The sequence below is a fragment of the Saccoglossus kowalevskii genome, chromosome 11, assembly GCF_978046115.1.
Source record: "Saccoglossus kowalevskii chromosome 11, keSacKowa6.1, whole genome shotgun sequence".
In the NCBI taxonomy this organism is placed as follows: Eukaryota; Metazoa; Hemichordata; class Enteropneusta; family Harrimaniidae; genus Saccoglossus; species Saccoglossus kowalevskii.
Window position 1 is genome coordinate 23,678,969 of NC_140651.1, and position 60,948 is coordinate 23,739,916.

Below are 60,948 nucleotides of genomic sequence, written 5' to 3' on the forward strand. Positions count from 1 at the left end.
ACTGTTTATTGACAAATTTACAAGATTGATTAGAATATTCAAATTTATTCCACTTTCTAATGAGTAATTTACATGATTCCTGTAATATTCTAATTAACCCTACTACTTTTAAGTAAAAAAAAGGCTCACTAGATTATCCTAATTCTGTTTTTGCCAAACTACTGGGAATTAATGCGTCAATGCGAGTAATGACAATAGTATCCAAAGTGTGCAATTCATTATACAGAAGCGCCCTCTGCCAGCAGATAATAAAAAGAATATTAGTATTTCTATTGCAAGCTAAATCTTTGACAGCAAATTTACATTTTATTGAGTGAAGGCAAGCGTACTCTTAGCTTGACATTATTGCTAAGTAACTATATATATTGATGTAAAACGTGTATGAAAAACCATCACAGTTCAAGATTGTGATACAAGGTTCAAATTTAAGCTACGAATGAATAAGTACAGACGTACACCATTTTCTCATGTAAGTTTAATGTATCTTTAATGGATTCTAATACATTATACTTGACATATATGTATATTACTATCCATTGAAGATACATTGAATTTCAACCCGATTAATTGTGGCTTGAACGTGATTTTTCACGCAGTATTTATTTTAGTTATTAAGTATATGCTTTTCTATTAGACATAAAAAATCCACAACGCCTGATTAGTTCCAATTTAAAAAAAGATGCAGGTTCGTGGGTACTCGGGAGTGATTTGTTTTTTTTGTTTTTTTTGCTTTTTATTATCCAAACAGTCTTGGCTATAGACTGTTAAAATTTTGTAGAATAGTGAATAGTGGAACATACTCAAAAAACGATTTTAAAATATAGACAACAGGTGCAATCATTCTCCCTTTTGAATGCTTAGCAAGATTTAGCAAGACTGTACATAAATGGTGAAAAAAGTAATGACGGGATCTCCATATTATGCACTATATTTAACTTTTTACAAAAAGATAATAGGTTTAAATTTGGAACTGTTGCAGCCATTTTAATTATGAGCATTAGCGAACTTCTTACTGAGTGAATTCTTATGCAAATTGACAATTATCTCAGCTTCTTTTTAGTGCACATCCTAGAACTTAATAATAGCTCCAAGACGCTTTGACCTTTTGTTTTGAAATTTTCACAAATGATTGACAATGTGCTTATCTTCAAAACGCCGTCGGGGCAATGTTTTTGGTTGAACAGTGTTACAAAAGTCGTATAGACAACTAGCCTGGGTGTTAATTTATGCATAAACTTGAAGTAGTGAAATTTGAGCTGCTGCCCTGCAAAATTGACAACTGGTAGACAGTTTTAAAGACGGCACTTTCTTCATAGTAAACAGATGTACCCATAAACCAATTTTGACAGGAAACAGAAGCATGGTTTAGAAGCTAATTTTTTTTTAATCACTTTTGACCAATAAAGCACATTTTTGTGCATATTCCAAACTACAGTGTCCATAAGAAAAAATACTAAAAAAATTTTAAAATTCATACAATAAGCTTTCCGAAAATATATAGTTTTGTGGACAAGGGATGTCATCTTGGTTTCCTAATTAACGAATTAAAATACCCGTCAGGTAAACTGCATCTCTACCTTAACGTCAAAATAGTATTAACGTAATACTAAATGCAATGATGTAGTGGAATGTCTAAACGTTGACAATAATATGATACGATAACATATTGAACATTATGTGCATACGAAGCCACAAGGGACATGTTTGTGTTTACTCAAAGTGGAATATGCGGTCAGTGGAATATGTAGTAATCTCACATTTCCTCGAACATCTAGGCCACTCCTCGAATTTTAAATAAGTAAAACATTTAGTTATGTTTACTTATGAATACAATGATGTAAAAAATATAAGACTCTGTGCGACTGCTATTCCTACTTGACACTTTAGCGTAATATACCGCATGTATTAAACTAACGAAATGATGATGAGATGTATATTACAATGGATATCCCACCACGATCATTTTGAAGACTATCACGGAATTATAAGTATTAGTGGCTGGGAAATATGGAATAAAAAAATACTCTAATCATCAGGCTTGTAGTCAATGTAGTGGAGAATTAACAATAAAACAATACGATTTCAGCTACATCAACAGTTGCCATCTATGAAAAGGAAATAGATAAGTACGCGGAAACGCAAATAAGGAAATGGTAAATGCTAAAGCTATGATCAGTGAAACCCTGACCTAATTAAAATTCTTTTAATCACCCGCTGTGAATTGCCAGACAACATTGAAATGCATCTGCAGATAGGATCAATAAATTGATATAGCTTACGAACAATTGGTCATTAGCTTTCATACATTTGCTAAAAACATAAAATCTGTCTATCATATGACCATAGTAGTCTTAGTCTGTGGGAATTGTCATTTTAGTTCACGTATTTTTCATTCGACAGCGTTTTTCCTTATACATGTTATTTGTAAAATATGTGATAGTTTGAACACGAGAATACTGTTGTTAGCAGCAACTTCCGTCTAGCTGAGTTCACTAAAATAGACGCATGCGCTGTGCACTATGACTACTGCTTTGATACATCATTCGTCATTTAGCGGGCATCGATTAAACAGGTGAGTACCACCGCGGTTAGTAAACAAACGGTTAGGCAACGACTGCTGTACTTTGTAAGTTCGATATTTCGAACGTCGTTACCGCCCCGCTGGATATCTGTGCCCTCATCAAAATATGTGTATGACGTGTAGAGCATCACACAGTGACGCGCGGTAACGTCGCGCGAAAGGGCTACTTTGTTGTAACTGTTCCAGTGTTACGCCTTTCCGAAATGATGCCACAGTAACCCAGAAAATGCCTCGAGTCTCGTCTCACATTCATGCGAGTTCTGACTTTTTCCGTCATTGCAGTTTGGATTACGTTGATACAGTGTAACAATGTCGGCGCCAATGATCTCTTACTAGTGTGCAACGTAGCCAAAATAAACAGCTCATTTGAACACTGCTATTACAAAACTGGTAGGAGGTGATACATTTCGGGCGAAAGTATTCAAAAATCAGTTGTTAGATGTTGCAATGGCAGTGGTTGGCCAGGATATTTTCCAATTAGTTACGGTACGACCTACCTTTCAAGTGTGAACAAAATCAGCCAAGCCAAACAAATCCCAGCGGAGTTAAAAGCCGTTGCTGGTGAACGGTTACCCCAACTTTGAGGTCAATTTTCTCGTTAATGAAAATATACATAAAAAAACAGTCCATTTTTGGCCACACTAAAGTTGACTTGAATTGGCTACTAGTATGTCCGTGTTTTTTAATCCTATAATGTTAGGGTGAGATACATTTGGCGCGAAGGTATTTAAAAAATCAGTTTTTTGGCTGTTGCCATGGAAACGATGGGCCAAAATTAGTTTTCAGATTTTTCAACCTAACTAGAGTGAAGGTGTGACTTTTCTGCCAGATGTGAACCAAATCGGCCCAGCTAAAAAAATCACAGAAGAGTTAAAATGCCATTCCTGGTGAACAGTTTTCTCGGTAATGAAAAAAGATATCAATAATGCAAATAGTAACTTTGTGTTCACACTCGAGCTAAGTAGAATGAGCTATGTCTGAGGTGTTTAATCCTAACGGAGCGGATCGCCACAAATATTAACCGGGCTCGCTGCGCTCCCGTGGACCTGCCAACGTGTATGTTTGTGTCTCGCAGTGACATCAGATTATCAACCCTGTGTTTTTGGAATTTCAATTATTTATGTCGTGGAAAAAATAGATCCGTGACACATCGTGGCCATTCCAGGATGTAAATTCATTCTTACAATTAAATAAATACAACATTAGTATATTAGGCCCATTTTATATGATATTTCAATCGTGTGCATGCGACGCAAAACCTAATGTATTGTCAAATATTTTGATTTCAATTTTTCCATGGGATAGCAAACTTAGTATTTTTTGGCAAATTGTTAATTCATTGTCAGTATCAGTGTGCTTAAATTTCCGCGAATTAACATTATGGCATTTCACATCAGTCAAATAACGGCAAATAAATACGTGGAATCATTAATTACTAAGAACCTGGCGTAGAATTGGAAATTACTTCAAATGAACAAATGTCCAATTCGAGAACAGGAGAATAGTAGATTTGGTTGTCAATGAAATAGTAGGGCGCCACCAGACGGTCTGGCTTAGCAAGTGTGTCTTGTTTCTCTCACGCTGATTGTGTATGTGGTGTTTACAAAGGACGTGCAGATGATCCGTGGTTCATCGTGACCAATAATAAAATGACTGGCTGTCCAACTGTGGGCGTGTCTTTTATTTCTGTGCTAAATGTGAAACACCAAAGTCCCGCCATTTATTTCTCATGGTTGTTCGACCATAGTCGTCTGCACCAGTATCGCGGGTTTTAAGTTTGGTTTACTATCTTGGTAAAACCGCGCAAATTCATTTTACCGCCACTTTACAGCGGTTTTCATACAAACACCAGTTAATTATGTTACCCAATGGCTGAAACAATTTCACATCAACCAGACACGCCCCAGAACAGATGACGAAATTTGACAGGATCGGCCAATGCGCATGCGTATAAAACAGCTGGTAATAATATCCTAATTTCGTAATAACTTATTTGCACTTGTACAATGCAAAATACATATTGGATTAGGTTGGTTGGCCATCAAGTACCATCCTATGGCACCCAATTCATATATCACTAATACCATAGTACATAGTTATGTTAACAACGAGTCAAAAAGAAGACTAATATACTAAATTTGTATTTAATTAATTTTAAGGATGAGATTACATTGTGAAATGGCCACGATGTACCACGGATCGAAATATATTTTAAAAATTCGCAAAACGCAAAAAAATCGTAGTACAATTGAACGTTTGTTACTGCTTCGGTTTTCATCATAACACAAATATGGTGCTATTTCTATACAAGGTATCATGTCAAAAATAAATTATTATATGCTTACAACTGTGAAGCGAAATGTAAGCACAATGTAAAAAAAACTTAAACTGTTGTCTATAATATTATCCATCTTTATTGAAATATGTACTTGTCTAAATTATTAATGTTTTATGACGTAATAAGTTGCTTCGAACCAAGTTTTGCCATTATCAAATATTATTTTAACTTAATTGATTAATATATGCATGTGACTGCACACGTTAGTTGTGAGTATTCTGCAATTGATTACACCATACACGTCGAAAATATAAAACCATTTAAATAAATGTAGTTGATGTAAGATACTGGTTATTAGAGAGCAATTGGATAATATTAAATATCGATTTGTGATATGGAATTTTTATCAAAATTTGATCTTTGTATCAGACACAATGAATTGTACTAGGATATAGGTTGCATACGGGAAACATTGCATCCGTGATATGATGTATGTATTTATTAAATTTGCACATTTCGTGTTTTTAGGAAAGGAACATGACTAGAATTTTATTTTTAGGACTCTCAACACAAGGTGAATCAAGTCTTCTTACCCATAAAGTCGTCGGTAGAGTTTGATTTCGACTCCAATAAGTTTACTGTAATATATCCAAATATCAGGTTTATCAATAAAACACTTTTTTGATATTTTCATTTATCTCGCACATAATAAAATCAGCTGAATGAACTTTCTGGTATTTCAAATTGTAATACGTCAGGCTTTCAGTTGTGAAATATTATAGTTTTACTTCTGATCACAGAATTAGTATAAAACAAATGAAGGTAGGAGAGCAAATATGTTGCGATATTATGTGCATTATATCGATATTGTCTTGAAGAAAAGATCTATTTAATAAATTTGTACTATTTTCATTTCGATACTATAACTATAACTTGGGTTTGATTAATTGTAGTTTGTATATTCATAACCAATATATTTTATTTCCAACTAAGTCATTCTACATTGTATGGTGATGCGCCGAGGGGTATTAAATTAATAACGTATTTAGTGGTATATAGAAGTCCCAAGCTCCCATCAAGTTGATTTCTCAATAAAAGCTTGACAATTATTGAACGGATATTCATGATTCGGTAACCTTCTAATTTTGTTGAATGCGTGTGCCTAGGTGTGCCAGTGTTAACATAAAACCAACACCACGAGTAAACTAAATGTGATTCTACAGTGTATGGTGATGCGCCGAGGGGTATTAAACGTATTATAACGTATTTAGTGGTATATAGAATTCCCAAGCTCCCATCAAGTTGATTTCTGAATAAAAGCTTGACAATTATTGAATGGATATTCATGATTCAGTAACCTTCTAATGTTATTTGATGTGGTTTTCTATAGTACATTGATTTATTTTTTAGTTGATCGATATTTCTACTGGCCAGGAAACTGCTCCTAAAATGGTCCTTACAGAACGCGGATTACGTACGTTGACATGAAACCCCTTTAGTGTTCCATTGAATTAAAGAAGGCAATGTTCGAATGCGAAATGAACACTGTGGCAAAATAGAACAGACTGTTGCATAATCGTTTGCTGAGTGACCGTTGACAACTAAAGTGTAGTCAGCTTTTGATTATCTCTAAATAATTCCGGACGATCAATGAGATGTGTTGTGTGACAGATGGTGTATTTTACAGTACAAACTATTGATGCCTTAACAACATTTTATCTATACAGGTTAATATAAAACACTACTGAAACAACGCAGAACAGAATGTTCATGAGAATCCGACTTTATGACGTTATTCGCGTATGCCTGTTAGTCTGGGCGATACACTTAATGCTCTATATATCCGTTGAATCTAGAGGTATGAAACTAAGTCATTGTATGCGTTATGTGTTTGACTTTAAAACTTCACAAGTTATGAAATTGGAGACAATGTAAGGCAATAGAAGGCACAACCCAAAGATGAAATAATTTAGATTTTCATGTAATGGGGTTTTTGGGCACTTTAGCATTTAAGGCTTTAACTGGTGTTTTTTAACCTTTACATTGTAAAAAACCATATACATTATAACGTTAGGCATTCTTTTTACTGACTCCGAATCGCAATGAACGAAATTTTAAATACATTAACAATAATTAAGCTAATATGCGGGTTAGCTGTATTGGTAGCCATTCCTTAAATTGTTCATAGTCTTTATATTCATCCTATCAAATAAGCATTACAGAATATGTACCATTATAAAGTCTATATTTCTTCCTGCATGCTAGAACTGGTAGTAAAATGAAACATCAATTATTCTGAACCTTTTTTTTTACCGTAAAAATGATTTGTGAACTCCATGACTCATTTAATCTGAATGGTAAAATCCCCTCTTTTAGGATTTAAAGGAAATAATATTTGTTTTTAATTCAAAATTGTGCTAATGTTAAAAATCACAGTTATTGTACGAATTGTATGATTGTACAAATCTGAAAGGTAAATCTCCACTTTACCCGAATATCACATTTGAAGGCTGTTTAATTTCAAGTAAATTTAAATCTACAACAACAAAAATCTACTACAACAACGTGCATCGCATGAAAAGTATATCGTGAATTTAAAAATCACACTTACACCTTTTGATTGTGCTCATAGCAATGTTGAAACATATTGGTATATATTGTATATTGGCAGAAATTAACATTCTCAACGAAAATGAATGTGTATTTTGTTTACTGTTATGGGTTATTAATGATACTTCAACTACAAAAACATAATTACATGAATATCAAATTCTGCAACAAGTATAATTTATATCGATATTTACATGTATTCACAGTGTGTCAATCAGGATGGGATGATTATGATGATCATTGCTATTATTTCAGTGGAAATGAAAAGGAATGGGTAGATGCCAGAGATTGGTGTCGTGATGAGTATGGTGACCTTGCAAGTATACACAGTAGTGACGAAAATGTAAGAAACAAAAATAACTATTGTTGATGTAGAAAACGGAAGGACCGTATGAGATATGACCAACGATAGTATCTGTATTATGAAGGAATGTACTGCGTTAACATATTGCTGCAGAGGAACGCATACTTACGTCGATAGAACGAGGAATGTCAATTTAAACACGTAATCAAATGTTTTGGGTGGTGAGATCACTTTCGCGATTTTTTGAATATAAAACAAAATAGTTACAATGGCTAATTGCGGCCGGGTTCGATAAACTTATTTAATTCACCGTCCAGACAATTCCTGGCATATGGAATAATTAAAGAAATAACAGTTGTATTTCATGTTATCTGTCTCATTGATGTGGGCGCTACCGATTATTATGAAATTATTGTAATTGAATTTACCAGATGTGTTGTTAGGCATATACAATCAAAATTCCATATTAATTTGGAAAATTCACACTTCGGACAAGACAATTGGTAATTTTGAAAATTCGCATTTGTCTATCCCTAAACCATCAGCACGTTAGTCCAGCGTTTAGATGGGTTGATTATCGGTAAACGGCAGAGGAATATATTCTACCTGTAGTTTAAAGTGCTTGATATGACTCGAAGCCCTCGTTAGCCTTTGCCGTTCGTGCCGATAATTGTCCCAATAAGTAATAATGAGTGACATTTGCGTGCTGTGGTTTGTGTAGATACAATGGGAGAACGGGCCATCTTACAATAATCGCCAGGACACTGGGTGGTTAAAGAATCAAATATATATATTAGGTGTAATGATTTCTTCCTTTGATGTCAGTTTAATCCTTTAATGTATATACAGAACTGGATATCGGATCATTTTGACGGTTGGATAGGACTGAATGATAGAGATACAAGTTCCTATGTTTGGAGTGATGGAACAGATGTTGGTTACACGTAAGTGTATATTTCATTTGTATATATTATGGTGTTTTATTCACAAGATGTGTTGTTTTTCTTGTATGGGTACACTATAAATGATTGTTGTATATGGTTATTTTATATTTATGCTGCATTCGCAATTTAGCATCATTACTGCACTGTATTTACTTGACATACGTTAAATATCATATAATTTGTTTTCTATTTATTCAAATGGAATAGCTGGATTAGTTATAGAATATAATTAGACAATGATATTTACTATTAGTACATCCCAACCAAATCGTTAATGGGATTTGATGGAGCATTTTTTCTTTAACATGTTGCCAATATTGATCACGTCAGCGACTATTGATCAGCAAACTTTTCCCAATGCACAAGTAAGTATACTTACATGTTGCTGTTCTTCTTTCTACGTAAATATTTTATCTCCAAGAAATTGGGAACCATGGCAACCAAATAATGGGGCAGAATTATTTAGAGATACCCAAGACGCTGTTGTAATGGAGAGCAATGGTGAATGGAATGACCTTGATGAAAAATTGACAAAACAATACGTCTGTAAAAGAAGTGATGGTAATACTTGCATCGTTGTCAAACTCTGTCAAATCATCGAATTATTGTGAAGATATTTCTTTGGCAGGCGTACTCTACATTTTCTACTCTCATTCTAGTTACTTTTATTGTAAAATGTCGCACGTGCATGTTTTCGTATATGCAAAGAGTTGCGCATAATCTTACATGCTTATTTTAAACAAGCCTAAAGGATGGTATGAATTGACCAAAAAATACGTCTGTAAACGAAGTGATGGTAATAATAATTGTCAGGCATTCTACTCTACATGTTCTACTCTCATTCTAGTTACTTTTATTGAAAAGGTCGCACATGCATGTTTTCGTATATGCATGGTACAAGTATATTTAACTTGACTTATGTGTATATCCTGCAACATACTAATGATTTAAAATTAGAATAATTAATTCAGTATGAAACAGTTTAACTGAGGAGTACATCGCATTCCGGGTGTTTGAGACTACAATTAATGTTGCAAACAAGATTGTTAATTTTAAAAAAAAATTGACAAATGATTTGATATTTGTTTCCAGAGATGTGGTGTTCGTCTGACCCATGTGAGAATGGCGGAACTTGTATAGATTGCAGCCAAGATGGAAGTTGTGACTCTTATCTTTGTGACTGTACGTGCATAGGATATCATGGTGGGAACTGTGAAACCAGTAAGTATGAACCTGGATACATAATTAGCCAATCTATCGCCCTTATTAATTAGTTGCAATAATTTCTAAATTTACGTGTGAAATGTTCTTGTTCATATTCATATCTTAGAATGCACTGACATTGAACATTGTGATCAAGTATGTTGTACTACCAGTTCGGATCATTACTGTGGGGGTGAATGCGATTATGACTATGGGTGCCCTAACACAAGTGATTGGACAACATGTGAACGAGCATATGACCTTGTTAGTCAGGATGGATATGAGAGGCGATACTGTCAAGGTAAATATAAACAAATGGCTATAAAGATACTGTGATTTGTGTGTAAAATTGTCCTTTATTAATTTTGGTTGTAACGGATACATCATTCGTTTCTATTTACAGCAAGATGTTCTTGGAGAGATGACAGTACTTTGTGTTACCCAGGCAGATGTCGTGATTCCCGGGAGTCATGTCAGTGCGCGGAGGGATATGCAAGTGAAAAAACTCACTGTCATAATAGTATGTGTAGAAACTTGTTTAACACATCTTGAGCAAGTAGCCTAAAATGAGCCAAAATTCAGCATGAAAAATACTGCTTTTAATAGGGTTTATTGTATTTTAAACCTCAAATGTACTAAAATGGCCCCAATAATCAATTATATTATATATTTTTAAACGACGGAAGCTACTGTCAGTCAGACGTTTACCTAAATACTTTGCAATGTATATGTAATTGCTAATAAAGGAATTGGCATAAATATCTCACTTTAAATATAATTATTTCAGCAATTTTACCTATAACATTTGTCGTGGCTAAATGTACACTGTTGTTTTGTTTTGCTTTTCCAACAGTAATTGACGAACCAAGCTGGGACTGGTGTCTTACAAAACTAATAGAATCATCAGGGGGTCTTGAAACCACCTTGATAAAATCAACATGTTTAATTGACTCGCAAACATTTATTGGTGCTCACCACGCTTCTAGCTTTAACATCATTGAAGTTGACTGGGATTCTCATTTCTACGGACCAAACCCAGATGAATATCCACCAGCTCACTATGTTGACGATGTTAGCATTGGTATTGTGGAAGCATCGTTTTCATGGGAAGTGACAAACAAAGGTGATTTAATGACTTGGCACCTCTCTTAAATAAAAAGTTAATAAATTTACACATGAGAACCAATATATTAGATTTGATTTCTAATACTAGTATGTGCTTGTATTTATTTACCATAACACGTCGGAAATAGAAATAAACACTATGTCAGCAGAAGGAACTAATCGTCGGCTTTAGAGGTAAATTCCGATTTACGGGTGAACAAGATTGTCTGCGTTTGGTAATGGGGAGGAGTGTGAAAATTTACTGAATGGGTTGATTACATATCGAATCACTTTCGACTAATGTTAATGAAACATTGGTCAACTCAGCCTACAAATCACACATAATAGAAGTAGGAATAATCATATTATGATTTGTTTCAGATGAGTTAGTACTGGATTCCGGTTACGTAGAATGTTCTAGTAATTTTAACCAGGATCATCCAAACAAGGGTATGCATGATTGCACTGAACGAGATTATACAAACGTTACACTGCAACACGAAGACAGGTAAACAATTTAACACATTACAAATCGTATTTCTATTTTCGATATTGTGAAATTCGTTTTTTCCGGAAAAAAATAAAGATACTTTATTAAGACAAAAAATCATAAATATATTAAGAGTACTTCATAACAAAATGTATTCCATGAACAAATTAATAATAACAAGTTAAAAATATGTAGTGTGTTTTTGCACGAACAACAACTTAGATATATATATAATTTTACTTTTATAGAAAAATTGTATTTTCCGCCATAAAACCAGAGAATTTCCAAAATTTGAAAACGGAAAGTTTTTATTATAGTGTTCAACTGACAACCAAGCATTATCACGTAATCAAATAAATTAGCAATTGCTATAGTAACAAAGTGAGAGTTCTCTTTTTTCGTTTTCCAATAAGAATTCTGGTCACTGCTAGAAGTATTAATGGTGGTAACATCGATATTAGTAATAAAGATGATATTGACAATGTAGTAGTTGAAAGGTATTATTATAAAGGTAATGACGTGAACGGAACTGTCGTGTTTGTCGTTGACTTAGAGCAGCCGTATCATTGCTCAGAAAATTCAGATTGTGACGATAACATGCTGGATGTGGGTGATCCTTATACAACAAATGTGAGTATAAGTTCAATTATTCTGTATTTTTTTTTGTTTTTTTTGTTTGTTGAAAAGCTAAATCTGGGCTAATCTGCACTGGCTCGGAAGGTTGTAAATGATTAGCTAGTTTTAATTTGCATAACAATACTGACAATGAACGTGCATTCAACGCCACAAGTTTTTTTGTTTTTTTAGCCAATCAGAATTCATCTTCCGAGCCAGTGCAGATCAGCCGCTAAATCTTACTGAGGTACAGTCTACATAGGTATGAGTTGTAGTGTATAAATATCGTCAGGAAGTAATTACTGTGTAACAAAGTGACGTCATATGGCATACGTCAAAGCAATAACGTTTTGTTTAACACCATGAAAATATTGACTTGTATGGTATGGTATTAACACACACTAAACATACTACCGAGTTTATTTCAGCAGTATGTATGTAATTTTAATAGATCCTTTAATCTTTCCGATTTGATGTTACGTATATTACTGTGATCCCCATCCTCACACATTTTGATGAAACATAACAACTCTTATATTTGCAACTACTATTCATTTGACCATGGTTTATTTGCATAGGGCAACCTTAGTGTAACATGGTCGGGGTGGATGGACGATTTGTCAAGCGTAGATGTCTTTCACTGGCAGATATATCTCCTTGTTGCAGTGAAATCTACTGAGCTCGATTATCAGTATCCTGCAGTGGATGAAGGGTATGATGATGCACACTCGACCGGATGTGACGTATTGCTTACTAGTGTCGGTGGGTAGACAATCAGATGCAATTTAATATGCGTTGATCATATGAATACAATATTTATATGTCGTATTAGTTTGTTACCACGACTGAAATATATAGAGAGCTCTAGCAACGGTTTTGGATTTTGTTTGTGTTTACGCAGAAAAGGGAATATTTCTGATTTACCGTTCTTTACTTATTTGATTTCTTTCATAATTTACTTCTTAATGTGCGTGATTATCAATCATTTCTATTAACAATCACATACTGATATTTACAATTATACTGTCTTAGTCTAATACATTTATAACTATTTCTTGGTAACAGGTTGCTATAATAATGGAAATATTGGTTATAACCTCTTTTCTTTTAGGTGTATACTGTGTACTTCTTACAGTTGATGACGTAGCAGGAAATCATTGGTTGGCGCGGCGATTTGTAACATATGATAATGAGAATGTCGTTACCATCCACAAAGAATCACCTATCAAGGTTGACACCGCCACGACAAATCCAAGTAGCGATGATATATGGCTACGTAATCTTCAAAATGAAGATCACAATGGCAAAAAGGTAGGCCGAAACAAGTTGGATGCACGAGCTTGCGTTTCCCGAAATATCGTGCACTAGTTCAACAGAAACTGGTTATCATTTGCATCTTTTTAGCAGTTTTTTCAAATTCGTAGATTTTTTGTGCGGTTTATTGTAGCATTGCAGACCACAGCATCCAAGTTAAACAAATTGTTACATAGAACTTTTATCAATGTGAATGTGGGAACTGTTATATTTTGAACAATGAATATACTACGAGCAAATTTTGCTAAATGTGCTTCATATTCGGATTATATTTATCATACTCCGTTAATTTCATCATTGCCAGGTACATGTTTTATGGAATGACCACTTCCGCAATACACATCACGATGTAAACAGTTTTTTGGGTTCCATAGCAGCACACGTTCCTGACATTCCCGAACCCTACGAAGAAAAGACTGGACAACCGCCGACAATCAGATCCCGTGAAGCTATACCTGGGGTGAATGGCATTGCTAAAACAGAAACAGTTTATGCAGTTGATCATCAAGGAGGGGATAGTATTATTGAACCACCAGACCTATGGATGGATGTCCCTGGATTTCCAGTACGTGTACATATATCACATAATCAGAATGCAGTCACATATGGCTTAACAATACAATTTATGTTTACATGTTTTTTTCATAATTTTAACAGATTGAAGAACAGTATTTCGATATTACGAGGGTGGATGGAGATTCAATCCGTGTGTGGATAAGATCGTATGACGTCATTGGTAACACTGCTGTCGATGATGTATTAATTCATGTGGACTCCTCCCCTCCTATCTTTGTTCATACAACAAATTTGTACTATAGCGCGTAAGCATTTGATTAGAAATCAATTAAATAAAGTTATCTACGTAACCATTTTTGTAGGTTTTAATATAATTTAACCTTTGTTTTTTTTATTTTATTTTTAAGCAGTGTGACGTTTCGCACATATGACCGACATAGTGGAGTGTTTGATATTCGATGGGAATTGAGGAATATGGCAGAAATAACAAATATAATTGCTCATGGCACAGTGGATGTCCGGAGAGAGGTACAAACACGACTGCTTGTTTGCGACAAATATGTCGACAGTGTAATTTTTCATACCCGGTACCATCGCTTTGTGTTCGATGCTCGATTGAAAATAAATGTACTACATCAAACAAGAAATAATACATGACACAATTGTTTTCAGAATGATACATGTGAGGCTCCTTCCTGTGTGTGTATTCCAAAAGGAGAGTGTTATGCTACAGAATATGCCATACAACTGGACCAAAATGATTTCAATAATACATCCATTGATCATGGTTATGATTACATAATCAGTATTTCTGTCAGGAATAATGCATTGCTGGTGTCAACGAATCATGTTCAGGTATATCTCAATCAGTAACCGTAATGCAATGAATATTTCCATATAGAATAACACAAGAATGAAATAACATTTATTTGTACATGTAGATGTATGTCCATTCATGTAAACTAAGTGCGAATATCGCTGTATGTTTCATATATATTTTCAGATAACAGTCGATACAAGACCACAGACAACAGGTACCATTCACATGACCTTTATAATATTATACATTTGGTGATATTGACACTCATTTTGAAGCAGTTTGAATTGGAGCTGAACACTGTACCGAAGTATTACAAAATACATGACAAATTCGATCCACATATGCCATACTACAATTAACCTTGCAATAAATGACAGAGACACTTGGGAAACATGGCTATTTTGCACATACATACAACTAATCAAGTATCACCATTTCAAAGATTATTTTTGCATAATTGATATAATCAAGTAGAAATTGGCAGATGTTGAGAATCACAACATTAGGGTAGATTTAACCGCACTATTATTTGAAATATCATAAAAGCTTTAAGAAAGTTGTATTTTGCAAAAAAACAACGATGATTTTCAAGCAAAAATCTTTTCCTAATAAAGCAGATCACATTACAATTTATAAACTTGTAATGATCCGCAAAGTATCTCGAAATACAAATAGGCATCTTCGGGTTCAGATCAAACACACTGTCACAATTTGGTCGACTATGAGTACAAAATTATGGTCCAATTACATTCATAAAAGACTTGTGTTGCACTGTATAAATGTATTTTTTTAGATATTGCGTGGGGAAAGGTATGAACATTCTACATAACATTGTGGCCTTGTTTTTCAATCGTGCAATACACCACACTTAACCGGCAGATACAGGCCAATATAGACATTGAAAGACGGTATTCAAAAAGTGAAATATTCACAAACTCATATTTAGTCGTTAATTGTTGAGTCAATTCTAACTTCAGATAGATGTAAAAATGTAATTACATTGGCCACTATTGCTTTTTAAAATTATTGCTGAATTAAAAATTCATTGTTCTGTGTCGAGTTTTCTTAATTCTCTTTTTTGCATTACCTACTTACCACTTACATGTTTTCTGTCATAGGGCAGTCTTCATCTGCTATCATTGGAATTCTGGTGTTAGTTGTTTTGATGCTTCTTGTTGTTGTTTTAACATTGTTACTTTACATATGGAAAAGGCGTACAATCCCTAAGCCGGCAAATGGTAAGATTTGTATGGAAAAAAATGTTAATGTTTTTAAATATTTGTATTTTTTTTTGTTTAAAAGAAATATAATACTATATCACAAATTGTGCTATTGCAGGTGATGGTCAGACAGGAAGCAGGCAAGTAGTACTGAATTTTATGTAGCTATATGTCGAGTTAGCTAGGTTCGTCAGCATTTAAATCTCGAAGTAATTATTGCTATTTAGTGTATTTAATGCCAATTCTATTAATGTTAATACGTGTATTTTTATGCAGAGGTCAAGGGATTACAATTGATGAAATAAACTCGAATATGTACATGGAATTGGCATTCAACTCCGCAAGTAACCAAGGTGTTATTGTCATTTTATAAATCATGATTTTCTTTTCAGAACAAACCGGATGCATTTGAAGTTCGCCAATAAATTACGTTCAGAAGAATGTACCAATTAAATAATTGTGCGATTAAATGCGATATCTTACTGAATTAGGATGAATAATAAAAGAATGTGGGGAAAAATAGTGATTATCAATTAATTTGCAAATCGATTTAAATAGGTTATGATCATACCAGATACGATACTGCAGTTGACGTGACGCAATTCAAAGTGAAATCACTTTCGAAATTTATGTTAATTAAAAAATGTATTACATGAATTTATTTCACTGAATAATGTTTATTTCAGATATTGCAGCAACTGAACCTGTATCAAATGTAAAAGAGGTAAGCGATGCTGTCCTTTTGAATTTTATTTCATTTCATGTTAACAAATTTAATTTTACTTCACCCGTCAATTTGTTTGGTATCTTTTATACAAATGACTTTAAAGACATTCCTATTCGTAACTCCGTAGTGGTGTTCAAATTGGGGCATTTGTTTCTCATGAATATGCTTTGATATTTGACTTGATATTTAGAAAATTGCATGTGTGACCAAAGCTCCTTTTAAGAAAAATTGAATACGTTGAACCAGTCACTGATTTAAAAGCTTGGATATCCATAAAAATGTTCAGAATATTATCAATATTTTGTCTAAGAACTCAAAGTGATCAACTTATTATGTTGCATATTCCTATATTAGAAAATGCTCACATAGTGAGATTACAATAAATAGCAGGAAAAAAACAAAATGTACAAAAATCTATTCCTCACAAACTGCTCAACCAGTATATAGTGGGATATATTAACACAAATCACGTTAATATTGTCTTGTGTTGCTGTTTTCATTCTGAATTGAAAACACATTGAAATGAAATCGAATGCTCTAACCTCCGACTTTACAGACCTACACTATCATGCTCACCTAAGCTAATTAAACTGTATTTGCATTTTGCAATAAGGCTCCCTATACTTGAACCCCTTAGACCCAAAAAGGAGTTTTAAACTATGAATGTGTTATCATATTCTTTCCTAATTATTCTGAACTCCTTTTTTCAGGGAGAAAATAGCTACGAACATATTTACACCAACATGGATATGACGCAGGGCGCATTTTCTTCTCCTAGTTATCTAGTTACATAGTTACCGATTTTTACTCATAATTCTCATTTATACGATAGTGATAATGGTTGATAAAATGGGTTAGAAAATTTATAATGAGCTTCAAGTGTGTGCTTTTTTTGCAATCATTTGAATTTAGATTTAGTGTAAAGTAATATATAATACAATATGTACATTTTTTGGTGGTGGGGGCATACCTGCAAAAGAAACTGTGCTGCTAATTTTAACTGTGTATTTACCGATTTTGACTTTTCATTGGTAATATATTCGTTGATCGAAAAATGCATAATATAATTACTTCATATACATTTCATGTAAACGACGTATACATGTTCATATATGTATATAAGATTGACAAGTGATCAAGTATATTTAATAATGATATTATAAATGCTTGATGTGTATTTGTATAATGGCATAGCATTTCAAGTCTTAGGTTTTGTAAACCTATACGCATGAATCCTTGTATAATATTTAACAAATATATATTCAATTCAATTTGTATCTATATATCGATATAATAGATTACTTGAAAATTAAGGCTGTGTCTGGTGCGGCATCTTGTGAAAAGAATATTTAAGCGCTGCGAAAATTGCATTTAGGACGAAATAAAGTGTAAGCATTGGATTTGCTACCATGATGACAGCTTTTGTATAGTGTTTTTCTTTTAGATTACTCCAATTTGTCATGAAATGTTTTGTATTTTGACAAGTAAAATCAACTAATGTGAGGAAGTTGTTGACTCATTTGACTCACAAAGATTCAGATAATTAAATTAGTTACCCTCTCTAATGTTACATTGCACAGCAACTGAGATGCGTTTTACATAATATATATGATTTGTATTCGTCCATACAGAGTTCATAATAAGCATACATACGGTTACTATTTTACAAGGAAATCTATGTAGTTTAGCTTCCCTTGCCTCTCATTTGAATGCACCCTCTCACTGATAAATAGCAAATTACTTTTTATTTATTCCTGCATTTTAGATATTGAATTAACATAAAGGAACTGTCTGTATATAACGCAGTAGACAGAAAAACGTGTATGTTTAGGACCCGAATAAATATAGTTTCGCGTCAGATGTAACTAAAAATTTTATTTCAACAATCTATACACAGTTTCAGGGTAACTGTTTTAATTTAAGGGAGTAGATTGCTTTATTTCCGTGTAGATCGCTTAGTATTGTGATGTGTAATGCTATAGCACAGTCAGAGTCAACAATATTTCTGTAAATCGTACATGATCTAACACGTCAAGTAGTTACATTGTCGCGAATAATTTGTGCTGGGTTAAAGTGTAAAGTTTCTTCATAAAGACAATTCAAATTCATGGTAAATATAGTACAGTGACACAACGCAAGTTTAAGTTATATTTGCGTGTATGAAACGTGGTGGTGATGCCACTCCAGTCGTCCCTTTCTGTTCAAATTAACTCACTGGTCTAAAATCAGCCGTTTAATTGTTATTTCCATTAAGAATTGCTAATCGTGACAGTAATAAGGTATCTGTCTTGCACATGTCGAGACTTCACAATCAAATTTGAGAATCAATCCCGGAGCATTACTTCCACAACCTAAACCAACTCGCAATTTCGATTCTATTTTGGATGAAAGTAGAACTCTGCCGACTTGCATCGGTCTTCCTATCACAATCGCTTGCCGAAATACACTCGCTGCAAGCAAACTTAATTCGAAATCTTTAAAACACTCATATAAAACATATGAGATAAAAATACTATTTACAAAAATGCAAAACTCCATGTCGAACGATTTAAATTGGAGGGCACTGAAATAATTTCTCAGCATCTAAACACCATTCAGCTTTTCAAAATACTACATTCAAATGAATATTTTTGGACAGAAAGAAGTAACAGCACATCTTGTTATCTTATATTACTATTTGATAACGCCACGTAGTGTACAGTTTATTCTGTTTATTTTACAGTCCATTAACCCATGACTACACAAGTCACATATCAACATTAAAATGCATGTGCAGATAAAGAAATAAATGAGTCATGTTTATACTGAGCTTAATTGTACGTATAACAGTCCAAATGTCCGCGGAAGCGCGCCCTCACCAGATGACACCGATAAGACCATGTGTAACAGACAAGTTAATGTCAGCTCACGCAGTAGGGAAGGGTAATGTCTGCGATAACTCACAGTACCCACTGATCAAAACTTATACATCAAGATTAGTACTTAAGAGAGTAATGTATGGGAACTGTTTAGTATAGAAAACCATATGCGTTTGAGTTATTGGGTATTTATCATTGAAAATATAGCCTCAGTTATGGTCCGGATCTTGCAAACTCACGAGCCCATTAAACACAGGAAGAATAGTATATGGGTTTATGTAGGCCCCATGTGCAATGCTTGTTAAAAGTTTGCAACATTAATGTTATTGTTGTTATTAAAGATAGAGTACAACAACGTTGCCCCTTTTCTCTGACTTCTTATATCATGCGATCCGAGATGGCGTACAGGATCGCTGTACCTTGTAAATATCCACAGATCTGCCTAGGCAGCCTAAATAGGCTATTCTGAAAAAAATATTCTTCACCTCGATATGCTTTAGATCAATTTCAATTACAAACTCGCTCTTGAAAACTTTTCAATTCGCTTACAGCAAGTTCCACTCAACCGAAAATAAAACACTATTTAAAATTTATGATATTTATACCTCAACAACTATCGACTTTAAGCATACAATATTGTTCTTTGCAAAATCAGACTTTATATGTAACATACATACATCAATCCCTTACTGGTATTAGTCCAATTTTATCAGAAACTCACCTTCAATGCGGCGTAAGATCTTACTGTCCATTCAGTCTGCTGGATTAATGTAATAAGCAGTTACATTTAGCATTTGCGAGAACCAAACATCGAATGGATGACAGACAATAAGCTGCAACTCAATGATAAAAGAAATGGCGTTTTGCTCATCTGACCAAAACTGAGCCTCATTTGTCCGCACCTCGTAGTTACATTTGACAATATACACATAAACGTGATCCCCAATAGAAGGTAAACTACAAACATGTTTAAATTTCATATTGTTAATGATACGTTGATATTAGGGTCAAGAGTTTGAGTTTGATTCAGTTTGAATTTCATCAATAATTTATTGGAATTCATGCGCAAAAGTCGAAAGACAGAAACCTCTTAATTATATGGTCACAAAGAAATTGTTAGATTCAATAATTATGGTATTCGATAATGACCGACAAAGCGCTGCCTAACTGAGACAACATTGTGGGAGTGAACACAGTGACTACAAAGATGTGCTGAAAAGTGAAGTTTACTCTACCAGTAGTAATTCAGTGTAACATCATACTAGAACCAGATCGCCATCAGGTCTGAGTTTACAAAGTTTACCTGTACAATGGAAGGAGTTTCACCATCTGCGCTATTCATACATTGTCAATCATATATCATAACATTAAATGTGTTTATTATGCCTGATTTAGCTAGCATTCCATTCAATTTGTTACTTTCTTAGGGTAGTTTGTATAGACAATAGTATAACTCAAATCTTTTATTTAATTACATAATTTCGGCATAAACTGAAAACAAGCCTCAAAACGGTAGTATACTAACAACAATTTTTTTTTAAATCGGTGGAGTCTAGAATTGAAATGGTCATAGAATATCATGTCTTCAACTCACAGATGCATGCTGGTTGTTTTGCTGGCGAGGATGACATAATATTATGACATGGCATACTCAACAGAAACTTGCAACTCATACCCCAGCGAGTCTGTGAACTTAACCACTGACACCATTTATAAGGATGGTCTATATGTCACTTGTTTGAAAAGCAGAAAGTTTCAATTTCCTCAACTCACCGAAGCAAATTGACCAATCACACAATGTATCCGACCTGTGGAGATTGTGTGGTAAAGACAGATTGATTGTAAAAAAATAAATAACATGCATTTTTTGTGTTTTTGGCAAGGATGCTTGAGTTTTGAGTGAGTCTCTCCAGCGGATTACGCCATCTTATTAAACGTGTAATACCAAAAGAACTTAGTGAAACTGTTTGAATACTATATAATACGAGGGGCGTTCAATAAGTAATGCCCCTCACCCATTTCCCATAGCAGGAGATTAATGAAACTCAGCATAGTTATTAGTCTTTCTCTACATAGGAACCACCCAGAGTTATGCTTTTCTGCAATCATTTGATGCAGCTCTAGACACCGTTTTTGTAGAACACCTGGGGTTGGTCCTCCCACCACGTCGTAACTTCAGAAATCAAGGCTGCATCATCTGGTAAACGCTTTCCTTTCAAAAACAACTTCATGGCTGGAAGGGGGTGGGGGAGGAATTCATAGCCACACGCCTGTGCTTCTGATCTGGCGACATGCGAGTTGTGGACAGGAGCGTTGTCCTGCAAGAGGAGGATACCTTTGCTGAACTTGCCCCGCTTTTTGATTTTGATAGCTTCTCTTAATTTCATCAAAAGTGAAGCGTAATAGGCTCCTGTAATTGTGGTACCCTTTGCCATGACATCTGTCATCACTACTCCATCGTAGTCCCATGAGCATGACCTTGCCAGCAGAGGGCTGCATCCTTGCCTTCTTTAGAAGTGCTTCCACCGAATGGACTGAGCTTTGGTCTCTGGATCATACTGATTGACCCAAGTTTCATCCTGTGAAATCAGTCTTTTGAAAAACTTTGACTCATCTTCTTGGCACATCTTCAAATTCATCCCTGAGCACTCGCCGTGTTCTTGCTTCAGGAAAGGTGTGAGCAACCTGGGAATCTATCTGGCAAACACATTATGCATATGCAAATTGTCATAAATGATAGTCTCCACAGACCCTGTACTAATCTTGACCTATTGGGCTATTTGGCAAACAGTTATGCGTCGATTTTCCAAAATAGCTGTCTGGCAGAAGTGGGACGACCAGGTCTGGGAGCGGTTTCCACAGAGTTCCGGCCATGTTTGAATTCATGATGCCAGCGTTTTGCCAGGTCATATGATGCGGCATCATCACCATAAGTTTCTTTCATTTACAAAAACAATGAAAAACAAATACAAAAACCGGATTACTGCGCGACACGCAACTGGCTCTATTTCACACCTGACTCAGTTCAAACACCATCAGAAACCACAAATAGTTCAGAGCTGTTTTTTACAACATAATCCATAGAGATGTAAATCATTACACATGCAAAATTTCATCTAGATCAGACAACTGGAAGTGGGTCAGCGGCATTAATTTCCTTTAATTTTTAAAATCGGCAGAAGATTTGTTTCATTTGCATATGCTTCGTTCGTTCGTTTGTTTCATTTCCCTCACTGTGCATAGTTATTGTAGTCCATTCGCTTCATAGGTTTACATCGCACGCTGACTGTTCCTAGTCATTTCGGTTAAGCTTATTTTCATTTCTTAATGTGTCAACGGTCAACCAATGTGGTGCATTACATCCTACGCAACTAGGGGCATGAAGTGATAGATTACATTGATGATTTCGATGGAGCCGCCTCACCATTCAACACTACCCACTGTTTACGTCTCAGAAATCTGTTAAAGGAGCTTTGCCTTTAAGAATCTGTGGCTACCCGTATGACTTTTCTTGGTTCTGTTTTTGACACAGTCTACATGACCATTTCTGTATCTGCTACAGAACTCAACCAAATTTATCAAGAGCTATAGGACAATCGGTCTTCTTGTTCTCCCACATCGTTCTGTTGTCCTACATCTCGAATTGTGTTCAACCGGCTCACTTGTTTATTTCTCGCATGCTGTCCATGCTTTGCACATTAACCGCTGAACATTCTCGCTATTGTAATAATGGCATTTCTATCATACACGCATACGTGAGAAATGTTTGTCGGAAAGACAGTTGCCTTTTTACTGTGACTACTGAGCTTATGAAATACAAGATGGCGTTCATAATAACAGAGAAAAGTAGATGTATTATGGATCAAAAATATCATGTGATATGTCGAATAAAAATGTAATCTAGATTCCAATACTGATATTAATAGTAGCAACGTCTTACATATCCAAATAATATCGTTTTCTAAAAATTGTAGAAATTGATTGGTTTTCATTAAATATTGAGATTATTATTAGAACATTAAATTACACTAGAATGAAGAAAACTGTGTTCAGTATTTGTTACAAGTTGGAACCTTGTATGGTATTGTGTTTTAGTAAGAGCAGAATAGAAAAAAACCATTCCTATATTTTGTGACAAAGGGAAACATGAAAATCGGAGTGTTGTGGAGGATATGCAATGACTACCTATATATTTCCCAATATTTAGCTATAATATAGAGTACCGTGTTACCATATTTATTGTTATTCAGATTTACATTATAGTTATTACAAATGCAAAATATAAGCTTGTTAAAATAACAAAACATATGTACATCTGAACGTGTGCTAAAGAAAATTACCACACAACCATCTTCCCTGCATCAAAGCAACATTGGTATTGTATGTGCAAAAACATCCTTTTATCTTAAATTATAAAGTTAAATTTATATTCACTATATTCACCGTTGATTTCAATTTACAAAGAAAAAAGCTTTGGATCTAAAATGCTTATGGATTCAACATAACACATAATGTGCAAATGTTGCAAATACGTAAATGACCGTGAACTGAAATTTTAACTACAAATAAAGTAAGCAAAATGAAAAAAAAATCCTATCTTAATCTATATTGCGCATTTTTTAACTTACTAGGTTGACGACCTTTTGTCCTTCTTTGGCACATCGCAGTATGTGTGTGTTTTGATTATGTTATAATGACGTCGTTCTAGTTTTGTATATACATTTAAAGACTGGTGTCACTATTCGCCCCACAACAGACAAAAAGGTGAAGAACGTAAGTGATATAGCCATCGCTAATCACCGAGAAGCACTTCGCCAAATAAGTCCTGATGGATTCCTATAGTAGCATGAAACAATTGATGTTTATTCTTGAAATTTTTTTTACATCTGTATCCACGATATAGGGATTTCTATACATTCAGACCTATTTCCGTGTGCACATTGCTGCATAAGTGTGCTATGTAACTTATTTTGTGTAGACGAACAATGGAGTGATGAGCAATAAAAAAACACCTGATGAATTCACATGTAATCAATGGTCACTTCCAACTTTCTCACTCACTCGGTAGAATGCTTGCCCAATGGCTTGAGAGATCGAAATAAAAAAACATAGTGTAACAATTGATAACTTGTCCGTTTTGATAGATAGAAAGAAATGAATTCGAAGGCATTTAAGGTAGCGAGACTATTATTTGTGTTGAAAATTACGATTTTCACATTTATTTATTAATTGATGAAATGCACTATACACTTTCATATAATAAATTCAACATACCATAGAATGTCATGTAAGTTGGTTAAAATGTAGATTTCCTGAAGGTAAGCAAGGCAGCCTCCGTAGTGTTTTGCAAAATCAACAACACAGGTTTAATCTGTGTGCCTATAAGTTTCAAAGATAGACTCAAGACAAAGCAATGTTAGGATATGTTATCAGTAGCTATCTGACACACAATGAGTGTTTCCAAACATTTGAGTGGTTTGTCCCCACCCCTGTTTGTTTCACGGATTAGTCATTTGCATATGAATGTGTCAGACACAAGGTCACACAGCCACTGAAAAAAATCTCTGATTTTGGTGTTTTCATCTGCCGATTTTATCGAATTATAGCTATCCTATTCCTTTATTATGTTAGTTTCCAATAGCCTTACACATTTGGATGCCCCTACACATGTTAAAACAGACCTTGATGGGAAAACAAATTGCTTGTGCAGATAAACAAGCTTGAAAATCATTGCTGTGACTTCATGGACATTTTCTAGGATTTTATGTTTTTCAAAATACAAGGTCTTTAACAAAAAATAATGTATACTTATTGTCGTCAGATTAACACCAAATTTTCACAGCTTTAAGGTGACAATGAGAGAAACTTGAATGTGTCCAGACAAACTATTTCATGGATTATTTACCCTCGTGTTGTGGTTTGAGTTTGGGGCAATGCGACTAAAACAGAAATTAAAATTCAGCACACCACTTTTTAAAAAGCGTTGCTTAAATAAAATTGACCAGACACATTCAGTTTACCAGACTATTGAACAACTAGGAAAAGTGAGAAAAAAAACTTCTTATCACCAGCATAACTGCGTAATTATTTTTTTCACAAAAAAAGTATTTTTTTCACCTTTGATTGAGTAACGCGTCGTAGAATGCAGATACTGGCATGTAAAACACATTTTTGAAAAGCTTGATGTCTGGCGATTCCAAAAATATATACTTTCCTGGGCCTATTTGTAGTCATGTGGTCACAATTAGAAGATGAAAACAAGTATGCAAGTATGCTACCTTAAAGAGTGTTCGTGTATTATCTAGATTATGTGAATAAACAACGTGTAATCCAATTGTGCCTTTTATTACATCAAACAAATCAGTTTCGACTTTCTCTACTGTAACAAAATTCAGAGAACAATTGTAATATGCGGCAGATATTTCCCTTTCATTTGCTAACTTTCCAAGCATGTACACTATCTCGCGTGTAGTAGGTTTACAAATACTACTATGTATTACACGATATTGATTAGGGAAGGGACAAAATAGTTTATTTGATTTCAGTCCAGAGTCAGTTATGCTTTTTTGTGGTTAACTTGTGACTGGCATTTTTTCTGCATAAATCTACAATTTTTCATTTCATTGCGCTTTCTTTTATGTCGTAGTGTTCTGCTTAAATTGAATCATAAAATGAAAGTTCATTCTCATGAAATAACGTTACACCGGTATATTATTTGTTGTACAAAGAGGAACTGCGTGAAACTGAGCTGTCATTTGTTGTACGAAGACCAACCCAGAGCATTGTTACAATATAGCTTCTTAGCTATGTAAATATAAAATGGCTCGTAAAGTGAGCAAATGCAATACTGTTTAAGGAATACTCACGAACTATACTGCTCCACTGACAGCCCCAAACTGTTCATGCGGGAGAGTAAGGCTGTAGACACTTTTACATCTAATTACAATATAAATACCACATGCAAATATGTTAAAGAGATCAAATGTGAACAAACTCGGCTGTTGAGGAATCACTGAACTTTGTAGATAATAAAAAACACAGGTCATTGCAAGATATATCCGAGTAAACAAATATAACAAACATTTTCATATGGGACGTGCCTCTTAACTTTGTATACTATTTTCAAGCTGCATTTTATATAGAATATATTGCCATGTTGGGTAAATCAGAATGAATAAAAAGCATTGCAGAACATTAAATACATTCCTATTTCTTAACTATATTTACACCAATGCTGTCTGTACAAAAGCTAATATTGATATATATACATTGTACTTTCAATCATGCTGTATCCCCATATACAGATAGGTCAATTATGTACCTTCCAATCCAGCGGTTAATAGAACGTGTTAAAAGACAACGAAAATGACGACGACGACGGGACGGACATTTTCCTCTTATATAACTTGTCCTTCAATAGTGTTTGACAAGACTTCCAAATTTGAGCTATTCTAACCACAAAACGTAGACAATTTTAGATTGTAACCACAAGAAACGGCCTTAATGACGGGGACGTCGACAACAACAACAACAACGATGATGATGAGACAGATATTTTTTCCTCATAACTTTCCTTCATTAATATTACGAGCAAGCTACAAAATACTCTTTTAACATTAAAATCTTCTTGCACATTACATATTTATAAAAAAATAAAACATTTGGAAACACGAGTATAATTTAAAGCATGTGCAATTAAGAATATTGGGAATTTCACAGAGCTATAGAAAAAGCATGTGTTCAGTGTGGTGGTGATCGTAATGTTGCAGTTAGTACCGTTGGAAAACATCGTATTGGTGTATTAGCAGCTGCAAGATTCAAGCATATAGATGATGACTTTGTGGTAAAAGGTGTGAGAGGAAAGGTCGACCATTCTATTTTATCTACAACTTCTCCCAAATCTATCGATATTGTGCCTTATAAAAATATAGCATTCGGTAATTTAGTTCGTTATGATAGTTTAGTGTCACCATTTCCAAGAATAGATTATTTAAAAGTTTGGTGCAGTAAGTCGGGCATGGCGTTGTTCATACACTAGTGTCTAATGAATTCGTAATTATGCCATTATATGCAAATAATGACATCATAGCAAATAAACTGTTTTGTGAGTTAGTTATTTCTTTATCGAATGATTCAAATATTCACATTCCAGTCAACAGTAAAACAGGTGTAAAGTAAAACAGAAATAGCAAATAGGTATAAGCACATTGTTTTGTTAACTCAGTCAACAAGTTACACCTTTACCAATTAATAATGTTATTTTTACTATTTCTCCCAATATGGCACTTGTCTAATTTGTCTTTACACGACTATGTGTTTGTTTTGACATGATTATGCATATATCATATTGTATTGTACATATGTAAACATGTAATTCAATTGGCACTGTTAGATAATGTTAGATCTACGGAATATCCTACAATGTAATTAGTCATTAGATAATGTCATGCACGTTGTAAAATAACTACTAATTTTATATGCAATAATTGTATGGATAATTGTAGCATAATACATTCACATTCATCTTCAATAACAAAAATTCCTCACTTATACGTGTTACTTGGCAAGGCTAAATAGATTTATTTTGGACAACAATTTGCATCCAAGAAGGCGCTACGTACGAGATTCTGTATCTGAAACATTCTACGATATTTAATAATTCAAACAGTATAGTTCCCAGTATTCACAAGGCACTGATTATGAGTGCCATAACGGACGGTGTACATCACAAATGCATAGAAAATACCCAGTTGTCACTTTATACATTAGTGCAGTAACTTTATCTACTAAGTTATGCCAAGAAATATTTGTTTTTGCTTCATGTACATAATATATTCTTCCAAATAAAGAAAACATCCATAAGTAAAATTCATAATTCATATTTATTTTGTTTTTGTTTTATTATGATACATTAGATTTCTTTGAAAATTCCCTAATTAATATTGTAACAATTAGGAGGGATATAACAACTTACTGAAGCAATTTGGGAGAAATTGTCCATTATACAAGTCATGATATGAACGTGAGCGACACTTTCCGCTGATATAAATAATAACGAGAAGTGTATGATTCTTCAAATGAAAGAAAAATGTTTTTCAATGTAATCTTTTTGTTCACTGGCAACCACCTATGTTATACCTGAGAGATACACATGAGGTGCCAGTGGAGGAAGTGTTTGTTTAGAGGAACACAGCACTGTGTCAAGAGAGTTTTAAACTTGTCTCAGCTAGTTTCTTTGGCACTAATTCAATTCAATTTGGAAATTGTTCAAGGCAGAGGAGTATCATAAACATGGTCAAGCGCTGGAAATATCCATTAATGCAATGTGTTGAATTATTGTGAATTACATCGTGAATGATCGTGAAGGTATGTATTTTGTGCAGTTTAAAAGATTTCGAGTATGTATTTTTTGCAGTTTAAAAGATTTCGAGTGTTTGTAATTTTTTTAAATAATATGGTAATAAAATGATGCAAATTGGTCTAAACGGGTAGAAAATACCGTGGTATGCACAATCATTTTTCAGTGTAATGATTGGATTAGGGAATTGTTTAGAATAAATTAAATATATTGTAGCATAAAATTAAACGAAAATGCTTATCAAAACAGGATTTGTTATTCAAAGTGTACACATGTTTAATTGTGGTCAATACAATGACACAAGTCTCGCCGCTGTAGTGTGTCAGCATAATTTGATAGCTATACATCCAGTCTCCCTGTGACATAATAGTATGTCCCAAACCACTTACATGGTGATAATACTTTACTATGCACTGATCAGCGCTTTTTATTCATATAGCAATGACCCAGTTACAATATGTAGTAATTATAGTATTAAAAATCCTCAGTCAGGAACTCAACGATACTCGAAACTGTAATAACCTGAATGCTGATTCCAAACTCAAGTTATGCACACATACAGTTAAGATAATTCTTGCTGGTCACTGTTAAAAATACTCCTGTTAGACTGGCATCTCATTTAGTAAGTGTACATGAGCATGAGTTTAAACTATAGCGCCACTGTTTCGTCAGTGTGTCAGAATGGTGCCGATCTACGTAGCTGTTTGCCGGAGAGTAGAGATCTCTATTCCGCATCGATGGATTACTTTTATTGCATTTATTGTATAAACCTTATTCCTAACCAGTATAACTGACTAGCGCCCTCTAGTGTTCAATTATTAAATAAGGAAAACATTATATATTGTGTTGTTGTGAATTATTGCATTTATAACTAGGTACATTTCCCTCCCCGCTCCCTGATAACTGTGGCGATATACTCTGGCTATACGATGACCACCCTATGACAATAGCAATGCTGAAGAGAGCTGAAAATTATAAGATAAGCACGTAATGAGAGAAGTAGCTTATTATAGCTTTAAGGAACATGAACTCACAGATTCCAGTAGTAAATATCCAGACTGGATCAGAGGCAGAAGCCAGAGGGGGTCCTTCAAAAAGCAGATGATTTACTGTCACAAAAAACACCAACATCCAACGGCGATACAGGCTGTCTTTAAAACAGAGTTCAATGTTATATCTGAAAATGGAAACTGGTTGAGTGGTAACAGAAATTCAATTCAGTGGGGCAGTTGAGGCAGCAGGATCCAGCGGATGGACTGGAATGGAAGAGTTAAGAATATGGCAAGGGAAGACAACAACTCCCATTGTTTCTACATGTAAGCAGCCAGTCAGTGGGGAACTGGATCATAGAAGACAATAAAATTGGTAGGCTAAAATAGAATAGAGCATTTTAATTGTGGGGTGGGCTCGTGAGTAGTAACTGCCTTACTCCAGCAGATAGGTATATGGTAAACGGACCAAGCTCAGGAGCCAAGGCTGTTTTGTTAGGTGTCCGATTTTTCTTGAATATGCTCCAATTATACATTGCTGTATATTATGATTTATTTAAATCGGCTCTCTATCATAGGGTCATCTAGAATTCTGGTTCTGTGTGTTACGATTCGTCTTGGTATTATTGTAGTTATGGAATTTCCATAGGTTGAAAATTAGTAAATATGTTTAACTGTAGGTATGATAAGACTTATTTTACGAATAAATTGTGAATAAACGGGTATCATGTAGCTATTGTGTAATTCTATATATTCATCACTCACCAGGGTTCGCATCAACATTGCAATCGAAATCATCGTAAATACTTCTCAGTTTTCATATCACAGATGGTTTTTTGTTAATCTCAAATGGGGTCGACTATACCGACTAAATGTGGATATGCATATGTAACACATAATTATGTCAACATTACGAAATCGCGCGGAGTTTAGCTACCAAATAAATTCTGGAATTTTACCAAAACAGTTTTGGAATTCAGAACCATTGATGCAACCCATATTTATGAGGGGCTCGGCTGATGGCCTGAAAGTAATGACAATCATGAAAGTAAATGAAATCGATATTTAATAAAAAAATAATAATAATATTTAAATAAAGTATCTCTGACTATCGATCAATCGATTAACTATAAATTCAATACAACACCGACAACATGAGCATAACGGTATTTAAAAATGCCTATTACATCGCATCAATTACGTGATCGCACGTGAGAATGTCAATGCTACATAAAAGTACTTATCAAGAAATCAGAATTCACACTGATATTATCGTCTTCTACAAACAACCAGTAGTCCGTTAAACGTATTCGCTGCTCTCAGTAGATCGCTGTGAAGTAGGCCACCAAAAGTCAGCTCACTGCTTAGATTTCACGATAGACGATGCGCTCGATCGCTATTAACCATATGCGTTGTGTAGGTTGAGTTCGACGGAATAGCGTCCGAATCTGCACAAATTTAGGAAGGTAATCAATATTCACACCCCGTCAGGTCGCTAAAAATTTCACGTCAGCAATCGTAGATCGGCGAACTTCTAAACTCAGTCGTAACACGATAAAGTACCAGTAAGAATAGCACAGGAATAAAACAAAACTCCGCAGTTTCATACTCACTGCACGAGTTCGTGATGATTTCACGTCTTGAACCAGCCAAGTAATCAGTGTTCACGGACGTGGACCAACGTCACGTTGACTACAGGTTCAGGGCAGCTCAATCTCTGGCACGTCGGAAAACAGTGGCTACGAGTCCGACATCTCGAAGAAGGCGCCTAAAAACCTCATGGTCCCATCTCGCAATTGCACTAATGTGAAATCTTCTAGAACTATCAAAACACATACCCACATTTCGATCGATAAACTAAAATAATAATACAAAGAAATAGTAAAATTGAACACTGTTTTACATACCTCGTATAATTTTCGTTATGATAATCACACGTGACTTGGTAATAAATAAAATATATGAGGTTATTACGATACCTCAAAGTATGCACGAAGACAGTACAGCTGGAGTATCGACCGACGCGACATTTTTTCCTTCCAAGAATACATCATGGGAATGCCGAAATCCAAATAGTTTAGAGCAAAATCAACGATATTCTTTGTGTGGAGTCCGGGCAAACCCTGGGGCAGCCATGTTTGTTTTTATTATTAGAGGACGCTTATGCGCGTGATCATTCTAAATTTGAAATTCGCATTGTTATTTTGGTTATTTTGCCAGAATATTCAAGTGTTTTATGAGGTGATATATAGGCAAACATTTCAAACCAATGGAAAAAAAATCCACACTATAAAACTGTATGGACATACATCGACTAAGTGGGATCGTCCTGCCTACATGTGAACGAGCGCTGTAGGCACTAATTAGGTGCACACCTGCTACCGAGAGAGAGACAAAATTTGAAGGGTAAAATTAAAGATCATACCTCTTGACCTTTTTGGGCATTCGCAAGCATAACAAACATGGTTGGTGTATTAAATCCAAAGGTTTCCATTACAGTACATCACAGGCGAGTCGTGTGTCGTGGCCAGTAACAGAACGTGTTCGTGTGACTGTCTCGAGGAAAGTCCGTTGTGCAGTTCACAGCGCGCTATCTCGAGCACAGGCTGTGAAATGCACTAGTTTGTCTAAAATATTCCTACGCCGCCGTTTTACGATGATGTTTATACAAGGCGCTTGAAGGGGCGTAAAATGTCTATCCAATTTTATTTTTACATTTACATCAGCTTTACAGCACTTGTACGTTCAAACATTTCAGTGTATGAGAAATCTCTGATAACCACGGGATCCGACTGGATCAGTGCGTACAGTGCTGTGTGTACGGGGCGCGTTCGGTTGATAGATTTCCCCCACCACAGCCCTGCGTACCTCCACAGACAAAGTCTTTGAAAAATATAACTTTTTTTAATGAAATAGCATGCCCAAGTATCAAAAACGATGATCGATTAACACATAATTCCATCACTCCCAGTTCGGAGTCCAATTGTGGATGAAATCGGCTACTACTCCCGCGTGAATTAAATTAAAAATGACGGCGTTTGGTGGATTATTCCTCGGTACCTACGCATTTACAATTACTAGTCATTTTTTTTAAAGACTTTTCAGTTTCAGATAATTAATGGTTGTTACGGATAACTATATCGTCATTTCAACCGATTTCGGCTGGGAAACTACTTATTTTCAACTTGCGCACTAACTCTGGTGCGCTCCCGGACTTTGTCTATGGAGGTACGCAGGTCAATGGTGGGGGACATCTATCAACCGAAAGCGTCCCCATACACACAGCACTGTACGCAGGGCTAAACTCAAATATGTTACGTGAAGAAAGTACGAGCAGTGATTGATAAGATGGGTACGCTTATTTCATAAATCAGTTAACAGACTGTTTGTTGTGCCAAACAATTTATTTAGTCTTCAATACATTCTCAGATAAAACAACTGGTATACAAAATGATAGTTGGTAGTGAGGCAATCTGATTAAAATCCGATGTAGGTATGAGGCTCCAATTTTTTTTATATATATATATAACCCTTTATATTATATTTATTTGTATTTTAGTTTGAATTTGTCGATTTTTTTGTTTTTTCTTGCCGTTAATCAGTTCTTAGAAAATTGTGTCTCGGTGGCCTCTTACTACATCCAACTCAATGCCTATACAAATCTCGTACAACGAGATCAGTTTTCGACGAGTTTTGTCGACCAATCATAGTGCGGCTTACAAAAATAGCTGTCTGACTTTGCACATGCGCCAGACTCGTTGTTCCAGGCTATTTCAAGATGGCTGCAAGTAATGTTAGAACCGATGTGAAATAAATTGAGGATTCCGAATTTGAGGTGAGTTTTAGTCACTTTTACAAAAACTTAATTATTATTTGTGAGCAATCACGATTAATGTATGTAATTCATTTGAGATAATTTGGATTTCAATTTTGATGACCTTGTATTACCGCAGGTGAGGCGGCAGTCACCGATCATGTTAACGAGTCGCATTCGACGCAATATAAACCATCAGTTACGTGCATGTTGTTTCGACTTTATACTGATACAGTCAGAACGATCTAACTATTGCATTATGAGTTAATATATTACGGCCAGGCAATGTTTTTGCGAGTCTCTGATAAACCTTTGGCTTTCATGTCAGTAATTTTCGTATTTGTATTTATCCTTTCAACGACATCCCCTACTCTCGTCTTACCCGTTAAACGGTCCGAGCGCCTGTGAGTAACAGTAATAGTTTTGTCTTCACGTGACGCCGTGACTGTGACCTATATGCATGAACCAGTAACGTGAATAATGTATTTGCCGAGTCAATTTCGTTATTGCGATATATTAAATGTGCACATTTCCCCTTTCTTTAAGGCGTGCAAGAAGGAGGCATTAACACATCTGTTATCAAAAAACAATGTCCAAGCTATCCTGCCAACTGGATTTGGTTAATTCACTAATCTACCCATGTATAATTGAGGAACCTGGTTCTGTTATCATAGTTTCTCTGTGGTTTCATTAATGAAAGTTCAGGTAAGATTTCCACTCAACATTCAAATCATAGTTTGCATTATGTGTGTTATAAATTGTAGAAGTTCATGTTGAATGGTCGATGGAATGCGGTTTAAAAGTGGCTTAGCCACTTATCATTTCATATTTTCTGATAAAATACGAATATATTTAATGTAGGATATATGTGAACATATTCCTCCACTACTGCATATGTACAGAGCTGTGTTGGTTCATCAAGTTAATTGGGCAATTCATTATAAAAGTGCTCATTCGACCAAAATTTCAGTGTACATGTTTTACTAGAGAATTTTTTTCTTAAAAATCAGGAAATGATTAGATTTGGAGTTCTAACTTGTACATGTTTACCTTCAAATGATAATTTGTGTGTTGTTTTTTTTTTTTGTAGAGGTGAAAAACCAGATGACAGCCAAAAAAGCATGCGCAAGACACAACAAAGTGCATTCAAGGAATTTTTCTAGCATGTTGCGGAACTACGCTGTTTTGCCTAATGTTACAGTCCTTGCACTGACCACAACTGCCTCAAAATTGAAAGACAGCCTATTATTCCAGACTCCTAGGGACAGTGTATCCATATTTTATTGGATGGTTGACAAACTAAGAGAAGAAAAAGATACTTTCCCACAGACAATTATTTATTTTTCATTAGCTCTAAAATATCGTTATTTCAAAGAGGAGTATTCCCAGTCATTTTTTTATATGCGAATGTACCATTACTATAGGGAAACTGACAGTATTGTACAAGAATTGCATCCAAAAGAAATAGCTGAAGTGTCCAACTAAAGTTTGAGATTAATATTCTGCCACACAGCCTTTGGTATGGGCAATTTCATCAAAAATGTACTCCATTTAGATCCCTCTTTCGATATTGAAAGTTATAATACAGGGGTCAGATTGAGTTGGTAGAGATGATGAACCATCTCAGCAGTCTTATTTTATCATGTAAATTATATAATAAATGTAACAGTATATAGGAGGGTTAACTTATTTGAAGATTTTGCATCAAATGGAAGACATCAGTGACATTAAGAACAATAAACCACATCACCTAAATAAGTGACATCTTGGTTTATTTCATTGAAAATAGCATATATTTACATCCTTAAGGCATTAATTTATTTTCCAGCTGTTTTTTAAGCATAACATGTTCATCTGCTTAAAAAAACAATTGGCAGAACAAGGTTTATTTAAGTATCAATAAATATTTATCTCAAAGAAAATATGATTGTCAATCACTAATTTACTGAAAATACTCTTATAAAAATAACAAAAGTATTTGGCAGCTATTCATCACAGTTTTAGAATTCAACAGGGATGTGTAGCTACCTACTATTAGTTAATTGTGATGGTACTGTATATCAAAATAGCACAACTATTCCGAAATGCCTGTTGAGAATCTTAGTTAAATAACAAATTGATGGATACTAAAGATACCTGGTGGATCTTTTCTTTGTGTGACCAAAGATATAAACTAAGACATTTTGCATCAAAACCACTGACTACATAATAGATGGAATCAATTCTGATCAGACATAGACAATAATTACAAAAAAAAACAAAAAAAACTGGTATGGAAAAAAAATTATAGTACAGCATCATGTCTAAGAAAATACTAATTAACATGTTAAATTAATCCATGTGCTGCATTAATCTCATAACGTAAGTTGTATGAAATTTGCATTACAACAGTGAGCGAAAAAAGTACACTGAGCTTGCAGCCTCTCAGCTGAGATAGCTGGGCTGTTAGCATTGCACATCAATAAATACAATATAGGTGATTAACATAAATATTAGGTAAATTATATAAATATATACTATCGACACGCGAATACTAGTAGTTGGTTTCTAAAACTGAATCCACAAACAACACATTCATCTGCCTTGGGGGATAATTGTTTCTGGGGTGTCACGTTCTTCCTGAAAAAAAAACATGGAACACGGTGAATTGATAGAGAGCGTCCCCCCCCCCCCGATCGTAAACATGCGTGTTGACGGTGACCAATCTGTCAACCGGGAGCAGTAGAAAAAAAACATCCATTTTTCGTGAATTGTTAGTTTAGAAACGATCGACTAAAATGAATTTTCAAGTAAAGATCGTGATTGGGATAAAACGACTTGTAGTTGATACCGGATCACCGACGCCTATCCAGAAGCAAAAAACAACATTACTGGCACATGTAATTCATCTGCCACCAAACAGAAATAAAATACAATCAAAGCCAAAAGAGTTAATGAATGCTACTTACTTGTTATTTTAGACAACGATCCATCATCGAAAAAACTGCGTTGTTAATAAGTTGTATGAGGTCCAGCTCACGCAAAAGTAGCTGTGGGTCCATAGCTCTGCTTGTGTCGATCTGATGTTATAATAAACGTACTTGAAATTTGTATGGTATTGTCGACACAGTAGAGCTATGGTGACAGCCATAGAGTACCGTCCATGTTGTGCCGCAGTAAAACCATTGCGCAAATAAACGATTCAAAATCATGCAATGTCTTGTGAAAAACGACTCCAAACTAAGGTCGATAGATTGTACATTTATTAAATACTCACCACAGCAAGGATTGAAACTTAATAATTTCAAATAAAGCCCATTCACCCGAGTATTCTTGGACGGTCACGCTAAAACACAGCTTGTCGCCATCTTACACACACTGGACGAGGTCGGTATCACATGATCAATATGACGTCACGTTGTTGTCATTACGTAATGCGGTTAGGGATTCCCCAAGAATACTTGCGTAAGAAAGTAGCCCTTTCATGTTAGACTTGTCGGTACACCCGATAAACTATACGTAATGGCAACATTAAATGATATAGTTTGTTCTTGGGAGAACACGTTCAATCGCATAAAACGTTCTTACAATCTGCATTATCATCTGAAACCCGAGCAAATTGATGTCATTACTCATATTTTGCGAAATGAAAATTGCTTTGCTGTGCTACCAACTGGATTTGGGAAAAGTATCTGTTACATGCTCCCACCAGTTTTGTTAAATGAAACAATCAGTGATAAACGGCATTACGGTTTGATTATATCGCCACTACGAAGCCTAATGTACGACCAGGTGCGTAGTTGCAATGCTATGGGCATTAAGTCATGCTGCATCACAAGGAAGAAAGATATGGATACAGAAACTATTGAAGGTACGTGAAATTTGTAATTGTCTCAAATTAATATTTTCTCAATGTTTTATCGAGATAGTAAAATTATTGAAACGTTAATAACTAGATTGGCCTCCTAGTTACTGAGACTGTATTCTGTATCATAGGTATAAAGAAAGGACTGTTTACACTTTTATTTATGTCGCCCGAAGCATTGTTATTTATTGACTCGTGGAGGCCAATTTTGCTTCAATCCAAAATCTACGGAGATGGAGTTTGTCTCATAGCCATAGATGAATGTCATGTCCTAGAATTATGGTAAGTATTTCCGAAGTTAAGTCTCCACAACTATATATTTAATTAATATATAATTATTTTTGTCGTTGTATTATTATAATTGTAAACCAGCATTGTATTATTCTGATTTATTTTATTTAACAGGGGTGACGATTTCAGACCAACATACAGAATGTTAGGCGAACTACGAAGCCATTTTTCTTGTTCGTTTTTAATTCTGACGGCAACCTGCACGAATGTTATGAAACGTAACATTCTTAAACAATTGTACTTCGGTGAAAATGAGATGCAGCTTGTTTCCAAAGTGCCCGACAGGTAAATTAACCATTATACGTACAAAAGATAATCGTCTCAATTTCGTTTCAATGTTGGACTTTACCTACGTATTTTCTAATATCGTGTAATTAAAGATGTGTGATATCATTACCTATTTCGCAATCTGACTGATTTACACAGAGTTAATTGTTAAATTAATTATTGAATTATTTAGGCCTAACATTAGTCTCTACTACAAGTTTGGCTCATTGTCCATTACTGAAGAGATGGCTTGGTATCTAAGGGAACTCAAAAGTGACGGCATCACAGCACGGAAAGCCATCATTTATGTCAGGTATATCATTTTTATACATATGTATAATAACAATAAACAGGTAGTTGATTGTTTTTTGAAAGTTTACAAACACGAGAACGTTTAAATGTAGATCTAATGTATAATATAATATAATATAATATAATATAATATAATATAATATAATATAATATAATATAATATAATATAATATAATATAATATAATATAATATAATATAATATAATATAATATAATAACAATTTAGTAAATTACTGACTTTTCGACTTTTTCCTTGCAGAACCATCACTCAGTGTGGCAAAGTATTTGCTAATTTTATGGCCTACCTGGGAAATGCTGCTTATGGAGATGGAAGCAAAGTTATACAAAACCGAATTTTGGAAGTTTACCACGGGGCATTGGCCAGCACAGACCAGGAGAGAGTTGTTTCACGTTTCTCGCAGGATAATGTTTTAAGATGTATAATTTGCACTGTGGCGTTTGGGATGGGGGTGAACATCCCAGATTTAAATATAGTTGTTCATTGGGGATGTAGTAACAGCATAGTTGAATACTGGCAGGAAGTAGGTCGTGCTAGGCGAAATGGTGATCCAGCGGAGGCACATTTATTTCCGCTGCCAAGAACGGTTTTACACGTTGAAGATGATATGAAATCACTCTGTGAACAACTTAAACATTCAAACATTCCATGTCTACGAGTCCACATTTTGGAACACCTCACTATTAAAGGAATGAATCCTCATATAATTGACGAGATAAAACATCGCAAGTCATGTGACATGAAATGTGAGTGTTGTGTTTGCCTCAATTGTAAGTGTCGCACAGCTTGTAAGCTTAAATGTCCATGTCGGGTCAATTAAACTCGCAGAGGTAGGCGTCGAAATACTGTCAAATTGCCATTTTTTATTTTATTTTTTGGTTGTTGTTCAGCATGTTAGAATTATGTTATTGAGTTAAATCTTCACACGCAGATAGCAAATATGGCCACATAGTGTTATGTTTATTGTGTACCACAGTATTGTGACAACATTGTCTTTTCATCCTGTGGTATATTTAATATGCGAATAAAATAAATGCTTCTTGGCAATGAAACATCGTTATATTCAGTTGTATTTATTTTCATCATCTTTTGGTGTCATCCTCTCGTGCGCGAGATTTATAAGTTCGACAATCAAGGATGAACTAAAATGATAAATCAATATTCTATTTGAAGCATTTCCCAGTATGATGCACACAAAAACTATTATTTCCTCTGTTCGCGCTAATTGAACAATAATTCATAATGTGATTTAATAATAAACTGACTGTACTGAATGACTGCTTGAAAACTTATTTCATTTGTAATCGGCACCAGAAATTTAGATAATGATGTTTTTAGGTTTCACTCTGGTAAAAAAATAAAGCTGATGAACATATTTTCATCATAACGAAGGTATTGCTTGCTATAAAATAAGGTGAACGAAAAAGTAACCCAGCCAACAGTAAAGGAATATAGCTCACTGTTTGGCTAACAAAGTAGTAATATTTATTGTTCCAATGTAACAATCCGTAATCCAATCATGGGAAACAACTAATCCTGTGGGAGGATTTCCTTCAACAGGTCAAGGGTTCTACAGTGTGATTTCAGTCGGGATACCAACTTATCACCACTGTGAATGGCTACTTTATTTCGAAAGTTGGAAAATCCAGCGTGATACCGACCCGGAATTTGTTGAAATATGCCATCGTCTCTGTACTCCTTTACAAATTTGGAGACGTCTCGTCTGTAATTAGCAGATGTAGTTTTAGATTTATGAACATATTCGTCCATAAATTTGGTCATGTAAACACATTCTAAGTCAGTGGCCAATCTTCCAACCAGCTGACTACATCTAGCAACATGGGTGTCTGTGTAGCGACCATGGCAGTGTTTTAGGTTCTCTGCAATGTATATGGAAATAAGCATTTGATTACTAATCATATATAACAAACGGGTGTAAATACAAATAGATATTTTCACACATAAACAACGGACACATATATGCCGAAAGTATTTGTTTCGAGCGAAACTTAACTTCTGAACATTGAGGGCGCCCTTGAGCGCCAAAGGAATCAAAACATAGATTCAAAATGGCAGCTCGCACTGATGTAGCGAACGGTGTCGCTTTGAAAGTCATAGAAATCACCAGTTTATAGAAACCTTTGCCATCTATACGATGCTGTATTGGGTGAGTTTCTTGGCATATACATTGCAGATGATTGTTGTTGTTTTTCTGATGTGGACATGCCATTTCCAATATTAGCGTGAAAATTTGAACGTTGAAAGACATGTGTTTATGATTTGCCGGACGGTTACTGAGACTGTATAATGAGTAATGATGATGTTATATTTGTTGATCAGTTGCGTTGTACATGTAATTTTCAGAGTTTTAAAGGATGATGTTTACTACAGAATAAGCTTAGAAACGTTCGGTGTGATTTATTGTTGAAGCAACAAACTTTTGCATAGTTAATCCAGCAAGTTTACTAGTTTGTGATGCATAATTAGAAATGTTTATGTTGAGGTGTTGTAGTTGAGTTTCTGGTATTTAGAAAATAGTATTATATTATAGGATCAATAACCTGTCTATGCCGCTAACCTGTGACGATAGTCAACACTGCTAACCTGTGACAATAGTCAACACTGCTAACCTTTGATGACAGTCAATGCTGCTAACCTGTGACGATAGTCAACACTGCTAACCTGTGATACTACTCAAATGCTAACCAGAGACGTCTAACCTGTAATTATATCCGGCCACAGTAGTGAGTTAAAATTTATTAGTAATTTTAATGTCATTAGTCATTTTGCTGAGACAAATTTAGACATGTGAATTGAGTTAATACAAATAATACTGAGTAAGGGAATGAGTTTGTTGTGATGTATTTTTTATTGAAAATAGTTTTTTGTTTATTGTTATTTACAGAATTGAATGGTTGATCAATAAAAGATCTCTCATACATTAAAACCGGGTGTAATTATATGCGTTCTTGTCCAGTCGGTCTCACCATAATTCAATTTACTTGGGACATATGAGAAGCGATGGAGGACAAGAAATTAAAGAGACGAACCAGTAAGTCAAGATTCACCAGGCAGAAACATGCTGTGGAGTACCTGCTAGCACAAAGTGAGTCATTAATCAGATTACAAGTGAATGAGATAACTGATGGCTTCCAGAAATTAGATATAGCCTATAATGAACTGCAGGACCGCCATGATGAATACTGTGAGACAATTGAGGATCCGGATGAGTACAACCAGGAAGAGGAATACCTCAAAAACTGCCTGGATGAATATTTAGCCACCAAAGCCAAATTTAAATCAGTCATCAATCAAGGCCAACCAACTGAACATGGTCCTGACACACAAAACCAAACACCGCCATCGAGTGGTTTGCCTTCGCCACAGTTATCGGATCAATACAACCAACCAGTAGTACCAGTTATACAACATAAGGCTAGATTAGAGCCCAAGATTCAGAAACCTAACCTGCCAGTGTTTGCTGGGGATGTACGTGAATACTGGACATTTCGTGAAGATTTCAGGCACATGGTTGACCCACTGTATGATGATAGGAATGCCATCTCAATACTGAGGACTAGTCTAACTGGTAAACCATTGGAAATGCTAAAAGGTATTGGTACAGACTATGATGCTTGCTGGGAATACCTTGACTTGTATTATGGGGACCCAAGAATAATTTCTGATGCAGTCACCCAGGATATAATGAAGTTTCGATCATTGAAGGAGGGTGAAGATAGCAGATTCTGTGATTTAGCTCATCTCGTCCGAAGATGTTACAATATATTAAAGCAAGTGGGGAAAGAGTCTGACCTCAATAATAATCATATGCTGGCTATTATTGAAACGAAACTCACAGCTGATGACCGAAAAGTGTGGGCGAGAAAACTGCAACATAATGGGGAAGAAGCCTCTCTTGAAAAACTACTTAGCTTCTTAACTGATGAAATGAAGACTAGAATGAGAGCCACTGCACCAGTCAGAAGTAGTCAGTCTCAAGGTAAAGTCAATCTGAGTCAACAACAAAGCAGTGACTCAAATGATAATTCAACACGCCAGAAGTCAGTTTCATGGAAGAAGTGTTGGGGTTGTGAATCAAACGACCATTGGCCAGATCAGTGTACCAAAATCCGAGCAATAACAGTGGATGAACGCCTGAAAATGGCTAGGGAAAATCATGTTTGCTTTAGCTGTTTGAAGAGAGCAGGGAAAAATCACACCATGAGAACTTGCAATCGAAGAAAACGGTGCTCTATAGAAAACTGTCAGTTCTTCCATCATTCACTTCTTCATCCAGTAACAGGTGGAAGTGTTGTATCAGTAGCGTCAAAAAAGAATGATGTGGCATTGCCAATTATAACAGCAAGAATAGGTACACGTGAAAATGATGTTATAGGTAATATCATGCTGGACTCTGGTGCAAATGTAACATTGGTCAGAGGAGCTGTAGCAGAGAAACTTGGCCTTGAAGGAAAGCCTATCAGTATTGACATTGGCACATTGGGAGGAAATGTACAAGCTCACCAAACCAAAATCTACAAACTGAAGATATTTTCCAATCAGAAAGAGCACACAATATCAGCTGTTGGTGTACCCGAAATTACCACTGTCGCTAAGCCAAAGTGGCAAGTTATGAGAAAAATAGAAAGTGAATTGGGACATCCGCTAAGCAGGGGAGATGGTAGTGTTGACTTATTGATTGGAGTGGACTACCCAGGCATGCATGGAGGAGAGACAAAAGAAATTGATGGGTATATCCTGAGAAAGTCACCATTGGGTTGGTTAACATTCGGTACATCAAGCGGTTTACAACCAGAAACAACTGTGCTTCACATAAAAATGACTGAGATGACAGATCTGACCAAATTCTGGTCTACTGAAGAAATGGGAGTGAAGATACAAAGCTGTAAGTGTAAGTCATCAGATGAATTAAAGTTATCACCAATAGAAAAAGAACAATATAAAGAGATGTTGCAGTCCTGTGAAAAGATAGAAAATAGATGGATGGTACCTTATCCTTGGAAAAGAGACCCACAAGAGCTTCCTGACAATAAGAAACAGTGTATGGCGAAGTTGATATCCATTGAACAGAGACTAATGAAGAATGAGAAAAATGCAATGTTATATGACCATCAAATGAAAGAAATGGAAGAGAAAGGTTTTTCCAGAAAATTAAGCAAAGAAGAAATGGAGAAGTATAAAGGGCCAGTACATTACCTTTCCCATCACCCAGTTATACGTCCTGAAAAGAAAAGTACACCAGTCAGAATTGTGTTCAACTCATCAGCTGCATTCAATGGTCATCGCCTGAATGAGTATTGGGAGAAGGGTCCAGACCTTCTCAATGATTTGTTTGGTGTACTTCTCCGCTTTCGCCAGAATGCAGTTGCAGTATCAGGTGACATCTCAAAAATGTATCACCAAATCCTGATCCCTGAAAAGGATAAGCATGTTCACAGATTTCTTTGGAGAAATTATGATGTCACTAGACAACCTGATGTCTATGTTAAGGAAGTAGTGACATTTGGAGATAAACCAGCGCCAGCCATGGCATTAACTGCTTTACGGAAAACTGCAAAAGAAGGTGAGAAAGAGCATCCCGAAGCAGCCAGGGTGTTAAACAAGGATACATATATGGATGATATATGTACATCAGTCCATACAGCAGATGAAGCCAGAAAGATTATGAAAGATATAGATGCAGTTTTAGAAACAGGAGGTTTTAGAGTAAAGGAGTGGGTGTCCAATGTTAAACTGAAAAGGGAAGACCCACATCCCAGTGACAGAACCGTATTAGGAGATCCAACAGAACAAAAGGTTTTAGGTGTAGTCTGGGATCCAGAATCAGATCTGATGAAATATCAAGTAAAAGCAATTTCAGTCAAGGGAAATGATATACTGACAAAAAGAATGGTGTTAAGTGAACTGGCTAAAGTTTTTGACCCAATTGGATTCACTGGTGCAGTTCTGATAAAAGGAAAAATTCTTATGCAGAAACTTTGGCTGAGTGGCACTGGGTGGGATGATGACCTGTGTGAAGAAGAAAAAACTGAATGGAGAAGATTCTTCACTGAAATTGAGAGCCTTGATGGTGTGTCTTTTGCCAGATGTCTAATGCCCAAGTTACATAATAAGTTAGCTGAACTTGTGATATTCTGTGATGCATCAGAAGATGCATTTGGTGCAGTTGCCTACACTAGGTGGGAGACTAATAATGGAACTGTTGGAGTAAGGTTTATTGCTGCAAAGTCTCGTGTAGCGCCACTAAAGAATTTGTCAATACCTCGTCTAGAACTGCAAGCAGCCGTCATTGCATCTAGACTATGTGCTACTGTTAAGGAAGAAATGACAGTGAAGTTTGATCGAGTTGTATTCCTGTCTGATAGTGTTATCGCCTTGTGCTGGATTCGAGGTCAGTCAAGGCAATACAAGTCATTTGTGGCCAACAGAGTTTCTGAGATTCAAAGTCAAACCGATCCATCAGATTGGCGGCACATACCAGGAGAATTCAATATAGCAGACAAAATATCCAGAGGCATTAATGTCAACAGTCTGGCAGGTGACTGGAAGAATGGACCAGCTTTTTTACTGTTGCCAGAAGCAGAGTGGCCAAAGTCTGTTCCTAAAGCAGAAGTCAGTGAAATTGACAGAGAAAAGAAAAGAATGAAAACTGTGCTAATGGTTAAAGAATCGGAGGGTATTGATTACAAAAAATTCTCTAAATGGAGAAAGTTGATCCGAGTGACAGCATATATATTAAGATTCATTACAAACTTGAAAGCCAAGAATGTAATCAAAGGTGGCCCGCTGTCTACAGAAGAGTTGGCGGTGGCAGAAAGTTACTGGATCTTTGAAGCACAAAAATCACTTCATGAGAGAATAAAAGAAGGAGAGTTCAAGTCACTAAGCATCTTTGAGAAGGATAAGATTATTCATGTCGGAGGAAGAGCTTGTAACGGAAAGCTATCATATGAACGTAGGCATCCAGTTCTGTTGCCCAATGACCACTACATATCGTATTTGATAACCCAGCATGTACATGAGCAAGGGCATTATGGGGTAGCAACAACTGCTGCCAAAGTCAGAAGTGAATATTGGGTTGTAAGCGTGACAAGATTGGCAAAGACTATCAAATACAGATGCGTGACTTGCAGAATCCTCAAGCGCCAGACTGAAACTCAATTCATGGCTGATCTCCCAGTTGAAAGAATGGCTCCATTTACGCCACCTTTCTATTTCACTGCATGTGATTACTTCGGCCCATATGTTGTTAAAATTGGAAAAAACAAAACGACAAAACACTATGGCGTCATCTTTACTTGTATGAACACCAGAGCAGTACACTTAGAAGTAGCAGTTGACTGCTCTACAATGGAGTTTTTACAAGTTCTACGTAGGTTCTTTGCAATTAGAGGAAGGCCCAAGTCTATTCAGAGTGACAACGGTACTCAGTTTGTAGGAGCCGAAAGACGACTTCGAGAGATGGTGAAAGGCTGGAGTGAAACAAAACTTAAAGAATTCTGTGCAGAGCAACAGGTGACATGGAGGTTCACCACACCACTAGCTCCTCATCAGAATGGATGTGCTGAAGCTCTGGTTAAAAGTTGCAAAGTGGCCCTGAGGAAAGCTATTGGTGAGCAAAGACTCACTCCGTTTGAGTTGCACACCTGCCTTCAAGAAGTTGCTAACTTAGTAAATGAGCGACCAATCGGAAGAGTACCAAATGATCCTGATGATGGCAACTATCTCTGTCCAAATGATGTTTTGCTTGGAAGGGCTTCCAGCAGAGTGCCACAAGGTCCATTTCGTGAGACAAAGAATCCAAGAGAGAGACATGAATTTGTTCAATACATAGTCAATGCGTTTTGGAAATGCTGGATGAGAGATGTGTTTCCTTTGTTGGTTCCTCGACAGAAGTGGAATGTAGACAAAAGGAATGTGCAGGTGAATGATATTGTTGTAGTAGCTGATCCAAATGCAGTACGTGGAAAATGGAATCTCGGAAGAATTACAGAAATCTATCCTGGAAGAGATGGACGGGTGCGAAATGTTAAAGTAAAAACTGCAAATGGACATTATAGTAGACCAGTAACGAAAATTGTTGTTATTTGCCCTGTTGAGGGATATAATTAGTAATGTATTTGGTTTGAGATGCGATTGTATCGCATCGTGGTGGGAGAGTGTTTCGAGCGAAACTTAACTTCTGAACATTGAGGGCGCCCTTGAGCGCCAAAGGAATCAAAACATAGATTCAAAATGGCAGCTCGCACTGATGTAGCGAACGGTGTCGCTTTGAAAGTCATAGAAATCACCAGTTTATAGAAACCTTTGCCATCTATACGATGCTGTATTGGGTGAGTTTCTTGGCATATACATTGCAGATGATTGTTGTTGTTTTTCTGATGTGGACATGCCATTTCCAATATTAGCGTGAAAATTTGAACGTTGAAAGACATGTGTTTATGATTTGCCGGACGGTTACTGAGACTGTATAATGAGTAATGATGATGTTATATTTGTTGATCAGTTGCGTTGTACATGTAATTTTCAGAGTTTTAAAGGATGATGTTTACTACAGAATAAGCTTAGAAACGTTCGGTGTGATTTATTGTTGAAGCAACAAACTTTTGCATAGTTAATCCAGCAAGTTTACTAGTTTGTGATGCATAATTAGAAATGTTTATGTTGAGGTGTTGTAGTTGAGTTTCTGGTATTTAGAAAATAGTATTATATTATAGGATCAATAACCTGTCTATGCCGCTAACCTGTGACGATAGTCAACACTGCTAACCTGTGACAATAGTCAACACTGCTAACCTTTGATGACAGTCAATGCTGCTAACCTGTGACGATAGTCAACACTGCTAACCTGTGATACTACTCAAATGCTAACCAGAGACGTCTAACCTGTAATTATATCCGGCCACAGTAGTGAGTTAAAATTTATTAGTAATTTTAATGTCATTAGTCATTTTGCTGAGACAAATTTAGACATGTGAATTGAGTTAATACAAATAATACTGAGTAAGGGAATGAGTTTGTTGTGATGTATTTTTTATTGAAAATAGTTTTTTGTTTATTGTTATTTACAGAATTGAATGGTTGATCAATAAAAGATCTCTCATACATTAAAACCGGGTGTAATTATATGCGTTCTTGTCCAGTCGGTCTCACCAGTATTGGTTGGGTTGATGTAAAAACATACATTCAGTTAGTAAAAAAAGACCTTTCACCATTCCTAATTGTACACTTACGTTTAAAGTCATTATTTAGAAACTCGTTAACAAGATCTAGCGGTATGTTGTTCCCAGCTCCTCCTTTCAGGTTAGCAGTGCTATTCCAAAGCATTTCTTCTCCTTGCCTTGGCGAAACATAACCATTTATACCTGAAGTAAACGTTGAATATATTAACCAATATTTACTTGTGAGGATCGCCAGTAATTTTAATCACATATTTGAAAGTTACTGAAAAAACGATAAAATAAACTTACATGCTAGCAATCTATGGCCAATTATAAGATATTTATAATGGTTATTTTCCCAGAAATCTAACATTGAAACTCTCCAATTCGACATCATTGCGGGACCATCGTTTTCGCGTTCTGCATCTCTTTCTGCCATATGGAATAACCCTCTCCATAATACATGACAGGAGTAATTGAAGAGGTAGTCAGCACCGGTGTCCTGGTCTGGCTTTGATAAAGGCCCTTTAACTTGACAGTCATCTGAACAAAACCAAGAACCATCTAGTGGAAAATTTATCAACAGATAATTATTATTATTTTTATTTTTATTATTATTATTATTATAAAAATATGTAGTTATGGGCCTATCAGCTTACCTGGGCATTGATTCAAACCAACACATCGCATATGAAACCATTCTCCATTAGGGCACATGAACTCCCTGTCACACCCTATCCACTTATCATCATCAGTATCTTCTTTCTTTTTACAGAAACAATAAATTGATGATTGTTCACAGTCCGGGCTACACCACCACTCGTCATCTGGTACAGATTCAGGTTGTAATTCAACACAATCGAGGTGGAACCATCTGCCTCTTTTACACTGTGAGAGTGCAGAACATTCAATCATGGTCCCTCCTAGGTCTGTGAATAAAGGGATGGTTTGTTATATTGTATTGAGTTCAGTAGTAGAATCTATCTTCCTATTGCGTTGTTTCACAGATCACCATACATGCACATACCTGTTTTACATACGCAATAATCATCATCGTCATCATCATAATTATCAATGCATGGCTGTTGATCACTATCACTAAGTGGTACTTCATCTACATCCGGCCAAATAAAAGAAACTATTTCCTCTGCTAACTTTTCAACGTAGTCTTTCTGCTGGTCCGGTTGAATAATCGGCTTATCACGTAGGCTGGTCAGTCTTCTTAAATGCATTGCCAATAGACAGGTATAGCCTTCGGTCATAAAGTTAAGAAAATCCACTGTGTGATTAACATCATCAATCACCTTCTTTTTCACTGCACGGTGACCAAACTTAATTTTGACATGGAATAAAGACCCACGTGCACTTGCCGAACTTCCACTGAATAGTTTGTTCATGGTGTCCTTCAAATAAAAGAAAAAATTACACATGCATACATACATAATTTATAACATTATATTTATATTACGAGCATGTAACTACCCAGTATTTACCTGCATTGTGATGCACCTTTTGTGGAACTCCTGGGGCCTTGGTTCGAGCCCAACAAGACGATTGACATGGTCTTGGCTACATGCCATACAACGTGACATACAACGTTATAGAGGGGTTTTCCATTTTGTGATGGTACATACTGTCCAAGATGTCGCATTATCTCAATCACACCTTTGCTGGAGGAAGGGTTGGCTTTTATTACACCAAGGTTAACCTGAACAACGCAAATATATCAATATCCAGAGTAAGTATATAACCACTGACTTGGACGTAGTTAGAAATTTAAATCATATTCCATCATGCTATAGTCCGATAAACCATCCGATTTATTGTTTGGACTGTTATATATTACTGTACATTTCGGCCGTAGTATAGTGTCAATTTCCATTGACCTATTTCAAAACGTTACACTTCATATTGGTTTAAAGACTTTAACGTGAGTTTAGACTATAGTTAGAAATGTGTCAAGATGGATATTTAGTGTGAAATGAGTGTAAAGTATCTATTTTAATTGTCATCATTTTACGACTAACTTTACTGCGACACAACTTAACACCATAATAGAGTAAGTTTAGTTTTGGGTGTGAATATTATGTGATATTGGGACTTACAATCTCACTCTTTTATCGTGACTCAGAAGAGTACTTGTGCGATATATGCCATTGTATTTGTGTGTCCTTGAAACACTCAAAGTTGCGCACAAGAATACGCTGAACTAGTGTTTTCATCCTTGTTCTTACTCGAGTCCAATCACTCTGTGAAGGCAAAAAAACCGCAACAGGGATATCGACTGCTTTTTTGGTCCTGATGTCATCGTAGTCGCGAAATGATATACGGTTTTTGGTAGCGAATGACAGTGCCCAGAGCATCATTTTATTTTTAACTTTCTTGGATTGGTGTCTGGCTTCAGAGAGCTTTTGAACGTTGTCCCAGCACAGACTGTATCCGGGTTCTACAGAAATATAGCAGAGAAGCAAAAATACATGTATATTACTGTAAATGCAAGAGGGCAGATCTATCGGAAAATGCATACAGAATAAAAAAAGTAGCATTAAAATGATACCTCTTACTAAAATCGGTGTAAGGGGTTGCTTGCCTGGACAAAATACAACATTTCTCAGGAACTCGCAAGTCGGACGGACGTCGTTAGGTTTTAGCTAGCATTAGACAATATATATTATCCTAAAATTGTGTCTCCTGCAATATTGAGGTCACTTATACCAAATAAACACGTCATGTATATTCAAAAATAATATCTATGTGGGAAGCAATATAATGAATTCAACATGCCTCTTTCGAAAGTTTCTACGTCATCTTCAATATCACTGGCCCCATCTGGGCTCATTGAAACACAGTCTTCATCGGATCCGTTAGTTGATTTGGTATGATCGCTCTCTGCCGATTCGTCAAACTCTGAGATCAAGGAAGAATGTACGCTATCGTCGGTGTGCACACTGCTGTCACAGTTTGCAGAGAGTTCATGCTAAAGAAAATTTGGATAATAAGAGTGATGTTACTGGTGATAAGAGGGGCGTACTGTAACACCAAAACCAGGCGTCACTAAAATACGAAACTAAGACTATAATTATAAAAAGACGAAAACACAAACCTGAATATGTTGTTTCCAGATTATTATTTCACTATCGAATCCTTTACGTAAACGGTCAACAGAGTTTCTTGTGGCATGTATCCCAATGCTCAGTCCGATCTTGTTAAACCATTTAAAAATCTGCGCAAAAAACCCAATTTCATTGATTCGTATTGCGTACTATCTGTACTTCGCTACGTAACACTCAGAAACATTGATATTGTATTATTACGAATAAAAAAGTTTGTATACTGTTGAATGATTCGGTACATCTCAACAATATTAATACAAAAAACTAGTTTAGCAACTAACCTTTTGATTGCAGCCACTTCGGTACATTTGAAGTGCGTTAATATTTTGTAGAAAATTAAATTTCCTGGGTTTTCGCAAGTTTAGTATGGTACCAATTGTAAAACCTAAGCCGGGAACTAAGGAGCCACACTTTCCATCATCGTCACTGGTAAAAAGAATCAATAAAATGTCACTATATTCGTACATCTGAATTGTGTCAAACTGAATTTGAAAACATATCAGGAATCCAAATACATATTTCACTATTTATGATTATTCCGTGTGATTATGCAAATTCCATTGTTTTGAAAAAAAAATTACATATAGAATAATATAATATTCGCTCATTAGGTTGACACTTATCCTGACAGGTATAAATTCAATATTACAAAACCGTATGTACATTCATGGCTTTAAAAGGCATTATTTGAAATGTTTTTCGTGAATACGAACATTTTTATATTTGTATCAGGATTTAGAAGATATTTGGATAATTATTTAAATTACTCACATACAAATCTTATCAGCGGACAATCGGTTTGACAGGGAACCTTCAATTACAGCATGTAATATTGGCAGGTGCTTCCTAGTTTCATTTAGAAAGCGAAACCATTGAAACTTCTTTATGTTTTCAATTGTGGTTTCTTGGGACGGTATTCGACTTGTTTTCCAATAAAACGAAACTTCCTGTCGAGATTCATGTACCAGAAGACGGTGAAAAACATCTCTAAATTTACGACTGTTTTTCAGAAGATGTTTAATTCCAGACCAATAATTATATTTCTTGATGTGATTGATAGCAACATCTATGAAAGTAGACTTCTGTAAATAATCAAATAATATTAAAATTAGTAGATGAACCAAGTATGCAATATTCCTCATAATGAAAAATTTTGAATGAGAAAATAACAATGGCTTTAAATATAGGTTGATAAATGTAAATTAGAACTATATAAAGAATTATCGAAATACATACCTCTGCGTCTGTTTTCTCTACTACCGGTTGCATCGATGTCGTAACTTTTGGTGGAAGTTGAAAAACCACTTGTTTGGCAGACGTTGCCCCTGAAGCCTCTTCTTCGCTGGATTTTCTTTTAAATCCAACACAGGGAGAAAAACATCGTTCGCGGAGCTCGTCTTTAACACATTGAGCCTTTTCTCTTAGTTTGCCAAACCTACAGATTAGACTGTAACATGTTTGGCAAACAAAACCACCATTTTGTGGTTCCTTGGACAATTCAACTAGAATGTCATAAACAGTGAAATTGGCACAAACATGTGTGCCAACTCCATATCGTTTCAAACCTTTATTGCGTTTCTGAAACGGTTGGTTGCAATAAACACACGTTATTAACGCAATGCCGGACATGGTGTGTACATTCTTGGGGAATCCCTAACCGCATTACGTAATGACAACAACGTGACGTCATATTGATCATGTGATACCGACCTCGTCCAGTGTGTGTAAAATGGCGACAAGCTGTGTTTTAGCGTGACCGTCCAAGAATACTCGGGTGAATGGGCTTTATTTGAAATTATTAAGTTTCAATCCTTGCTGTGGTGAGTATTTAATAAATGTACAATCTATCGACCTTAGTTTGGAGTCGTTTTTCACAAGACATTGCATGATTTTGAATCGTTTATTTGCGCAATGGTTTTATTGCGGCACAACATGGACGGTACTCTATGGCTGTCACCATAGCTCTACTGTGTCGACAATACCATACAAATTTCAAGTACGTTTATTATAACATCAGATCGACACAAGCAGAGCTATGGACCCACAGCTAACGCAAAAGTAGCAGCAGTAGTAGTACGCCGCCATGTTTTGAGTCATGCTCAGGCGCGTTTGTAACTCGTGATCTGATTGGCTGGTCCCTGTGCGAGATTTGTACGAGATTTGTATAGGCATTGAGCCAGATGTAGTTAGAGGCGAGTGAGACACAATTTTCTAAGAACTGATTAACGGCAAGTAAAACCAAAAAAATCGACAAATTCAAACTAAAATACAAATAAATATAATATAAAGGGTTATATATAAAAAAAAAAAAAATTGGAGCCTCATACCTACATCGGATTTTAATCAGATTGGTAGTGAGGTAATTGACCACAAAATTGAAGATTGTCTATGATAGAATAAACTGGTTACTTTCCTATTGTTTTCTGAGTTCGTAGAAAGAAACATGAACTATAAGAAGTTGACCTGGCTAGTGACATAGGTACGAGAGTACACTTGATGCAAAGACATACGAGTACTAGTATTCATGGTTATAAATTTGAGTCCGCAATAGTGATTGCGCCCTCACCGGTTGATTGAAAAATTTAGCTTCAGTACTAAAAATGAATGAAGAATTATATTGATGCTTACAATTTTAACGTTCAATTTTCATTGCCTGTGTACATGAAAACATTATTATTTTATTTACAATAATATGACGTCATTTTTGCGCCTGTATTATAATATATAGCACACGATGTGTCTCTCTGTTCCTAAAAACAGTCGATTACGCTAATGACTGTCGATATCACTAACATTTCACGCGCCTGCGCAGAAATGATTATAATTTGAAATGGAGATAATATTGATTACATTCAGGATCTTTATATATTATATCTTAAAAATGAAGTATTTGTGAATTTGATATAAAATACAATTTTTAATTGTAAAATTAAAATTTTAAAATGAAAAAAAAGGAAACGAGTGAGAGGCATGTTTGATTACTATTTCTGATAAATTATAAATCCCTGCACTTGTAGTAATAATAATAATAATAATAATAATAATAATAATAATAATAATAATAATAATAATAATAATAATAATACAATAAACACTCAAATCACACTAAATTATTTGAGAATACACACAGTCACGTTACTGTCACGTTGACAACGGATTGACAATAAACTTCGAAAAAGCTCCCCCAATGGTGTGATTCTAACCATGGAGTTTAATCTTATAGTACAATACCTCCATAACACAGTCGAGGGCACGTACCGCACATCCCAGCAACCCGGGCAACTATTTCCAATGTCAACTGAGTGCTACACTCACCTATGCCATCATATACAGTCACCCTATGACATCGCGCAACGTTGAACGATGACAGTTTGAACGGAAAATATAATAACGAAGCAGACGATAGTTATTTTTCTATCAAATGTCATCTGCATATTTATTTAGTAATGGTATCAGTAGTAGTAGTAGTAGTAGTAGTTTCTAATTGGTTAAATCAGTAGTCACGTCACTGTTTGAAAACATGGCCCGTGCCAATGAGAACGCTTGCACAAGTCGTTTGTTTTCTTTTGCGATGATTCTACCATTTCTATTTTTTTTGCTATTTTCACGGATTTTTTTTTAATTTCTTCATTTTTTTTTAAAAAAAAACAATAAGACTTGATAGCAAGATTATTGAAAAAAAAATATTGTTAATCAATAGATCTTGAGATCTTGTAATAATAACACGAGGTCATATAACGAGAACGTATTATTAATACAAGATCTCGCGATAACAATACTTTTGTTTTCTGTCTCAGTGTTCACGACGGCGTACCATGAATGGTGTGCTGTCAGTGGAATACGCCAATCGCCACTGTAGTCAGGGCGACGACCTATCATGGCACTAATTATAGAAGCGCGTGAATGGATCGTGATTATACTCGTGTATAGTGCGGTGTATGCTGGTATTTGTGCACATCGTCTGCATGTTGCAATACTAGGACGATCATGTCTTGGTGACGACAATTCACGGCTAAGTCACGTGATTGAAAACTCGCGACAAAAAAAACCTGACACCAGTTAGTGTCTCGGACATGCATATACCTAATCTGCACATCTGACTTTACAGGTAGTAGCACACGTCTGTCGACGGGTTTCAATGATCTACGGGGTTCAATGATCTTAGCAGTCCACTGTAGTAGGGAAATGTAATTGGATCAATAACCTTTGTGAATGGGGTTTACACTATAGTATATTTAGCAGTGTACTTATAACGCACACTTCTCTGCAATGAAATCCGGTGGGCGGTGAGATCCCGTGTTCAGTGACGTAATATCAACGCATTGCACCTAGAACCAGTTTGTCACGGGCTTCACCACTTCTCAGTTCATCGTTGTTACAAGGTGACGTATGCAGTAATTGTTTGCCATGGATTTTGAAATCGGACTTGATTTTGAAGCCAGTTTGGTCGAGCAGATGGCCCGTGACGGGTTTCAGCCGAAAAACGATGTTTATAAGACTTTGGGAATCGTTCCTGATAACAGACGTATGCCACCACTTAAAAGTATATCTGCCACATTCGAATTACCGAGTAGTGACAAGCAGAGCGACGACACGATCGATGAACAAGTACTGAGTCGATACCTATTGCTGGAAGACGTCAACTGCACTAATCGCGAAATCAGCGGCATGGTAAGGGTGGCGAACATCGGGTTCTCAAAAACAGTCAAGATTCGATACACGCGAAATAACTGGCGCACAAGTGAGGACATTATTGCCGACTATGTACCCTATTACAAACCTAGTCCAGAGAAAACGAGTTGCCCTGAGACGCTGAGCGCCAATCTGACGGAGTGCAAAGAAAAGACGGAAGATACAAAGCCACCGGTGACGGAACGATTTGCCTTCGTACTACCAGTACCAAAGGATTTTGGCGTCGGCTCTCGTCTAGAGTTCGCCATCTGCTACGAAGTAAACGGCCAGACTATATGGGACAATAACAATGGACAAACTACAGTTTCGAGTGTTTAATTAAAGACCTGAATCCAAACCACGTGGAAAGCGACAAATGGTGGCATCACTTCATGTATTAGCTGTCGCAGTGATGGTGTTTTATACAATAACGGTAAATATAATCGTATATTGGGGTTATATTCTGTGTCACATCACGATAAAACCAAAATCACGTAGCGTTGCTCTCTGTATTTACCATTATTTCATCACCATACGAGTAGTATCCGTTATTGGACAACAATCAGACTTCGGATTTATTACTATTGTGAGTTCACTGTAATGTGAAATAGGTTATTCACTCGTTAAATCATGCATGTGACCTAAATATCAAATCAAGTGACTATGATTCAACTAATTTGTATCACGGCTGTTGCAAATTGGAGGTTTTGACCAATCAAATCGTTGTTATGGATACTCGTAGCGTAATTAGTCAATTTGTCGCATATTCAGGGTTAAGTCGATACATCCAACAACTGCAAAAACCCGGTTATAGCATATATCTACGGACATTCTAGAACTAGATAATTCAAGACAGCCATGATGTGACAAAAATAGTCTTCGCCGTGACGTAACCTAACTCGGTAATGAAATTATTTCACGCTCAATGGGTAATCAAGGTGTGACCCCTTGAGTGAACTGTCTGATTTGTATAGTCGGTGTTTCACCCGGCGTAGTACGTAGCATGAAATACAGACATGCGCCTATCTGATAAATAAATGGAGCAGACGGAGCTCTGTCATTTAACATACATGGGATAAACCATTCTTTATGTTGTGCAAGGTTGTATGAGAAGAATATGGATTAAAAACGTGGAATGTAAAACACTTCCTTAGACGCGCACCCAAGTTCGTGTAATCATTTGCGAGTTAGATCATGGACGTACTCCATGGTTAGATACAAAACGTTTATTGTAAAAGATCACAAGCCACTATTGTAAGGGCATGACGAAATATTTTGGTTACCTCCACTTACCGTAATGGGAAGCCAGGTGAGTGACGCTCTCTGGTATGGTTGCTATAGACAGATTTTTTCCGAAATAACAGCGTATAACCATGGTATAACATACTGTCGCGTTTTATTTATTTCGGCTAAAAATTATTTAAAAAATACGAAGTTCCCCTAGAAGTGGCGGTGGCACAGGTGCTGTCGCCCCCTTAAAAACTGAAAATGTTGGGGAGTCGCCCCTCCAAAACCTTTGTGTCAGCAAAATTGACCCCAACAAAATGCAGGAAATAGCGTTTCAGAGGGTCTAGATTTCAAAATTGTTAAGTGGGAGCATGACCCGGACCCCCCTAGTAAGGTAACGCGAGGTTGCTGAGCACACACACCCGGACACACACCCCGCCCCATGCAAAATTTCTTGCCGCAGCCTCTGGCAGTTTGATTGGTGCGAATCCTGGGACTACGAATGTACGAGATCACGTCGTCACTGTACACGAGTGTGTTAGAACTGTGTCTGTTCTGGCAAGATAATGCATATTGTAACTGTGTTAATAACCGGGCATTGACTTATGAGGCCTCAATAATAATAATAATCCACGCCACGTTTTGGGATTATTCTCTTTCATCATCGACTGATAATTATTATAACACCCGATCATGCAAATGAAATGTAGGTCGCTTGTCCTTACGTATTTTGAATGTTTTATCACTTCTCGTATGATGCAATACACGTGACATGCGCCGGGATCGTGGAGTTTGGGTTAGAACTCGCCTTCGACACGTGATCGCCTTATCACGTTCTCAACAACTGACCCGCATTAGCACGCCAAGTGATTCACTCCTTTTTGTTCTGACGCAATTCTCCTACACATGTGTGCAATCATTTTTTTACCTTCATGGTGCAATCACCGTCACTCTATCCCGGGACTGTAGTGCCAGCCCCGGTGTGCATTTTCCGTTGTATATAAATAAGGGAGTAAAATTTAAACACTAGGAAACCACTTATTTGCAAATAAATTGCGTATTTTGGTGATTTATGAAAATAAAATGAGTGACCATATACCTATGTATATAATGTGAGCTCACGTCGAACTAGCCTAACATGAAGGCGTGAGTGGCGCCTATCAGACCCTACTAACTGTGTTGAGTTTGGAGCACCGCGGAGGGCGCAACTCACGCGAACTTGTCAGGCTAACGTCGAACGGTTTCAAAATATATGCATTTCATGTGTTTGTATAACTATGAACTTATTTAGTTGTCTGGAGTATTGTTTCTTACACAACTAGAGATAAAAATACCCCACTGATTCACGATTCATCAAATAATTATATAAAGTGTAATGACAGCACGCTGATTGTAATTTTCTTGTTGATTGGTCCTGGTTTATATATAATCGTTGATGGTTTCATGATGAAACTTACTTTTAAATACTATGTATTTTATAATAATATTTTAGCTTGGTGTTCATTAATATGTAATAACTCTCATATCGAACATATCTACTAACTTAAAGTTGATCTATTTCTGGAATTTAGACATTTATATTTATATTATGGAGGGATACTTCATGTATGAGTAAGATCAATTACAAATAATAACAGATGACATCTTCAATGGTTTAATATATAAATATGAAATAATGAAGTATAATAATTATGTATGTATAATTGTATAATGTTAGCAGTCACAATTTATGTATATATAACGACAAACTGTCGTTTATTTCTGTTTGATTTGTTACAATTAACTTCTTCTTTCTGTTGTAATCTAGGTTACTTGGATTCTCCATCTTGTTAATACTTGGAAACTGGCTCGGGACAAAGGCTCGTAAACTGCGATAAATATACACCCAGCACGATAGATTCAGTTCAGTGTTTTCTCCATGCCGCAGAAGCAAAAAGCCGAAGCCCCTGACACACCAGTCACCGTCCATCTACTCCGCAAAAGCGTTTTAACGTTATAAATTCGAAAAGATTTTGGCACAAAATCTACTTTTTTAAAGTTGAACTAGACAATCACATGGTAATACACTTCTGTTAACATTAATAATAGCATAAGATGTCACATCTGAGGTTGGGTTGTATCTATCAACGGCGGTCTCTCGGGGGGGGGGGTTACTTTCCGAATTCCGGGTTTACCCTGTTATCTGAAATTGTGATCGCCCTGTTATATAATTCCTGTGCGTCCTGGTCCCTGAAACAGAATGGTTTACAATACAGACTATCACACATTGTGCTAAATGTGACTTCACACCTGTCACGGGAAAATGATTGGTGACATGTTCATTTTAAGGCGTAACCGTGAAAATCCCGGCATTATTATTGTAGCAGGTGATAAGATTACTGAACAAATAATAGTTGCAAGTTTTTTTTTAACACAATTACAAATTAATATGTGGCCAAACAAAGTGTATTATTGCCATTCCCATTTTTTTACTGTAAACTTGGCGTCAAATATATAAAATTGATATCGGTAAAATCATTCATTAAAACAAAGTCAACGCCGTGACCTGTAACAACAACGTCACCGCCTAGCGGAATCAAAAGTAGCCACGTGCATGATCGGTAAACGGCCAACGCACCATCACAGACATTGCAGCAATTTCCTGATCACCAAGAAGTCAACATCAGTACTCGCTAAAACACATTATACTCGACCAATGTCACCATTTAATGTTGGATTTACTTTCAGCCACGGTTAAAACCCCGCTAAAACGACCAAGCCTTTGACTCCTCCATAAGTGGAGGAAATAAATTTATTTGTGTTCTTTTTTGGAACAAATATTCTGATTACGTGGCTTTATCCAATCATGGAACTATAAACCCAGTTCCATGATCCAATCAAATACATTGTTACATAACACCACGGGTCCAGTAAACTGTTTCCGGGTCAACGATGCAACCATCAACAAACAGATTTGATTTCGCTGATTCTGTTCTGCTTGTTGGTGCCAATGACATCATGCAATCTAGTTTTTTAATGAACCACATTCATAATGCGTGTGCGTCAACATAAAATATTGCTTCGTCCCAAAATCTAAAAGCACAAGTTTTGTGACAAATTTTAAAATTAAAATTATGCACGTATGCATCGATTGTGGAAACATACTGGTAAATTGGCGAATTTGTATGTCTTTTCTTGACTGCTAAGTAGTTTATAAAATAGTTTTTCTTTAATTGGCCAATCTTCAATGATATAAATTAAAAGGGCAAGGCTGAAGCTATAATAATAATAATTACGACATTTGTAAATGAGATATTGTGAAATAATTTACATATATGAAACCATGCAGATTGTATTTATACAGGAATGAGTGTATTACCAGATCATCATGAATAATAAATACTAGTAAGTAATTGTAATTGTACAATTGATTGCTTGGTTTCCGGTCTTTCAACATCCATGTCAATGATCCATGTACCAATTTCAACACGCACTCCACTTTTCTCTAGGCGTGCCCTGTTTAACTTTCAGACCTTCAATATACACACAGATACACTTGATTAGGTTCGCACGGGGTCAGTTACTTGCTTCAAACTACATCATTTAGATAATATATATTAGTATGTCAAACAATGCCACTAACTCAAATATTGTTTTTAACCATCAAACAAATCTGTCACAGATTACTCATTCTTAGTCGACCGTGGATCACCAGCTAGAAAATGCCGACTGGGAGTAGGCTGGTTTTGATATGTATCAGGGTTCAATAACGCAAAATGTCATAATGCTAATTTTGTTTACATGTTTCGTTTACGTTATAGTAGCCTGTTATTTGGGGTCAAAGTGGAGTCATACAACGAGGTGTCGCTTTGCATGACGATAAAATTGTCGATTTCAATTAATATTTTGTCAGTATCGTAATCTGTCTGACTTCCTCGGTCCGGGTGTGAACGGTTTGATTACCCGCAACACGGTTCGAGACAAAAAAACGCTAGCCGTTTCCAGACCGGAGATAGAGGAGCTGCGATTGGACATTCCAACATCTTCAATAAATAAACCACTGTCCATCAACACTGTACTGACGGACTGTGAATGAATGAATGAATGGATAAAAATAAATTGAACACATAAGAGTATGCAGATATGTATAAAACAAACACAACAATCTGAGGGATGCATTTTGGACTACGTATTGTATTGCCGTGACAACGGTTTGGCAATAAGCTTCAAAACAGCGCCACCACTGGTGTGAAACTAGCAAGGAGTTTAACCACAGACCTTAGAAAACAGGAGCATGC

The 60,948-nt window shown here is 35.8% G+C and overlaps 1 protein-coding gene, 2 long non-coding RNA genes and 1 pseudogene across 3 annotated transcripts; 3 read left to right on the forward strand and 1 right to left on the reverse strand.

Annotated features, from left to right (window-relative positions):
- Positions 1-39,535: 39,535 nt before the first annotated feature.
- On the reverse strand, positions 39,536-52,402 carry LOC102808213 (uncharacterized; annotated as a pseudogene).
- On the forward strand, positions 40,762-41,425 carry LOC144349632 (uncharacterized). Its single transcript, XR_013420033.2, has 2 exons — positions 40,762-41,222; positions 41,384-41,425. It is a non-coding gene; the product is annotated as an uncharacterized LOC144349632 (long non-coding RNA).
- LOC144344737 (uncharacterized) lies at positions 46,949-47,612 on the forward strand. Its single transcript, XR_013419253.2, has 2 exons — positions 46,949-47,409; positions 47,571-47,612. It is a non-coding gene; the product is annotated as an uncharacterized LOC144344737 (long non-coding RNA).
- Positions 52,403-55,117: 2,715 nt separating the features above from the next.
- Positions 55,118-60,077, forward strand: LOC144360549 (protein phosphatase 1 regulatory subunit 3B-like). The gene is made up of 2 exons (XM_085505494.1): positions 55,118-55,877; positions 58,479-60,077. The coding sequence occupies exon 1, from the start codon at positions 55,181-55,183 to the stop codon at positions 55,781-55,783; it is 603 nt and encodes a 200-aa protein (XP_085361620.1). The 5' UTR covers positions 55,118-55,180; the 3' UTR covers positions 55,784-55,877; positions 58,479-60,077.
- Positions 60,078-60,948: the final 871 nt, after the last annotated feature.

Coding starts and splice junctions, on each gene's coding strand:
- LOC144360549 (XM_085505494.1), top strand. CDS start 55,181: ATGGATTTTGAAATCGGACTTGATTTTGAAGCCAGTTTGGTCGAGCAG.